At 35.7% G+C, this 72,089-nt stretch overlaps 1 protein-coding gene across 9 annotated transcripts; it reads left to right on the top strand.

The window, feature by feature from the left end:
• Positions 1-14,302: 14,302 nt before the first annotated feature.
• GPR174 (G protein-coupled receptor 174) lies at positions 14,303-57,512 on the top strand. Of its 9 annotated transcripts, XM_079123076.1 has the most exons (5): positions 18,994-19,070; positions 19,275-19,399; positions 33,898-33,994; positions 39,610-39,651; positions 52,780-57,512. In XM_079123076.1, the coding sequence occupies exon 5, from the start codon at positions 53,326-53,328 to the stop codon at positions 54,325-54,327; it is 1,002 nt and encodes a 333-aa protein (XP_078979202.1). In that variant the 5' UTR covers positions 18,994-19,070; positions 19,275-19,399; positions 33,898-33,994; positions 39,610-39,651; positions 52,780-53,325; the 3' UTR covers positions 54,328-57,512. The 9 variants fall into 9 exon arrangements, with proteins under 9 accessions (XP_078979204.1, XP_078979205.1, XP_078979209.1 ...); XM_079123078.1 differs by lacking the exons at positions 18,994-19,070; positions 19,275-19,399 and adding an exon at positions 14,303-14,439; XM_079123075.1 differs by lacking the exon at positions 18,994-19,070 and having other exon boundaries at positions 19,088-19,399.
• Positions 57,513-72,089: the final 14,577 nt, after the last annotated feature.

Raw genomic sequence — 72,089 nt, 5'->3', positions numbered from 1 at the left:
TAAAAGCAAAAACTGGCAAATGGTAGAGAATGGAAAGCCTAGAAGTAAACACAGCCGACTTATTTTCAACAAAGGTGCTAGGAATACCCATTGGGGAAAATATATTCTTTTCAATAAAAGAGTGCATTTTTTACAAATGGTGCTGGGAAAATTTGCTGTCCTTATGTAGAAAAATGAAATTAAACCCTTATCTCTCACCTACACAAAAGTCAACTCAAAATTGATCAAAGACCTAGGAATTAGACCAGAAACTATGCAACACCTAGAAGTAAATATAGGCTCAACATTCCAGCATATAGGAACAAACAATGATTTTCTCAATAGGATCCCTAAAACTCAGGAAACAATGCCAAGAGTTAATAAATGGATAGCATCAAATTAAAAAGTTTTCTGCCCAGCAAAGGAAACAATTAGGAATGTGAAGATAGAAGCTACAGAATTAGAGAAAATCTTTGCTTACTATTCTTCTGAGAGAGGATTAATATCTAGACTGTATAAATAAATCAAAACCTTGACATCAAAAATCAAATAACCCAATTAAAAAATGGGCAAATGAATTCAACAGACACTTCTCAAAAGAAGAAATGCAAATGACTGACAAATACATGAAAAAATATTCAGTATCATTAGCAATTAGGGAAACTACACTGATGTTTCATTTCACACAAGTCAGAATGACAGTCATCAAGAATACAAATAATAAATGCTGGAAAGGATGTGGAGTAAAATGATCACTTTTACAGTGTTAGTGAGATCCTAAATTAGTACAACAACGATGGAAATCACTATGGTGGTTCCTGAAAAGACTATGCATGGAAGCACCATATGACCCAACTATACCACTCCTCAGTATTTATGCTAAAGAATTAAAAGCATCTTACTAGGGTGATACATGCATACCTATGTTTATAGAAGCACAATTCATAATAGCCAAACTATGGAACCAGTCTTGGTGTCCACCAACAGATGAATGGATAAAGAAATTGTAGTATATATACACAATGAAATTTAATTGAACCTTAAAGAAAAATACAATTATAACATTTGCAGGAAAATGAATGGAACTAGAGATCATCATGTTAAGCAAAATAAGTCAAACTCAGAAGGTTAAAGGTTGTATGCTTTCTCTCATATGTGGAAGCTAGAGAGAAAAAAAAGGAAAGGAAAGGTGGGGTAGACCTTCTAAGAATCAAAGGGAAATCAGTAGAGGAAAGGGAGCAAGTGGGGAGGAAGGGAAAGAGGGAGGAAATGCTGGGGAGTAATATTGAGAAAAATATAATGTTATATTGTGTGCATGTAAAAATATGTAACAACAAATCCCTTCATTATGGATAACTAAAATGCACCAAAAATATGTAAAAAATTAAATGGGTTTAATAAACTAATCAAAAGGCACAGATTGGCTCATTAAATTGAATGAGAAGAATATCCAACTGCATGCAGTCTACAGGAGAACCACTTTAATTCAAAGATAAAAATAGGTTGAAAGTGAAGGGATAGCAAAAGATACACCATGGAAATAATAACCAAAAGCAGATATTATTAGAAAAAAATAGACATCAAGACAAATATTGTTATCAGAAGTAAACAGGAACACTTATTATAATAAAATTGTGAATTCTTCAGTAAAATGTAACAATTATAACCATATTTTCACCTAATGAGAGTTCCAAAATACATGTAACACAAACTGGAAGAACTAAAGTTAGAAATGGACAGCAATTACAATTGGCAAGTTCAGTACCACACTTTCTTCTTTTTAAAATTATTTTATTGGTTCTTTTTAGTTTATATATACGTGACAGTAGAATCCATTTTGATATAATTATGAAAGCATGGACTATAAGTTGTCCTAATTCCATCTCCAGTACCTCCCCTTCCCCAGGCCTCCTTGAATCCCCTGGTCCTTTCCTTCTTTTCTACTGAACTTTCTGTCATATACCCTAAACTAGAGAAATGTAGTACTCCACTTTCAATAATGGATACAATGTTCAGGCAAAAGATCAGTAAAGAAACAGAATATGTTATCAAAACTGTAATAAGAACTTATAGAAAATTCCAACAAAATATACGAGAATATACATTTTTTTCAGATGATTATGTAATATTCTACAGGATCAATCTCTACTTGCACATGAAACCAGACCCAAATGAATTTAAAAGTATTGAAATGATATAAAGTACATACTTTAATCATAACAGAATCAAATTATAAATGGAAAACACAAAGAAATGTAAATTCACAAATATGTATGAATTAAGAAACATACTCATAACTAAGTATTGAGTCCAAGAAAAAAGACACAAGGGAAGTTGGAATTACTTGAAGTGGACTGATCGAAAAAAAACCAACAACATACCAAAGCTTATGAAATCCATCTAAGTACTCTTAGAGCGATATTTATAGTGATTAGCATATATTAGAAAGACAACAAATTGAGAGCCTAACTTTCCACCTTAATATACTATGAAAGAAGAGTAATCTAAACACTAAACAAGTAGGAGGAAGAAAATTATTTGGATTAGAGTTGGAAATTAATGAAAGAAATAATAGAATATTAATAGAGAAAATAAATAAAACCAAAAGTTGATTATTTGAAAAGATAAAAATAACAAACTTTTACCATTGCTCATTAAGACAAAACAAAGTAGATTCACATTACTAATATCAACAATTAAACAGTGGTTATCACTATTCTATTAAGAAAATATAAAGGATTATAAAGAAATGTATATAAAGATGCTAACAAATTAGATAAATTAATAAAATGAAAAAATCTTAGAAACACACAAACTACTGACTGACTTGCCAAGAAATAATAAAAATTATTAAATTGTATACTATAAGCATGTGAAGTTCATGGAATTTGAAGGCCAGATTTGGCCTGCATGTCGTACTTTACCAATTCCTATTCCAAGTGGAAGAATTCTAATTTATGGAACAGGAAGGAATGATAGGCAAGAAAGGACTGCAGTCTGAGGTCAATCATTTAGTCCTTTGCTAATACACATGAGGTAGGTGAAACTATACAAGCCCAGAAAGGGAGCAAAAGCAGGTAAATTTTCTTACTTTTCCCCAACAAACATACATTTAATTAGAATTACCAGATTTGTTTAGTTCCTTCACATTCCTGAGCTACTGGACTACAAGTCCTGTCCTTGTCTGAAAAAAGGTGATTAGATCTTTGTATATGGTAGCAAAGAGATCACACTAGTATTGGATATCTGAAGAATGAAAAATGTTTAGCTATACTCTGTGAATTTGAAACAGCATGGAGGATTTTCACATGGTAATAGTAGTAGGTAATACATTAGAAACTTGCTAAGTATCTTTTTATACCACATGACACCCCTATATAGTAGGTTCCATTATTATGTACATTTTGCAAATGAGGAAATTGAGGCATTGAGATGATAAATTACCTGTCCAAGTTTAAAGGGCTAGTGAGAAATAGAGCCAAGTTTGTAATCCAGGTGGAACTCAACAGACCTTGATTTTCACCATTGCACTGTATGGATATGTGATCCCAAGCTCACAAAGGTTCAAATGATTAATATGTTAAATACTTTTTCACAAAATATTTATAAACAATTCAAATATTTCATTCACATTGTTTTACATTTAATTCTGTATATATAACATTTTAAACATAGAACTCTTAATTGTGGGCCTGAAGTCCTGCGTTATAGATTCCCTAGGGTTTTTTCAAACAACTTGAGAATCTTGGCTGTAGCCTGTTGTCTTCCTTTGCTTAAATCCCTCTACAATATTTCTGTCTTAGGGTTCATAGACTGCCATAAATAACACCATAGACTTACTATGCTTATATAATATGCTCTTACTTAAGAATGAAGCCAAACCAGAGGAAATAAAAGATAAGATATGACAAGAAACATTTTTCCTGCTTCCACTGTTGGAGCACTTAGATCCAGCAATGCTTGAAGTCTTGAAATTTTCAATAGCATGAGCCAATATGCTTTTTCTGAATCAAATTTAAATTGGATTTCAGTCACTTAAATATGAAAAAGTCCTGACTCAAACATCTAGGTTGGAGCTAAGCATTATTGGTCCATGTGGTGATAATTCCTGAGAAATAGAGTACCTATCTTTCCTTTCCACACCCAAGGCATCTGGAAGACTGAGGGGAAAGAACAGTAATGAGTCACATGGGTAAGCTTCAGAATAGGGAGGGTAGATAGGGACTCTTCTTTGGGGTATTTGATTAATTACATGAGAGAGAGCTTGGCCTTTTGGAATGGGAGATCACAGACTTATCTACTCCCTCCATAGGGGAAAAGGAAGCATCTTAGTCATCACTATGCTACTTGCATGTTGTTGAGTTTATGGAGAACTGTGTTGGTGCTATAAATGTTAACAGTTCAGATTATTATCAGAAGATTCTGATAAGCTGGAGAAATCACCTTGTTTAATGGGTGATGGCAAGCAAGTTTGAAAAAGCAATTGGTCATAAGTGCTTTTGAAGAGATTTGGCATTACGTAATTAGAAAGTAGCCCAATATCAAAGATATCATTTATTACTGAATATAGTTTCCAGAGCAAAACAACTGGGAAAATGGTTCAAGACGTATAGCCATGTTCTAGATTTCAAAGATTGAGACAGGCGGTATAGCATATGAAATTTTCAGAGCCTAATTAAGAAATAGCTGATTTTGGTGTAGGTAATCTCTTATAGATGGTTTGAAATTCATTTTATGTTACCCAGTACAAAGGAGTTTCAGCAAGCTCTTGAGATTAGAAGGGGACAACAGAACCAATTTAGCCCAGTTCTCTAAGCTTAGGAAGAATCATTTCCTACTGATTATTCCTGACATTTTTACTGTATATGAGTAATATATAGAGGCAACATATAAATTACTTCATTCATATATCTCAGAATAGAAAAAAATACTTCATAATAAACGGACCTCTGCTCTTTTAAGTCAGAGTTGGGGAACAGAACAGAAAAATCAACACATGGTAGCCTACAACCATCCTTATATTCCCAGTTCCCTCAAAACATCTGTTGACTTTCAGAGTTCTGCACATGGAGAATGTTGTTTATGAAACTTGTTTTTCACTCTGATTGAAAAGGGTCTTTTCACTATTAATTCATTTTTCCTTCTTCCTTTCTCAACTATCAACCTCTTATTCCCTTTATACTTAACACCCAATTAACTATCCCCTTATCATTTCCCCTGTTAATTTTTTTCACCTCACGGTGCTCTTGAATTAGGTCCAGCAATTCTTGAACTGGCCAGGTCCCACCTCTTAGCTCCTCCAAACTCCCTGTGTATTCAATTATTTATGGGGGCATGAAGAAGCAGAGACAATCCTTAATGCATGAGACATTCAAATTTGAGGACTGCAGACATGGTTTTAGGATATCTTATCTTTTAAATATTTATCTTCTTTATCCTCTTTGGCTTAAGCCAAAATTCTGAAGAATTTTGAAGCAGACCAATTCTTTATGAAGTTAAATGGTTTTGAAGTGTCCTAAATGGTCTTAATGAGTCATTTTTATCATAAGTTGTTCCTTGAATGACTCTCTTATTTTCTCATCAATTCCAGTCACCTTCAGATGCTGCAATATAAAAGAGTTGAGCAATCTTAGTTCCCATGGAAAATATTATATTTTTAGTCCTCCAACACCCATTCTATATGATTTGTAGGTTGGTTTCTTATACCATTGAATTTGAGAAAATAAAATTTACATTATATGCATATACATAGAGAGATACATATTTTTATTTATTAGTATTATGTTTTTGCAGGGGGCATACAGGCATGTGACACAGATTTGGTCAAGCAGATAAATCTTCATGACACTTGGAAGTATACGAAAACAATATGAGGTTGGAGCCACATGGAAAGATTGGATCTTCTGGAAATGATTACGGTTAAGGAATCTGATTCTTTTAGAGAATCCAGGAGGTATCACATCCAGTCCCTAATATCATAAGTATTGAGTAGAGGATGGTAACTATAGTAGTATTTCTGCTGGAGTATTCCCCTGATATGACTGAGTTTTGTTCTTACCTGAATTGGCCCGGTTCTTTGTCTCTCATGAAGATTTGGTGATTTATCTAATAATCTTTTAATCCCTTTCTGTCAAAATTAAGTATAGTCAGCAGGGTAAGGTAGCCTATAATCCCAGTGGCTCAGAGGCTGAGGCAGGCAGATCACACATTCTAAGTAACTTAGTGGGATCCTGTCTCAAAATAAAAAGAAATAAAAAGGGATGGGGTTGTGGCTTGTTTTTTAAGTGCCCCTAGGTTTAATCGCCAGAATCTAAAAAAAACATACATATAGTCAATTTTAGAGTGTCTATAAAAGCCTAACTTGTAACTTTAAACACTTACCTAAGCCACTGTGGCTAGAGTCTTTTGAAATTGCAGGAGCGGAATGATTTAGAATTGAGAGGATGCACACTCATTTAAAAAGTCATTACTGTATTTAGTCTAGTGTTCCTGGTCTGAAGTACATCTGATCATATCCTTTCCACAAATATTAAAATGGGAAAAGACCACAATGCACTTATTTAGAGAAATAAGATATTGAGAAAAAGACTGTTTGGAGCAATGCAAATAACACTCAACTAAAATGGACAGATTAGGTTCTAGTTTTGGCTATTCCACTTATTGGCTATGAGAAATGAGCAAGTCTATTGTCCTTTCTGAGCCTTAGTTTCCTTAACTGAAAAATGAGTAGGAGCGCCGAAAAGGAGGCCGCTCGGCACAGCGCTGGGACTCGGAGCAACCACTGGGGATCCGGCGGCTGCCCAGGGGAGGAGTGGCGAGGAGAGCTGTGTGGACTCAGGACACCGGGGCCTGCCCTGAGGAGGAGGAGGAGGAGCGTGGCCACTTGGATTCGGAGACACTGCACCAGAGCTGCAGGCGGTTGCCAGAGGAGAAACTCCGCGGCGAGCTGTTTGGACTCAGAACGACGCTTCTGAATCCCGGGGCCTGCCCTGAGGACAAAGAGGAGGAAGAGGAACGCGGCCGCTTGGATTCGGGGTGACTACACCAGAGCTTCAGGCGGTTGCCAGAGGAGAGGCTGCGTGGCGGGCTGTTTGGACTCGGACCACTTCTGAACCCCGGGGCCTGCTCGGAGGAGGAGGAGGAGAAGCGCGGCAGGTCCTTTGGACTCGCAGTGACTGCATTGGCGCTCCAGGCGGCTGCTCAGAGGAGAAGGCGAGTGGTGAGTTGTTTGGACTTAAAGGGACAGCGCCTGAACACAGGGGGGCTGCCTGGAGAGGAAGCGTGGTGGGTCGCTTGGTCTTGAGTAGCCGCACCAAGAGCTCCGGGCGGTTGCCCATAGGACCCGTGCAGCGGGTCACGTGGATTCAGAGCCACCCAGAGCGACCACTCCTGAACACTCGGGGGGTTATCTGGAGGAGGAGGAGGAACGGGGAGGGTCACTTCGACTCGGAGTGATTGATTGCCCAGGGCTCCGGGTGGTTGGTGGGAGGTGGAGGTACGCAGTGAGTTTCTTGGACTCCTAGTGACCGCACCGGAATAGTGGGCAGCTGTCTGGAGGAAGAGGCGTGTGGCGGGTCTCTGGGACTCAGAGCGATTGTACGGGGCCCCAGGTGGCTGCTCAGAGGAGGGGCCGCATAGCCAGGCAATTAGGGGCAGAGCAGGGTCCCAGGATCTAGGAGGCTTCTGGGTGGAAGAGCCGCACAGAGACAGGCTTAGGGCGGAGCAAAGGTTCCAGGCCTGAGGGCATATTCTCTGAGGAGGGGCAGCCTAAGGAGATTCATCTGCGAAGGGTGAGGCTCCCAGGCCCAGGAGGTAGGGCCGGGCCCCTGAGAACTTTGCAGAGGAAGGCAGCCCAGCCCAGGCGGTAGCTGTAAATTGAGGGGAACCTCTAGGAGGGTACTGACCAGCGAGACCTCCCCACCGGGTGAGTCTTCCCTGCCGGGTGAGGTTTCCCCACAAGGACGGTAAAACTAGAGACTCAGGCCCAAACAGGCCTTGCCTCAGCCCGCAGCCTAGGTCCCCTTTGGATGACCATTGGTCAACAAGTGGAGGCACCTCTGCCCACTAGCAGGGATTATACCCCTCCTGAAGGCCACCACTCCTAGAGAGGCAGCTTCCTTGTGGAGCTCCGCATTATCAACTTCCTCCAAGACTTCAGCCTACTGAAGGCTAAGGGGGGATATATATAGAAATCTTCAGGGACATTGTAAGTCAATAGAGGAAATCTGCAATATCTCAGCGGTCCACTGATACCTGAACAATATGAGAAAACAAGGAAAGAAAATGCTGCAAACAAATCTAGATGTTACATCAATAAAACCCAATGACAGCATGGCAGAAGAAATGACAGAAAAGGAGTTCAGAATGTACATAATTAAAATGATCAGAGAAGCAAACGATGAGATGAAAGAGCAAATGCAAGCATTGAATGATCGCACCAATCGACAGTTAAAAGAGCAAATACAGGAAGCAAAAGATCATTTCAATAAAGAGTTAGAGATATTGAAAAAAAACCAAACAGAAATCCTTGACATGAAAGAAACAATAAACCAAATTAAGAACTCCATAGAAAGCATATCCAATAGGATAGAACACCTGGAAGACAGAACCTCAGACATTGAAGACAAAATATTTAACCTTGAAAACAAAGTTGAACAAACAGAGAAGATGGTAAGAAATCATGAACAGAATCTACAAGAACTATGGGATATCATGAAAAGGCCAAATTTAAGAATTATTGGGATTGAGGAAGGCCTAGAGAAACAAGCCAAAGGAATGAACAATTTATTCAATGAAATAATATCAGAAAATTTCCCAAATCTGAAGAATGAAATGGAAAATCAAGTTCAAGAGGCTTATAGGACTCCAAATACACAAAATTACAACAGACCCACACCAAGGCACATTATAATGAAAATACCTAACATACAAAATAAAGACAGAATTTTAAAAGCTGTGAGAGAAAAGAACCAAATTACATTCAGGGGGAAACCAATACGGATATCAGCAGACTTTTCAATCCAGACCCTAAAAGCTAGAAGGGCCTGGAACAACATTTTTCAAGCCTTGAAAGAAAATGGATGCCAACCAAGAATCTTATACCCAGCAAAACTTACCTTCAAATTTGACGATGAAATAAAATCCTTCCATGATAAACAAAAGCTAAAAGAATTTACAAAAAGAAAGCCAGCATTACAAAACATTCTCAGCAAAATATTCCATGAGGAAGAGATGAAAAACAAAGCAGCAAATCAGCAAAGGGAGGAATTATCCTAAAGGAATTGTCAAATAAAGGAGGAAACAAGTTGTGTCAAAGAAATAAATAAATAGAATTTAAAAAATGAACCAAATGACCGGGAAACCAAATCATATCTCAATAATAACCCTGAATGTTAATGGCCTGAATTCATCAATCAAAAGACATAGACTGGCAGATTGGATTAAAAAGAAAGATCCAACAATATGTTGCCTGCAAGAGACTCACCTCATAGAAAAAGATACCCATAGACTAAAGGTGAAAGGATGGGGAAAAACATACCATGCACATGGACTCAGCAAAAAAGCTGGAGTATCCATCCTCATTGCCGATAGTGTGGACTTCAAGCCAAAGTTAGTCAGAAGGGATAAAGAAGGTCATTTCATACTGCTTAAGGGAAGCATAAATCAGCAAGATATAACAATCATAAACATCTATGCCCCAAACAGTGGCTCATCCATGTATGTCAAACAAATCCTTCTCAATTTCAGAAACCAAATAGACCATAACACAATAATACTAGGTGATTTTAACACGCCTCTCTCACCACTGGACAGATCTTCCAGACAAAAATTGAACAAAGAAACCATAGATCTCAATAACACAATCAATAATTTAGACTTAACGGACATTTATAGAATATACCATCCAACGAAGAGCGAATACACTTTCTTCTCAGCAGCACATGGATCCTTCTCTAAAATAGACCATATATTATGCCACAAAGCTAATGTTAGCAAATACAAGAAGATAGAGACACTAGCATGTATTCTATCAGATCATAATGGATTGAAGTTAGAAATAAATGAAAGAGTAAAACACAGAAACTATTCCAACATCTGGAGATTAAACAATATGCTATTATATGATGAATGGATAACAGAAGATATTAGGAAGGAAATTAAAAAATTCTTAGAGGTAAATGAGAACAAAGAAACATCATATCAAAATCTCTGGGACACTATGAATGCAGTACTTAGAGGGAAATTTATTTCATGGAGCGCATTTAATAAAAGAAGTAAAACTCAACAAATAAACGACCTAACGCTACAGCTCAAAGCCCTAGAAAAAGAAGAACAGAACAGCACCAAAAGTAGTAGAAGACAGGAAATAGTTAAACTCAGAGCCGAAATCAATGGAATTGAAACAAAAGAAACAATACAAAAAATTGACAAAATAAATAGTTGGTTCTTCGAAAAAATAAACAAAATTGATAAACCTTTAGCCACACTAACAAAGAGAAGACGAGAGAAAACCCAAATCACTAAAATTCGGAATGAACAAGGAAATATCACAACAGACAGGATTGAAATACAAAACATAATTAGAAGCTATTTTGAAAATCTATACTCCAACAAAATAGAAAATTTCGAAGACATCAACAGGTTTCTAGAGACATATGAATTGCCTAAACTGAACGAGGAGGACATAAACAATTTAAATAGACCAATTTCAAGTACTGAAATAGAAGAAGTCATCAAAAGCCTTCCAACAAAGAAAAGTCCGGGACCAGATGGGTTCTCAGCCGAGTTCTACAAAACCTTTAAAGAAGAGCTCATTCCAATACTTCTCAAAGTATTCCATAAAATAGAAGAGGAGGGAACCCTCCCAAACTCATTCTATGAAGCCAATATCACACTAAACCAGACAGAGACTCATCAAGGAAAGAAAATTTCAGACCAATATCCTTAATGAACATCGACGCAAAAATTCTCAACAAAATTTTAGCAAATCGCATACAAAAACATATTAAAAAGATAGTGCACCATGATCAAGTGGGCTTCATCCCAGGTATGCAAGGTTGGTTCAACATCAGGAAATCAATAAACGTAATTCACCATATTAATAGACTTAAAGTCAAGAATCACATGATTATTTCAATAGATGCAGAAAAAGCATTTGATAAAATACAGCACCCCTTCATGCTCAAAACACTAGAAAAAATAGGGATAGTGGGAACATTCCTTAACATTGTAAAGGCCATCTATGCTAAGCCCATGGCTAATATCATTTTAAATGGTGAAAAACTGAAAGCATTCCCCCTAAAAACTGGAACAAGGCAGGGATGCCCTCTTTCACCACTTCTATTCAACATCGTTCTTGAGACTCTGGCGAGAGCAATTAGACAAACCAAAGAAATTAAAGGGATACGAATTGGAAAAGAAGAACTCAAACTATCCCTGTTCGCTGATGACATGATTATATATTTAGAGGAACCTGGAAATTCCACCAGAAAACTCTTAGAACTCATAAGTGAATTCAGTAAAGTAGCAGGTTACAAGATCAATGCCCATAAATCCAATGCATTTTTATACATAAGTGATGAATCTTCAGAAAGAGAAATTAGGAAAACTACCCCATTCACTATAGCCTCGAAAAAAATAAAATACTTGGGAATCAATCTCACAAAAGAGGTGAAAGACCTCTACAATGAGAACTATACAACACTAAAGAAAGAAATTAAAGAACACCTTAGAAGATGGAAAGATCTTCCATGTTCTTGGATAGGAAGAATTAATATTGTCAAAATGGCCATACTACCTAAAGTGCTATACAAATTCAATGCAATTCCAATTAAAATCCCAATGACGTACCTTACAGAAATAGAGCAAGCAATCATGAAATTCATCTGGAAGAATAAGAAACCCAGAATAGCTAAAGCAATCCTTAGCAGGAAGAGTGAAACAGGGGGTATTGCAATACCAGATCTTCAACTCTACTACAAAGCAATAGTAACAAAAACGGCATGGTATTGGTACCAAAATAGAAAGGTAGATCAATGGTACAGAATAGAGGACATGGACACAAACCCAAATAAATACAATTTTCTCATACTAGACAAAGGTGCCAAAAATATGCAATGGAGAAAAGATAGCCTCTTCAACAAATGGTGCTGGGAGAATTGGAAATCCATATGCAACAGAATGAAACTAAACCCATATCTCTCACCATGCACGAAACTAAACTCAAAATGGATTAAGGACCTCGGAATCAGACCAGAGACCCTGCATCTTATAGAAGAAAAAGTAGGTCCAAATCTTCACCTTATTGGTCTAGGATCAGACTTCCTTAACAGGACTCCCATAGCACAAGAAATAAAAGCTAGAATCAACCACTGGGATAGATTCAAACTAAAAAGCTTTCTCTCAGCAAAGGAAACTATCAGCAATGCGAAGAAAGAGCCTACAGAGTGGGAGAATATCTTTGCCAATCAAACTTCAGATAGAGTGCTAATCTCCAGAATGTATAAAGAACTCAAAAAACTCTACACGAAGAATACAAATAACCCAATCAACAAATGGGCTAAGGAAATGAATAGACACTTCACAGAAGAAGATCTATAGGCAATCAACAAACATATGGAAAAATGTTCAACATCTCTAGTAATAAGAGAAATGCAAATCAAAACTGCCCTAAGATTCCATCTCACCCCAATTAGAATGGCGATTATCAAGAATACAAGCAACAACAGGTGTTGGCGAGGATGTGGGGAGAAAGGTACACTCTTACATTGCTGGTGGGGCTGCAAATTAGTGCAGCCACTCTGGAAAGCAGTGTGGAGATTCCTTAGAAAACTCGGAATGGACCCTCTATTTGACCCAGCTATCCCACTCCTTGGCCTATACCCAAAGGACTTAAAATCAGCATACTACAGAGATACAGCCACATCAATGTTCATAGCTGCTCAATTCACAATAGCCAGACTGTGGAACCAACCTAGATGCCCTTCAATTGATGAGTGGATAAAGAAACTGTGGTATATATATACAATGGAATATTACTCAGCCATAAAGAATGATAAAATTATGGCATTTGCCGGCAAATGGATGAAATTGGAGAATATCATGCTAAGTGAGATAAGCCAATCTCAAAAAGCCAAGGGATGAATGATATCGCTAATAAGTGGAGGATGACACATAATGGGGGGGAGGGAAGGGTTAGTGTTAGGGTTAGAGTTAGGGTTAGGGAGGGGGGCAAGTATGGAGGAAGGAAGGACTGTATAGAGGGTAAAGAGGGGTGGGAGGGGTGGGGGAAAGGGAAAAAATAACAGAATGAATCAAACAACATTACTCTATGTAAATTTATGATTACACAAAAAAAATAAAATAAAAAAAAAAAAAAAAAAAAAAAGAAAAATGAGGTAAGTGATGTTTGACCTTCTTTGGATCTTGGATTCTGAAGAAGCTTATGATAGATATGGAAAATCTTTCTAGTAAAATATACTAATTGAATTACAATCATGCAGACATGTAAAAATTATAAAATTTCAGAGATTCTTTAAGCTAAACATGCTTTTAAATCACATCAAATATCATGGCCCTGGTGGTCAATATTTTCTTTCCATTTTTATCACCTCTCCTCTCTTGCCTTTTACTCAGATCTGAAAATGCCAGTATAAGACTGTATCCAACGGACACTGAGCACCCACTTTATCACTGACAGTGACACTTAAGTAAACATCAAGAAACTAGAAAATGATAAGGGAGACCACCTCTCAAAATAGTATCTACTGAATTCACTTTGATTAACTATGCCATATTGTACAAGATTCATAGCTCTTGGGACTTCAACTTCATTACCTGTAAAATGAGGAAGTCAGACTGATCAGCTGTTTGTAACCATTTGGGCATTACTATCTGAAAACCTTCACTGCTGGGCACTTTCTGCCAGGTTGCACTTCCTTGTAGCAGACACTCCATGGTGGCAATGGTTGTTAGTCCAGCAGTTCCTAACAATTTTTGTCCTAAAACCCCTTAATAATTTGATTAAAAACTATAAATCTTCTTTTAAGTAAAATACACATGTGAATGTACGTAGAAAATTTCATAAATGCTCTCAGGAATTCAAGGACCTTCTGTAGTCAATTTATAGCCCACCAACAAAAACTCATGCCAGGGAGATTATTTTACTTCCAGCACTACATGAGTTTCTGATGTGGTCAGCAGGTTTGACCCAATGCAGAATTGTGTGGTGAATACTTACCCATAATACAGTTCATCCTGTTTCAGCGTTCTTTTCCTGTTAATTGTTCTAAAACTTTCAGTGTCTCTGTTAATATACCTGATATATGATTTACCTGATATACTCACACTATATAAGGAATTTGAGGTTATACATTCAGAGTTTGCTTGTATGAAATGGACACAGAAGGGGAAGAGCCAAAGGAATTTGCCTGAAATACTGACATTTCAAATTGATGGCAAGTATGTGAGCGGATTTTGGGGGATGTATGACACTTGCACTGAGTATTGTATTATGTGGAATATGTCTGTAGATAAGGGTGTTACTTTCTCTTTAGGATCCTGTCTATATATACATACATGAGAATAGGCTAGATAAAGTGACTTTTATGGACTCTAGCCTAATTCTGTGTCACCTAATGTTTAGTACATACATTGTCTCTAACTACTTATAGTTATTTATAAGCATTTAAAATCAAAGAGAATATAACCACCCCTGGATATTATTCTGGTCTGAGCATGTAGATTTAAACATCCGTTTTCTATATTTGCTTGAGCATTGTTTTTATTGGGAATTCTAATACTTATTTGCTAAACTTAAATTGTGATTTTTAATATAACACGCTCTGGACATTTTTGGAATAACAAATTAGGTTCCTTTCATGCCCCAAATGTGCCCTAATACATGATGACATTATTATTAATTTTTTCTTTTTTTGTACTGGGGATGGAGCCCAGAGGCACTTAATCACTGAGCCACATTCTCAGTCCTATTTTGCATTTTATTTAGAGATGTGGTCTCCCTGAGTTGCTTAGTGTCTGGATAAGTTGCTGGCCTTGAACTTTGGATTCTCCTGCCTCAGCCTCCCAAGATGCTAGGATTACAGGCATGCACTACTGAGCTCATTATTTCTTGTTTTGAACACTGTTCTAGACTATCTTTTTTCTTTTATTTTCTGGATAAAGAATGAAATTCAGCTAACAAATTAAAGTTTACTATATTGCTTTTTCAAATGAGCATGGTCTTGAGTAAACTGGCATTTTGCATTTGGCCGCCTAGCCATTTGTCTGTTATAGAAACAACTCTTCACACAAATCTCTAATTTCTTTCTGGATTCAGTGAAGTTCTATGAGATGAAATCTTTTTTCCCCACTATCTTCCATAATTAATTCAGGGACTTTCCACCAAGAAAATATAAAAACATGCAGGCATCAGCAAGAATTGAAAAGTTGGACATGGAAGAAGGTAGTTGAGCAGTTGGTCTGCTCTGTACCTGTTTGAAACTGATATTAAGCCATATTTTGCAGTGCATTTAGGACTACATGGGAGTTTCCTAAATATGAGATCTCTCTGATGCCAACATAAGTTAATTTTCCGAAGCCTGGTGATTTTTCTCTAACCCCTGTGCATGTCTTTAGTCTACTGCTATCAGGTTCTTTTGTTTTTCATTAATTTATAATTACTAATGAAATTCAGTTGCAATATTTTGCTTTTACTAGTAGGTTCTACTATAGTCTCAAGATCAGCAGTGGTATTCTTTGGCTTGAAATCTCCTTAATTTCAAAATTCCACATCAATATTCAGTGTTTTTTGACTATCAAACTGTCTAGCGTGGGGAAAGTTACTTAACATTTCTGGGCCTGTTCATCAGTTATAAAATGGGGTAAAATAGTACCTAAAACATAGGTTGTTTTGATGAGTGAACAGATAATGAATATAAAATGCAATATTTAGCACAGTCCCTGGCATGTGGCCAAATTCTTAGTCTATAAAATACCTTCCCTTCCACATGCAGGAAAAAGTATTTTACATAAACAGGGAATGAATATAATGAGTACATTAACTAGTAACTCCCCCCAAAATAATTTGGATAACTGATTTTTAAAGATTTATTTTAATCTGTTAATTTCAGTACTCTCATGTTTTATTGTTGATGATTCGTCAATTCTGTGCACTTGCATGGCAAAGCATAACTGCAGATTACTGAGTGCTAAACAAATTCTAATCATGACCAAATTGTAACCAAAAAAATGTTTAAAATATGGAAATTTCTTGAAATTGGAAAATCCCTCCCTGATTTTTTAAATTACAGGCCTGATGGTATGAATATGTGCAGAAAAATACATTAATCATAATCTATACTGCACAATGTAATTTTTTACATGCAGGATGACAAAGAAGCTAAGTTGAAATTTAATAATTTTAGGATCATGAGGTAAACATTAGGTGATAATGAAACATTTATTAAAAAGAAAAATTCTCTTCTAACCAATAATAAAAGTTCAAACTTCTCCTTTATTTCCACTTTAAAATATTGTACTTTTCAGAATTTTGCTATTGAGAAATGATAAAAGATAGATCTGTAGCTCTATTCTTAATTTGAGTGAGGTTTGACCTTTTTCTTCTCTAAGTAGATCTAAGTGAGTCAAAATGTCTTCCTTTTTTTAATCTATAAAGGCAAACTCATATAGCTCAGCTTTTGAGTCCATTTGCTATTTTACCTTTCCTCTGTAACTAAACAAGACAAAAGTTTGCTGCAGATAATGCAACTACAGTTAAATCACCCATTTCATAGATTCCATAAGGTATTGGCCAGATGGAAATAACTTTGGTGAAGACATTCTTGTAAGAGTCAGAAAACTGAATTCAGTTTTCAATTTTATCATTAACTCACTTGTGAGACTTGAGCTGTGTTGCTTCTTTCCCACTTTCTTCATCTTTAAAATGTGAGTTTAGACTAGACTATTACTCAGTTCTTATAGGGTAGTATTTGATCAATTTGGAGTGAAATTTAAGACATTGTTTAGGGGTATTCCTTTGGTTCTAATCAGGTTTAAATTCTTTCACCTAAATATAAAAGATAGGTGTACTCTAGCTCAAGAATTTTTACACTGGGAGTTTTATTTCAAAATCTATGAACATTGGCTCCTATGAGTTCTATCTGAGACAACAGGCTGAGAATTCAAAAGACATGTTTTACATGAGGAGACTGATATGTGTGCATTCAAAGCTTATTTGGTGAAAGCAGGCGAGAGGAAAATGAGGATACCCAGAGTTATGTTGGTATGAAGTAGCAAGATTTATGAATTTTTTAAAAATCTCAGTTATTGTTTTATTTAAAAGTACATGCATATAATGTCAAATTATATATTTTTAAAATGAAGAGGCATATTTGGTACTTTAGAAAATATTTGCAACATCCATTAATGTAAAAGTTTCAAACCAAAAGCAAGAAAACTTCCCATAGAAAAAGTAGAAAGGAATAAGATTTATGAAATTTAAGAAACACAAATATCTTTTTTTATTCTTTCCTTATTAAAATCCTGCCATTCTTACTAGGTCCAGTCCAAACCCTGCTACTACTGAAAGACTTGCCTGACTTCCATACTGGAATTCTATCCCTTGATGGATCTGCATTTAGCAGGTTTTCAAAAGATGTTTGATGAGGTGTGCTAAGGCTATTTGATAGGGAGATGGTATCACAAAAAACTACAGACAGACCAAAAAGCAAGTAGAAAAACTTAAATAAACAAAGTATTATCCAGGCTCCAGAGTATGGAATAAAAAGACAAAGTAGGTATAATGTAATTTAGTCTATTGTCAACATACCTGGCACAATGCAAATTTAGATTAATTTACACTGTTTCTCTTTATACTTTTCCTCACTTGTGTGAGACCATTCTCTCTATAGCTAGCCTAGGACAAAATCATTAAAGTTTGCTTTTTTGCAGTTCAGTTTTCTTTATATCCCATTTCCGTCATCCACTCCTACCTTTCTAGGACTAACAAAACCTCAAATAAAGGTTTTTTTAAGTAAATATATTTCTAGAAATGTTGAGATTTTATAATCAAAATCATTGGTGCCTTAAACAAAATAAAAGAGGTATTTTGAGGCATAGGCCTCTCCAGGTCCTCGCTGTAATATATCACAAAGATTTTGGACACATGAGGCTGAACATGTGCTGAAATATTTCTTTCTCCCATGACCTATGTGAAACGTTCCCTTTTTCTGATCTGGAGTTACTACTCCAGTCCTGGAGATTACCTTCTGTTCATCCCCCTGTGGTAGTTGGAGGTGGAGGGTGTGAAGTGTCTGATATAGTGTGACACTGGGCTCTGGGCCTCCTGTGCTCAGGGGTTCCTTGGAACACAATTTTCAAGGGTGTGAGGCTGTGGGTCTGGGTTACAGGTAACCAGTTCCTGTTCACCCAATCCTCCCTAAACACTGGGAGGAAATGGGGTCTTACCTGCACTCCCTGATTGTAGAGACTCTGAGTACAACAAAGAGAGGGTGGGCAGAAAGTGAAAGGTGAGTTATAGTTCCAAATTCCTCTTAAGAAGTGGAATGTTTATTTCATTGTTAGGATTTCAAAGGTTTGTGTATGAACGAATGCCTTAGACAGAGGTAATTCCCACTCTGCCCTCTTCTAATGGGAAATACCTAGGGGACATCCTTAATTAGAGAAATGTCCTCTTTGGTATTGGAACATAACTGAGGATCTGTGATAAAGGATTATACTGAAAATTGCAGTGGTCTATGGAAGGGGCCAGAGGGCACCTAGCTTCCACAAAAGGCTCCATAAACAAATAGTCTGTGTGTTATCACAAACTCAAAGCTGAGTGCAACCACAGAATTGGAAGACAATGCATTATGGCCCTATAAATAGAAATGAGGGTTTCTTCTGCTAAGTGTGAAGCTTTGCAGGCTCTATGTACAGACTGTAGCGTAGCCCTGCATCATTAATCAGAGAGAGAGAGAGCAAGAGCGAGCATGCTGCCCCCTGGAAAACGGAAATGTTCAGTGTGCACAGAGTAGCTTGCATATTTCACTCTGACATCTCACTACCATGTTGAAAAACATGGTAGTAGTTAGGTAATTCTGAGAATTTTATTTCTTTGTTTTTCTTTTGCCTTCATCATTTTTCTTTTGGATTTCTTTTCCTTTTATTTACTCTTTTTTCTTCCTCCCTCCTTCTTTCTTTCTTTCTTTCTTTCTTTCTTTCTTTCTTTCTTTCACTTTTTCTTTCTCATTTTCATTCTTTTCTTTTTCTTTTGTACTTTTTCTTGATGGTCGAAGAAGGATTGGATTGATTGTTCTCAGAACAGGGAGAATTGATGCAAAGATTACTGGCATCTTTATTGGAGTGACTGTCGTATGATTTCTTTGGAGATCTCTGGAGAAAAGAGAAAGAAACTGAAACGGTAGGATCCAAATTTGTAATGCATAATTAGCTTATGTCTGTGCCTTTCACCCTTGATATCTAGAATTGGACTCTCCACAGCAGGTTCTGGATAACCTGTGAGATCTAAGGGTAGTTATGGATAAAATAAACCTAGACCATACTCATATGTCATTTCCTTGGTATATGCACAAATAAAAATAATTTTATGGTTGAATGCCTGCGGTGGGAGGGGGTATAATTTCGAACTTGGGTAAATGGAAGTTTGGCATTTAGAGCTGTTTCATAATGTTTTTAGCTCAATTGATATTAAATAAATAACCCTGTGAACATCTGCAATTTAACCTATTCCATACTAAGAAAAGTTTCTTGCATGAATAGCAAGGTGATTTTCATCTCATTTTTGCTATAACACTTTGGGGATGATTTTTTTTAATCAGTCAAATAATTAAAAATTTTAACTTCTTGTCCTTTTTAAAATGAGCTGTGATTTTAAAAATGAGAGCTATAATATTTCAGGACCTTTAGCAATAAGAATGAATCATCCTCCGTACTTATATAAATTACATATTTTCACTATAAAAGTGGATTTTTGTAATTGATGGTAGATGTGGACATTCTGCTTTCAAAGAAAGCAGTCAGGGAAAAAACATTTTTATGATGACAGAGGGGAAATAAAAAACAACAGGCACAGTTGCTGTTTCTCATAGATAAGCCATATCTATCTGAGTAAGTAATCAGTAAACTAAAAAAAACAACAGACAAAATTATTTGAATTAAATTTTCTTTCCAGATATTCATAACTGACAGAAGTTACTTTTGACAAAATATAATATGCATGTTGAATATTGATTGGATTCAAATAGAAAATATTTAGAAAGATGCCTTCTCACTTTATAGCAAATATGAGGCTATCAATGACATGTAATGTTTAAGAGCTACATCCAAAGATTAAAGTAGAGGAAAAATTGATTTCCATTTGAGATCAGGGAGGAGTGAGGAGGGATGTAATATGAACAAGGATTAAAATTCTAGTACATTTCCTGCTCCTTTGCTGTCAACAATGATGTGTGAGTTTATTTTTATATTTCTCTAATACTCTAATACAGGAAAGAAAAAGTTATAACTTTATTAAATAAGCAGAACTAACTATTTTGCAGAGCTTGGGTCATTCAGCAAGGAATATTTCTTTCCTATGGCTGTTTTAAATCTCTGGTAATGGTATCAATCCTATTGATGGACTTCAACTTCATTAGCCCAGGGAAAGATTCCTTCAGTAACACTGGCAAATATTTGGATCACATAAAATCCATCCTCCATGAAGTTTGTGTCCAAAAGGGGGAAAAGTTTACTGTGCTTTGTACTTGTGAACGCAGGTACCCATCTGCCTTGCAATGTATTTGTTGTAATATTTCTGTGGGAAATGTGTCTAGTGTATCTATTCGGTTGGGTCTAGGGTAGTATAGTACTGAACATTGTAAAGTTTAACAAACACAGTTCATGAGCTTTCACCTGAAGACCATTATTAATAGATGAACTTGATTATTCCTCTTTGTACTGAATAACGAAAATGGAGAGAAGAAAAAAGCACGCCTTCAGTCTTTCTTTCATAGGTACTTTTGTCAGATACTCAAAACCAGAAACAGAACTTAATTCCATTTCTTGACCCCCCCCCCATTCAAGCCTGAGAGAAGGGACCACAGTTGGTACCATTAATTTTGTCATCAAAATGACCTTTTCATAGCCTTCTTAGGGATGATCTCTCAAGAATCTGTTTCCAGATCCCAGTGAAAGAATAAAACTTAACAAACACAAATTCTAATCCTGTCACTCACTGGTACAATGGCAAACATCTGACATTCTTTTGTGCTTTGAAAAGTGAAATAGATTGTTAGTTTACTAATTGGAAAAACTGAGGCTCAGCTTTTGAAGTAATTGGGCCAAGTACCTCTGTAAGGCTTTGCCAGAGAAAAAACTAGAACCTAGGTCTCTTGACATCTCATCCAGTGCTCATTTCACTTCTTCCTGCTGCCCAACAAAGTTTGTGGATTGAGACATGCATTATTCATTTGGAAATGTTAGAAGATGTCATTTTGAAATCACTCAAGAACTTCTCAATACCAGAGCATATTTTAGTATTCTGCCAAGGGCTCCAATTTTGTATCAGACCTTGATTTGCTGGGCTTTACCACTATTTCCTTGTAAGAATAAGAAAGAATTATTCCTACTCTGCCCATATAAAAAAATCTCAGGATATAATTGATGCTAAGCGTTGTAATACAACATTAACATATACCTGGCCATGTACTGGATGCCATGTACTATGTCTAGTGCCAGGGAAACAATTTGTCCAATACAGAAGATAAGGGAAAATATTTGGGAAGTCTTGAGGTATAGGAGATTCCAGATTTGAAAAGATGAATCAAGATTTCAGGATATTTGCCTGACAAAAACAAACATATATGCTGATTAGCTAAGCATAAAGTATGAGGAAGCTAAATTATCATAGTAATTGGTGGTGTGTGAATCCCAAAGATGATGCACTAATTAGTGACTTCTTTATTACTAATGACCATACATCTAGGTACTGTCTAAGATTAGAAAATTAAAATGGGTTTTCTTTGGTTAGCCTTTGAAGACAAATATTGGGAGAAAAGAGCATGATACAGAGCATGATATAGAGACATCATTTTCATTGCAGCAATAGGTGCAGCTGCATCATCAAGGAATCCAAACGCAGATGGAGTTCCTGAAAAAACTTGGAAATTCATGATATCAACCCAAAACAAGTCTGTACAGACACTGAAAACCTGGGTATGGGTAGGAACTTTTACTAATTTTATCTAGTGAGGAAAATAAAATTTAAACTACTGCCATGATCAGCTATGTGGGAAATGTAGAAGCATGACTTGCCCTTAGAATAGAAACTGAGGCTTCCAATTCAGGCTTGGTTGCATCTCAGACAGCATGATTACTATCTCACTAGGGACTTAAAATATATGCAAATATTTCTCATCAAGTCAAAAGTTCCTCAACTTTTTCTTACTTCCTGTTAATGTATTTGTTTCTTCCAAAATCTTTTGATTAATGCTGCACTATGGTGAACAATAAGTTTTCTCCACATTCTTATCAGCATATGGCTTTAATATTGTTATATGTAGCTAAAATTCTTCTAAGTTTTACTTGACAGATCAGAGTCAAGTATTTCTTACAAGCTAATGATTTATATTATGTGCTAAAATAATTCTTACAACTTCATTATAGGATGAAATAATGGTCTGATATTTACTATTTACTATAGTATAGGATATTTTTTAGATGATACTAGGTGACTTATAAGTTGGTTATTTAAAACTAAAAGTGTATTATTCTGAGTGTCTAGTCTATTTGAACTGTTGGGTCAAATCATATACTGAAAAAGTGAATGGCATGTAGAAGATAGACTGATTTATTATTTATCAGATGTGTTTTTAAAATTAAATATCATCACTAAATTATAAGAAGAAAAAGTCCACAGAGAGGAATTTTAAAGTCTGTATTTCATTTTAATATATATTTTCCTGATTCCCTATTAATTCTTTTTACATTTAATTTTTAATTTATATTTATTTATGTTTTTATTGTCACATTTACTTATTTTTATTTTTACATGTTAAAGGGGTACATTATGGTAATTTAATGCAAGTATATAATGTGTATTAATCAAATCAGGGTAATAAATATTTCTATATCTTTAACCATTAATAATTTCTACGTGCTGGGAATTTCATACTCTTCTAGTCCTTTCAAAATATATCATATGTTGTTTTGCCCAATAGTTTCCCAATAGTTGCACTATTGTGCTGAAGACGAACTAGGAGTTTACTCTGTGCTTTCTGATACCCCTTATTGAATTGGGATAGCCATCACAGAAAACAGTAAGGAGAGTCCTCTGAAACTAAAAATAAAACTACCATATGATTTGGCAATTCCATTACTAGGTATATACCTATAAGAGATGTAATCTTTTAACCAAAAAGATACTTGTGCACCCATATTTATTGAAGCACTATTTGCAATAGCCAAAAGATGAAATCAACCCAGATACTGTTCAGTGGGTTAATGGATAAAGCAAATACTATATATTTACACAATGGAATACTACTCAGCCATAAAAATAATGAAATCATGTCATTTGCGGCAACATGGATGGAACTTGAAATCATTTTGGTAATTGAAACAGGCTAGACACAGAATAAGAAATATATGAAAATACATGTTCTTACTCATTTGTGAAAATCATTAAGTCAAGTTTGTAGATAAACAGAATGGTAGAGTGATCAATAGAGATGGGGAAGGGTAGAGGGGAGGTGAAACAGCTATTCAAGGGATATCTATTAATTCTCTTTTATTATTATTATTTTATTTTTACAGACTGCATTTTGATTCATTGTACACAAATGGGGTACATCATTTCATTTCTATGGTTGTACACAATGTAGATTCATACCATTCATGTAATCATACATGTACATAGGGTAATGATGTCTGTTTCATTCCATTACTCATTGAATAATCTAAAGATATATTTATTTGACTTTTTCTCCCCACATTCCCATGATAGTAGGGAGTATATTCTTGGGTATATTTTTAATTGGAATCTTTTTTTTTTTGTCTTTTTCCTTTTTAACTCTGACATCTTCTTATTCAGAAAGTACCACAGCCTTCTCTCTCCTCTAAGGGACCTAGGGTTAAAAGTAGTTGGTACTGATTTTTTAATACTTCATAAAACTATTCAATATTTCTAATAAAAGAAAGTTCAGTCTCTGGACCAATCATTGGTCTCTTTGAGGAAGAACCACTAATGGTAGATAAGCTTGTTTTTTTACCAAAAGCAGTCATAGTCCACATTAAGGCATCTGATGCATTCTGAGGAACTTTCCCTCTAAAACTCTATGACCTCCAAAATCTTATGAGGACTAAAAAGAAAAATTTACCCAGGTGAAGCATAGTGTGACTATGACAGAATAAATTGTGAGGTGGCTTGCCTAGATGACCAATCTGAATTAATTAGGAAAAGTAGATTTGGAGGCCAAGTTGTCCTGAATGGTTGATCATACATTGGACTTTGCTCTGGCTACCTTGCTGAAAGGTTCCTTTGGTCATGGAGGATACAGTAAGCTTCCCTCATTTTTGAACCATGAAATTCAATCAGGCAAAACACTACAAGTGCATTTTGCAATCTGAGGGAAAACAGTGTTGTTTTTCAGAACACAAGGTATGACCTGGATCATATTTGAAGCAGAATTTCTTGTTAATAACCATCTTGATTGTAAATTACAGTTGTAAGAATTGCATGCTAAAAAATATCATCTGTGTGTCTGTTTAGGGCTTTTCAAGGAGAAAAATCACTCAGGAAATTTAAACTGTTTGACCTTTGGAAATTGTTAAATTTGAAAATCCCTGTAACATAGTCCAATAAGGAAGAGATATTAAGGTTGATTTCCTTGGATTATGAGTTACTCTCTGACTGGGACTTGTGCCAAGCATATATGGCCAGAGTAAATCCCCAGGTTAAACCAGTATCTGAAAATTATGGGCATGATGGCTAACCATGCTTGTTTCTCTTCAAGTTCTCTGATACCTATATTCTGAGGGCTGCTTTAATACACTGGGTATAGGTACAATCTTTTCCCCATTTTTTTCATTTAATGGCACCTAGGAACTTGGAAATACTTTGAATACATATGAAGATGGAAATTGATGGTGAATCATCTGATACAGTCCCCTCTAAAGACTTTATCATGTTGCTTTGAAAATTCTAAGTCTAATCTAGTAACATTTGCCCACATTAACCCACTTGTTATGTTGGACCTAGGCATTGGAAACACTGCAAAGACATGGTGATCAGTTCATTATCTTTTTCTGAAAAATTCCAACACATCAGTTATAATGATGAAATTAATATATTTTCATATCTGAAAAATTGTTTTCAAAGTAAGGTTTTAATTCGCATAGCCCTCTTATGGATGGAAAATTATATTCAGTTTTGAAACATTAATTTTGGAATGTAATTGAGGTTTGATCTGCTCAGTCTCACTCCTACATAGGCTGACTTCATTTTCTTCATAGAGAATTCTGAGTCTTTGGACTTGTTCTACTCCCATAGCTCTGGGAGTTCAATCTGGTTTATTTAGAAAAGAAAATTAATCAGTTTCCCAAAGTGATTTAGGGTTTTGGAAGCACATTTAGGAATTTCCAGAACCTCCTCACAGCTCTAGATGTGAGCTTCAATACAAGGCCAATGCCTTGCCATCAACAGAGTCAATATCAAATTTAGGCCATCTCTTAGCTGCTGTTTTCTTCCTGTAAAACTTATGCCCTATTCTAAATCAAGCATCTTCTTAGTAATGACTCCAGAAAAAATATTAAATATCTGTGTAGCTATACAGAATCTAGGATTTTGGATCCTATCTCTTATGGTCTCTAAATTTGATCTTGACACTTAATCATCATAAAAAGCTTGTTATTCTTTCTTATTGTACACTTATAATGTACTAAGAATTGGGCAAGATGTTTTACAGTATGACAACTCTATTATTTTCCCCATTTTACAGATTAGGATAGTCATATTAAAAATCCAACAACTAGCCCAAAGTCTGAATATTACTGCCTTGGTTCAGTTTCCATTTTTTTTGTACTAGGGATTGAACCCAGGGTCACTTTACCAGTAAGGTTCATCTCCAGCCCTTTTTATTTTTTATTTTGAAACAGGGTCTCATTAAGTTGCCAAGGTTGGCCTTGAACTTGGCATAATCCTAATGTAGCCTCCCCATTAGCTGGAATTACAGGCATGCCTTGGTCATTTTCTTTTTTAAAAATGTTACATTGTTAAAGTATGGCTGATATACAAAAAACTGTATATATTTAATATCAAACCCAGTTTTGTTGGTTGTGAAGGCTCTTTCCATTATGCTGTGCTGTCCCTGTATGAAAAAGTCACATCTCACAACAAGGGACAATTTTTTTTCCACTTGAGAATCAAGGGACTTTGTAATAGTAGGAGTTGAAATGTGATAATTTCAAAACAGGCTGTTATCTTACTAAATATAGCCTAGGAGAATCTGGAAATGGGAGGGCAATTGAATAAAACATACAGAATAGGGAATAAAATGAATAGAAATTGAGGGATTATAAAAAGTATAGCTGAAACACTTTCCAACCAATCTTCATGGTGTGTTTAATATTTTTCTGTTGTGATATGGGTAACAACAGGAAGCATATAAGATACAAACTTTGAATTCATGCAGCTTATTTACTTGGGGAGGATAAGCTACCACATATTAAATATGATAGCATAAAAGGAATTTAGGAAGAAGGTATGTAACTTCTTGACACTTTTTGCCTTAGAGAGTCACCACCCAATTTATAATTAAGCTGATGTGATGTGAAAAAGAGCCCATATTAGAGCTTTTATAGAGAGTTTTTTTCTTATCCCTAATCTAATCTATATCATGCTAGGGTTTAACAGCAAACAGCTTGAATTGCAGATACAAGTCTCCGTCAGAGATTAGAACAAAATATGTGGTTTTAGATATAAGTTAAAATCAACACAAGGAAAAGGCTCAGAAAAGAAATATATAAAGAGATACTCCTAAACAGGTCTAAGGGAATAATTTTATTTATATGTGTACTTGTTTGCTGGCATCCTACTGCACTCTACATGGGCTAAGGGACATTAGAATTGAAAGGAAAAGTATGGAATATTTCATATATACATCAGTGCTACACATCAACCATCAGAAGAGAGAATATTTTTGTATTTGTGAGTAAACCTTTACATTAGCATTAAGGACTTAGAGTTACAGGATGCCTGTCTCATGTACATAGCACAAACTGTGGTTACATTACAAACGAAATTAACTGGAAATGTAATGTAGTAACCATTTTATTCAATCAGCTCAAAACACTGAATTAAAGAAACAAAACAAAACACAAGAACAAGATTTTAGGTCAGTTCATCTCCTGGAAACATTGATCATTCCTGACCGTGGTCTCCTGCTCTCTGTACACACATATATACCCTCATGACCATGTTTCTTAACCAATATGAAATAGAGAAAGTGCCTTGGAACATGCATTCATGAACTCTGTTATAAATCATGGTGTTAGCAGGAGCCAATCCCAAGCTTCAGTTTTAAGTCATACTCTTTGGAGCTGACTAGGAGAATAAACCTGAAAAAAATAAAACAACTAAGCTTCCTCATTTTTCAGTTTCTCTATCTGTGAACACAATATGATTGAGGGTACTTCTTTTTCACAAGTATGGATCATCATACTGATGCCCAACAGATACTTTGCGTTTCTTTGCTAAGGGTTCCTCTACAATTTGCACAGTACCATGTGCTATGAGATTGAAATCACACTGCAAAACTTAAGTGGCACCTTCCTTTCACCTAAGAAAAATCTTCAGCACGTGGCAGCATTATGCCTGATCAAATTTTCAGCTTGAAATGCTTATGAAAAGCAAAATAGTCACAAGACCTGCAACTGAATAAATGAGAAAGGGAAGCATGAGTTTTATTGATCAGTGAAATTATTGCTTTCATAAATGCCATACGGAATAGCCTAAATACCTTAAGGTTTACTGTGGGTTTGTGCCTTAAGTATATGGAAACTTTCTATAAAAATTAGCATTTGACCTGCTCAATTTAAAAATTTACTTTGCACATCTTTTGTTTTGTCTGTTGGATCATTGCCGTCAGTCTACAAGTTTTAGAGGGCAGGGACCATATCTCCTTTCTTTCTATTTCCTGTGACATCTAGCACAGTGACTGATTTATAAGTTTTTACTATTCTCACAACTTCATTCCTTCCAGCTTGGTAGTTTAGTAACCTGTAGCAGCAGGAAAGTTTTCAAAGAAGAAAAAGATCATTTGCCCCATTTTAGTTATTTTCTTTTGTTCATCTTGAATGCCAGTGGAAATGGATGAACCCAACCTAAAGAGGGCCTTGACATTTGTATTTCTGTATGGGGGAGGTTGAATGAGAGAAAAGAATGAGAGAGAGAGAGAGGAATATGTGACAGTTTCTTTTGCACATAATAAAGAATATTTGTTTCCATTCCTTTGCAAAAATAAAATAGGAAGGATACTTGTTTCTGATTTGTACACTGGTGTCTGATTTATAAAATTGACAGCTCTTAACAACATTTAAATGTAACAAGCTTACATTTAAATGGTTTGACTATCAGAAGAGAAATATTCATACACATATTTGAGAATGTACAGTGGGAAGAAAATGTGATGTGTATAAAGGAACACAAGGCTTTTGAATTAAAACTCATGTTCTAGTCTTGGCTACCATTAAAATATTATGTAACTCTGAGTCCCTTACTTTTGCTGGACTTCAGTTATCTTGTTTGTCAAAGCTAAAGAATCAATAGAGATTCATAGATTATTAACATCCAGGCTGGTGGCACATACCTATAATCCCAGTGACTTGAGAGGTTGAGGCAAGAGGATTACAAGTTGGAGACCAGCCTCAGCAACTTAGCGAGACTCAAATTTAAAAAAGGCTAGAGATGTAGCTCACTGGTAAAACATCCTTGAATTTAATCATCAGTAGCAAGAAAAAAAAAAGATTATTAACAAAGCTTTAATAAAAAATTAACAAAGTCTGATCTTTAAAATGCTGACTCAGTTTTGCTAGCAAATGAGAAATTATTATAAAACTCATTGAATCATTGTCTGTGTCACCAACATGCCTATCAATGTAAACAGCACGTTTTTCCAGATGCTCAGTGTGTGCATGTGTTGACTGAATTATTCCATGTTTAGGCTGCTAAACAGGTTTCAGTTTATGATATGAGGGATTCAAGCTGTCTATAACCTGTTTTCTACTCTCCTCCCATGGTATATGTTCTTCATTTGCCTAGTTTGCAGTGGTTCCGATGAGTTACTTAAAGAAGGTAACTAGAAAAATACCTGACGATTCCCTGTGAAAGTCTTTGATCTATCTTCTAGTTCTATAGTTAATTCATTATCTTAAATCCACTTATCCAATTATAATGGTTTTGAGCTTAAAAGTACACACTGTCTCTAAGGGATGTTTTAATGGGGAGCTGTCCATGACAAGAACGAGTCTGTGCTAACTAGAAAAGTCTGTTTAAAACTATGGGTCTTGGGTTACATATGGAGTGCAGGCAGAAGGAGTTGTGGTGTAAGGATTCTCAATCAGGCCTGATGTGGCAAAGCATTGAAAAGGAAGGACACAGGCTTTCTTCTTATCTTTTACAATTGTTATATAGATTTGAATCCATTTTACAAATCAGATTTTCTACTAGGCTTACACTGTCAGAGCTCAAATAACTTTAGGGACAATCAAGTACAACTTCCTCATTTTATAGATAAAAGATCAAGATCCAGAAATAGAAGGGGACGTTCCCACAGTCACACCACCATTAATTGGTGATGAGGCCAAAACTAAAAGCCAGGTGTCCAAAATTTCTGACTAGTGCTCTTTCCCCTACGTAGTATTTTTACTTGGCTTAAGTAACATGTCTTAGGAGTTGAAAAAGATAGCCAACAAAATAGAATGGTTTTAGGGTATATGACTAGTCTACAAAAAAATTAAAAGTGACCCAGCAAACCAGAGTCCATTTTGTGATATTTTGCCTAACTCCTCTGATCCATGGACTAAAATAAGTGAAATTATTAAAATTAAAAAGCACCCAAGAATATTCACCATTTCAGTAGAACCTTCTAACAAGCTAGATTTTTTCTAGTGTTCATGATTAAAATGTGACCCTGCTCAGTGATGTACTCTGTCCCTGTACAATATTATTCTAGTTTGTCTTCACATATTTGCTCCACGAGGTAGTGCTTGGGCAGTTCTAGTTCTGCCTTTACACATAATAAACTATCAACAGTGATTAGAACTTGGTCACTTTATAAATTCCTGCCTGGGTTTTTTTTCCTAACTCCCATGACAGACCACTTCAGATTCTGAGTGTCTGAGAATGTATTTTGGTTATTCATCTTCGTCTCTGGTCTGTTTCTTCTACTTTGTTACCCTCATTTGAAGACAAAAAGAAAATCAAAAGAATTATAAAGTACTTTATTCTCACCACTATTTTTCTTTCTCATGTATTTTAAAAATATTTATTGAAAAGTTTCTATGTGCCTAGTGTCCTATTTATCAGGTGCTAGACACAGGAAGTAAAGCATGAATTCTACTTATTGAGAACCTATTATGTTTGTTAGTCCTCATTAAAAGGACTAACACCCACATGTGTACTTAGGAGCTATTACATTGTCTGTCTTCCCTCTGTGTTTTGGGTCCTTGTCTCTCCTTTATAGGATCCCTTCCCAACATTTAGGAAGCAATCTGACTTCCCAGGCAATCCTAATGTATGTCGCACCTAAGACTGCCTCCCTTTATGTTCCTTCACTATCTTCTTCATACCAAGTAAAATGTGTCCCTTTGTATTTCATAATCTTGACTTTCTGAAGTGAAATAGCTCATCTAGTTGATTACAGTTAATATACTAATGTGTGACCCTTCCTTGTAGTGTTTTCACTTTATTAGGATATTACTGCAGACACAGTGCCTTAAAGGACGGAATCTATAATGAGACATTTCAGGCAAGGTAGCCATCCTGGAGCAAAGAGAGTTGGGGTGTAGTTTTTGGTGCCCCTAAGTCACTCCACATAGGAAGCTAACTACAAGAATTGCAAGGGTATTTCTAAAATTTAATGTGCCTCCTAGAAACAGCAGTGCTGACAGTCAATGGTCAGCTGGGTCTCTGGTCATGTATATTTACTAACCAATGAAATGACTGTGGTTATGAGGACTCCTCAGGAAAGATTGCTGACTGAGATAAAGAAAGCTCCAACCCTCCAACTGTGTTGTGAGTTTGATTACAGGCTGTGGGATTTTTCTAGGATAGCTCATCATAGTTAAGAATGTCTTGTAAAAAAAGAAGAAAAGAACTATAAGAAATAATTTAAATTTTTTTATTTAACTCTTTTAATATTTTTTTAAATTAAAAATCATAAATTTACATAGGGCAATATTGTTTGATTCATTCTGTTATTTTTCCCTTCCCCCCACCCCTCCCACCCCACTTTTCCCTCTATACAGTCCTTCCTTCCTCCATTCTTACCACCCTCCATATCCCTAACCCTAAACCTAACCCTAACCCTAACTCTAACCCCTCCTACCCCCCATTATATGTCCTCATCCACTTATCAACGAGATCATTTGTCCTTTAGTTTTCTGAGATTGGCTTATCTCACCTAGCATGATATCCTCCAATTTCATCCATTTGCCTGCAAATGCCATAATTTTGTCATTCTTCATGGTGGAGTAATATTCCATTGTATATATATGCCACAGTTTCTTTATCCATTCATCAACTGAAGGGCATCTGGGTTGGTTCCACAATCTGGCTATAGTGAATTGAGGAGCTATGAACATTGATGTGGCTGTACCTCTGTAGTATGCTGATTTTAAGTCCTTTGGGTATAGGCCAAGGAGTGGGATAGCTGGGTCAAATGGTGGTTCCATTCCAAGCTTTCTGAGGAATCTCATACTGCTTTCCAGAGTGGATGCATTAATTTGCAACCCCCCCCCCAGCAATGTATGAGTGTACCTTTTTCCCCACATCCTTGCCAACACCTATTGTTGCTTGTGTTCTTGATAATCGCCATTCTAATTGGGGTGAGATGAAATCTTAGGGTAGTTTTGATTTGCATTTCTCTTATTACTAGAGATGTTGAACATTTTTTCATATATCTGTTGATTGCTTGTACATCTTCTTCTGTGAAGTGTCTGTTCATTTCCTTAGCCCATTTGTTGATCGGATTATTTGTATTCTTGGTGTAGAGTTTTTTGAGTTCTTTATAGATTCTGGAAATTAGCGCTTTATCTGAAGTATGAGTGGCAAAGATTTTCTCCCACTTTGTAGGCTCTCTCTTCACATTACTGATAGTTTCCTTTGCTGAGAGAAAGCTTTTTAGTTTCAATCTATCCCAGTTGTTGATTCTTGCTTTTATTTCTTGTGCTATGAAAGTCCTGTTAAGGAAGTCTGATCCTAAGCCAAGAAGTTGAAGGTTTGGACCTACTTTTTCTTCTATAAGATGCAGGGTCTCTGGTCTGATTCCGAGGTCCTTGATCCATTTTGAGTTGAGTTTTGTGCAGAGTGAGAGATAGGGATTTCGTTTCATTCTGTTGCATATGTATTTCCAGTTTTCCCAGCACCATTTGCTGAAGAGGCTATCTTTTCTCCATTGCAAATTCATGCTCAAAACACTAGAGAAAATTGGGATAGTGGGAACATTCCTTAACATTATAAAGGCCATCTACCCTAAGCCCATGGCTAATATCATTCTAAATGGTGAAAAACTGAAAGCATTCCCCCTAAAAACTGGAACAAGGCAGGGATGCCCTCTTTCACCACTTCTATTCAATATCATTCTTGAGACTCTAGCCAGAGCAATTAGACAAACCTGAGAAATTAAAGGGATACGAATTCTAAAAGAGGAACTCAAACTATCCCTGTTCACTGATGACATGATTATATATTTAGAGGAACCTGGAAATTCCACCAGAAAACTCTTAGAACTCATAAGTGAATTCAGTAAAGTAGCAGGTTACAAGATCAATGCTCATAAATCCAATGCATTTTTATACATAAGTGATGAATATTCAGAAAGAGAAATTAGGAAAACTACCCCATTCGTAATAGCATCGAAAAAAATTAAATACTTGGAAATCAATCTCACAAAAGAGGTGAAAGACCTCTACAATGAGAACTACAGAACACTAAAGAAAGAAATTAAAGAAAACCTTAGAAGGTGGAAAGATCTCCTATGTTCTTGGATAGGAAGAATTAATATTGTCAAAATGGCCATACTACCAAAAGTGCTATACAGATTCAATGCAATTCCAATTAAAATCCCAATGGTGTACCTTACAGAAATAGAGCAAGCAATTATGAAATTCATCTGGAAGAATAAGAAACCCAGAATAGCTAAAGCAATCCTCAGTAGAAAGAGCGAAGCAGGGGGTATCGCAATACCAGATCTTCAACTCTATTACAAAGCAATAGTAACAAAAACGGCATGGTATTGGTACCAAAATAGACAGGTAGATCAATGGTACAGAATAGAGGACATGGACACAAGCCCAAATAAGTACAATTTTCTCATACTAGACAAAGGTGCCAAGAATAATTTTTTTTTTTTTTTTAACAAAGAATGTCTTGTGACCAGGGAGTGATTTGTAATCCAGCCACTTACATTCCTACCTTCACTCACCCTTCCCAAAGGTTGCCAGGTCAAAAAGAGATGTCAGATGGTAAAAGGATTCCCCCTGACTCTACCTGGCTACCACTAAAGATCAAGTATAACTAATTGTCTTGATACTTTGACTTGTCCATGATAATCCATTTCAGTATCTACCTGCTGAGATTTTCTAGTCCTCTGTGAGCATCTTCTCCATGCTGCACTTGATCACTGATTTTCCATGTTCTTTCAGGCATGAATGAATTAATCAGGCAAGACCTCTCACTACTTCCTCAGAAGACCCTCTTGATCTGATTAAGTAGTTCATCAGCACTGGAGAAAACAGTAATGTATTCAAATAGAAAATTGACTTCTTTTTTTTTTTTTTCTACAGACCGAATTTTGATTCATTGTTCACAAATGGGGTACAACTTCATTTCTATGGTTGCAGGCAATATAGAGTCACACCATTCATGTAATCATACATGTACATAGGGTAATGATATCTATCTCAGTCCACTATCTTTCATTCCCTCACCCCTTCCCAGCCCACTTCCCTCTACACAATCCAAAGTTCCTCCATTCTTCTCTTAATCCCCATCGCCCACATTGTGTATCAACATCCATTTATCAGAGAAAACACTCAGCCTTTGGTTTTATGGCATTGCCTTATTTCACTTAGCAAGCAAGATATTCTCCACTTCCATCCATTTACTGGCAAATGCCATAATTTTATTCTTCTTTATGTTGGAGGAATATTCCATTGTGTATATATACCACAGTTTCTTTATCCAGTCATCTTTTGAATGGTTGGTTCCACAATCCAGCTATTGTGAATTGAGTTGCTATAAATATTTATGTGGCTCTATTACTGTAGTATGCTGATTTTAAGTCCTTTGGGTATAAACCAAGGAGTGGGATAACTGGATCAAATGGTGGGTACATTCCAAGTTTTCTGAGGATTCTCCATACTGCTTTCCAAAGTGGCTGCACCAATTTGCAACTCCACCAGCAATGTATGAGTGTGCCTTTTTCCCCACATCCATGCCAACACCTATTATGGCTTGTGCTCTTGATAATAGCCATTCTAATTGGATTGAGATGAAATCTTTGGTTTTGATTTGCATTTCTCTAATTACTAGAGAAGATGAACACTTTTTCATATATTTGTTGATTGCCTGTACATCTCTGTGAAGTGTCTGCCAGTTCCTTAGCCCATTTATTGATTGGGTTCTTTTTTATTTTGGGGGTAAAGATGTTTAAGATTTTATAAATTTTGGAGATTAGTGCTCTATCTTAAGTGCACGTGGAAAAGATTTTCTCCCACTCTGTAGGAGCTCTCTTTTCACATTATCGATTGTTTCCTTTGCTGAGAAAAAGCTTTTTAGTTTGAATCCATCCTATTTATCAATTCTTGCTTTCATTTATTGCACTCTGGGAGTCTTGTTAAGGAAATCTAGTCTTAAGCCAACATGATGAAGGTTCGGGCCTACTTGGTCATCTATTTGGTGCAGGGTTTCTGGTTTAATTCCTAGGTCATTGATCCATTTTGAGTTGAGTTTGGTGCAGGGTGAGAGATACTGGTTTAATTTCATTTTACTGCATGTGGACTTCCAGTTTTTCCAGCTCCATTTATTGAAGAGGCTATCTTTTCTCCATTGCATGCTTTTGGTACCTTTGTCTAGTATGAGACAACTGTACTTATGTGGTTTGTCTCTGTATCTTCTATTCTGTACCATTGGTCTACCTGTGTATTTTGGTGCCAATACCATGCCATTTTTATTACTATTGTTCTGTAGTATAGTTTAAGATCTGGTATTGTGATACTTCCTGTTCACAATTTGGCTATTCTGGGTCTCTTATTCTTCCATTCAAATTTCATAATTGCTTTCTCTATTTCTATGAGGAATGTCATTGGGATTTTAATTGGAATAGTATTAAATCTGTATAGCTCCTTTGGTACTATGGCCATTTTGACAATATTAATTCTGCCTATCCAAGAACATGGGAGATCTTTCCATCTTCTAAGGTTTTCTTAAATTTCTTTCTTTAGTGTTTGTAGTTCTCATTTTAGAGGTCTTTCACCTTTTTTTCTAGATTGATTCCCAAGTATCTTTTTGAGGCTATTGTGAATGGGGTAGGTTTCCTAATTTCTCTTTCAGAGGATTCATCAATTATGAATAGAAATGCATTAGATTCATGAGTGTTGATTTTATATCCTGCTCCTTTGCTGAATTCATTTGTTAGTTCTAGAAGTTTTTTGGTGGAGTTTTTTGCGTTCTCCAAATATAGAATCATGTTGTCAGCAAATGGTGATAGCTTGAGTTCTTCTTCTCCTCTTCATATCCTTTTAGTTTCTTTGGTCTGTCTAATTTCTCTGACTAGTGTTTGGGATCTCGAAAGCCACTCTCTCAGCCTTTTTTCATATTTTGAAAATAAACCTACATACAGACCACATAAATGATTTCAATATTAAACATTTAAAATTTGTATATCTCATTCAGTGTATATTACCATTCTGTATGCATACAGTATAGTAATACTTGTGTGTTAAAGAAAAGAATGCCATTTGCTGAGAAGAAAAATTATAGTCAGTGTAGGTGAATCAAGTGAACATTAGGCATGTGTTTATTCATTGTTTGGTAAGTCTCAGGTTGGGGAATGATTTAGAAGATGCAGACTTCAGAGTAGGAAGTGTTTGGAATGTTTGATTTTGAATTCTTTGTCTGCATGCCTGTTGTTAGGAGTGTGTTACCCAGGCAGTAGCCTAGATATCTAATCATTGTTTGGGGATAGGTCTAATGCTTAAATCTAATTTAAAATATCATAAGCAAAATGACTGTGCAGATCACTGTTGAAAATTAGGGGAAATGGGCTTTAACAATAAAGAAATTAGGTTATAGCTCTAACCAGGAGGTCAGAATTTTAGTAAGCAAAACAACCACTGCAGTGCACTTATCCTCTATGTATATATATGCATGTTTACCCTAATTATTTAAAATATGGTTTATAAGCATCTGAAACATATATTGAACTCAATTGATCCTTCTAGTTGCATTTTCTCATAAAAGATGACAGATCCTCTGCTGAAGACCACTTGAACTTCTTCCTTTGTTGCAATCAGGATGACAGTTAAGAGCTCAGTGAAACAGGGAGAAAAAAGTCAGGCACCTCCCCGAAGCACATCATTTTGGTAATATTCATATACTAGTGATTCATGACAAATGAAGTAGCCTACACATCCAGTGGCATACTTCTTTTGTCAAATGTGGTCATTGTTGGCTGAAATGAAGTACTATGCCTCTGTTGGAGGTATTAGCAGATGAAAGTGCTGGGTGATCTTTTCATTCCTGTTCTGATATGAAATTCAAATTAACTGGAGAAAATTAATTTTCAATATTAGTAGTCACAAAAAACCCTAATGAAGATATATCCTCTGGCTTGAGAGACAGGAAGAAAATACTCAGCTGTTAGTACTAGCACACAAACAAAAAGCAAAACATAAAAACCCAACAAATTTTTTTTTTATTAATAGGTGTGTAAAGATAAATTGCTTAAGTTATTTCCTCCTGGAGACATTAACCAATATTCAGTCTTTGTCCACAGCATTTATATATAATATATAAATATATATAAACACAGTTATTATATATATAGTATGTATATATATATTATATATATAGTTATTTTATACTGTTTAAAATGCTAACAATTTATTTTATTTAATATATTTATATAATACTTACAATTGAACCTTATAAATATTAACTCATTATCTGTTCATAGAAGTAGTTACTATATCATCTCATTTATAAGATCAGGCAATTTAGACATAGAAATGACCATCTTACCCAAAGTCACACAGAAAGGAAGTGGCACCAGAGTCCATAATCTTACCTACAAGTGACCCCTTATTATTTATAAAATATTAGATAATAATAACATATTCATACATATGAATAAATATTTATCGCATGGAATGTCAAGGCTATTTGAAATCTGAAATGACAAAATATCAGAGCTGGAATTGTCCTTAAAATATTATCTGAGTTAACGTACCCATTAGGGCTCAGAAAAATTAAGCGACTCACCCAGTATCACGTGTATATTCAATAGTAGAACAAGAATTCAAGATTTATCGCTCTCAATCTAGTACTCTTCCTTATACTAAGTTGTTTCTGTTATGACTAATGTAAACAAAATGTTATCACATTTTATATTTTTGAATAAATGTCCTTTTACAGACATATATTCTTATTCTAATGATGCTGTTTTTTACCAAATAGTCTCATAATTTTCCTTTGAAATTGCTTTTGCAACCGCTTTAGCCAATGAAGGAAAAGGATTCTTTAAACAGTACGGTCATAACCTGCTTTTGACCAAGAATGCCATTTTTCTCTTTGAACTCTAATTTCATTGTTTAGACCTTGCTCTGAATTACTTTTGATTGTGTACAAAAATTTAAAGACCCTTAAAAGGCAAAAGTTTGTCATTCCTAGGATTATTCTAAAGAACACGATGTACAGTTTGAGTATAATTCTAAAAGAGACTTCCAAAAATGTTCTGGGCAGTAGGAATATAATTGGAATAAGCACATAGCCTTTCAAAGTGACAATTTAGAAGAGTCAAGTTTATTTAGATTCTTGATTTCTGATAGTTTATTTAAAGAAAATATTATCACTGTAGGGAAGCCATGTTATAAAAATACCAAGTTATTAATGGAGTACAGAAGGTAGTGGGGGGATTGATGTGAGTGTGTGTGTGTGTGTGTGTGTGTGTGTGTGTGTGTGTTTGTGTGTGTGTTATTTCTTGGGTGATTTTTCCAAGATGTAGAAAATTGCAAATGGAGAGTATGCTACTTACCCTCCCAGGAAAAGGATATTTCTTGGAGAGAGATATCTTGGTGTGCTGTAAAGGATATGTTCATGTCACAGTTTGGAGATGTAAGAGTTATGGAAGTCAGATTGACCGAGCTAGGAAAAGGCAAAATAGATCAAAACAATTTTTTTTTGGCAGCTATGTTCAGTCAAACTCATTAACAAGGAGAGAGAACAAAGATTAAGGAAGATTTTAAAGTAGAAACATTGAACTCAGTGATATCAGTGATATTTCCAAGGTTATTAAGAATGGGAAAAGAGAAAGGTCTCAGTTTTACACAAATTTATCATTTCAGTCTACTAGCTGTTTGTTTTAACCTTCTTCCAATCCCATCTTTGAAGGCTTGTCTAAATAACTGATACATAGATAGATAGGTGACTAGATTAGGGACCAATCACAGAATAAATAATGGAAGTACATGACCATTCGATGGCCATCTTAAAATAAAAATACACAGACTTCTCATGTTTGTAATTACACTGTCACTGATATAATCACTGAAACAAACAATTGTTGTCCACACTGTCAGAGTTGTGTTTCCAGTCTCTTTACACTTGACATATACTTAAGTTGATATTTACAATAAGGGCATCTGAATTCAAGTTATTTGTCATGGCTTAAAGGTACATGTCATTATTCTAACACTTGTTATAATGTTATAAAGAAAACAGGTGGAAAATTAAATGAACATCATCTAAATGAATCTCAAAATGTGGCTGGTTGCTTAGTTTTCACTCCAGTGAACTAGTCAAAACCAACCAAATATTGTAAGTAATGTCATTTCTGGAAAAAACAATCCTTTTATTTATTGTCACCAGTTTTGGTATAAAATCACCCTTTTCAGCTTTTTACAGCATTCATGTAAAGAAAAGAAATTAGAAATAAATAATAGGAAACAAAAGTATACATTGCTTCTAAACTCACTCTAATATAAGGTAATTCCACAGTCTAACTGGTATCCAGCAGTCCAGCCTTATACTCTGAGTGGATAATGAGATAGTAAAATAAGCAGTTTATCTATGGCAGAAATAAAAGTAAGGAAATCAGCTGATAAATTTAACAATATATTATTTTTTCTCAACTGCAGGATTTTGGGACCAGAGCCTATTCAACACATTTTAGGTGCTTGGTAAGTTCCCTGGCGTGGTGGGGAAGGGACTTTTCATTTCCTGCCATGTGAAGGCAGCAGGCTATGCTAGACAAAGTAAAAATAGCACCACATTTTCACAGAGAAATGTGCTCTACTCCATTTTGGTGCATGTGAGTGGAGAGGAAGTGATTTTTTTTAAAGTTGATTTGCTTTCATTTTTGCTTTCTTTGATCATAATACAGTGTGATGCTTAAATGTATAGTCTAAAGAGTTGGGATTTTTTCAAAGGCAATGAGTTGTATACTCTGCCTTAGCTAATGGCTTGCAGATTAAGATGGTAAATTTCAGGTTGGATGATTTTTTTAAGATTATATGAACATGGAGCTTTAGGGTCCATTGTTGATCTGAAGGAGGTGCTTTTTTGTTTGTTACCAAAGATTATTCAATTTGCTTCCCAAATACTTAAACACATTGTGATTATTTTTGGGAAACCATGTAGGAAATCCTAATCAGTTCAATGGGATAGTGTCCAGAGTACTTATTTTTGTCCATTGGCAGGTGACCAATAAGGAATAGCAATTCTTCTAACGGAGGAAGGTGGAGAAGGATATAAATCTTAAAAAGAAAAATCTGAATGTAATCCTCAGTAAATGAAAAATAAAAGTTCTCAAGAAGGTGAATTTTGTGATCTCTAAATGTTTTCAGTGGCCAATATAAGTGATTAAAATGATAGCTAGAAATTTACAACTTTTTCTTTTTAGATTTTATAACTTAAGTGACCTTTAAATGTCTTACTGTAAAGATCATTCAAAGCTGGATATTGAAATCAGTGCTTCTACAAATATGAAGACATTCATATTGTTCATTTAACAGACACTTTTCTAATGGTCTGCTAAGGGGCTTTAATATGTTGTAATTGCTGAGGGAAATACACAGACGAATAGGAAATAGTTCTCACTCTTGAAGAGTTTATGGTCTAGTGGCTGTGCAGACAATGCACTATATCATCAGACAGGATGAACCATATCAGACAATAGAGGTAAAAGCAACATACTGTGAGAATTCAAAAAAAGGAAGGCTAATTCCAATTTGGATGGCATGGAAACCTTGAGGAGGAAATGAGATTATCAAAATTCTCCTTTAAAGAATTTTCTCATAGTCCGGGTATGGTAGTACACACCTATAATCTCAGTGGTTTGGGAGGCTGAGGCTTTAGGATCATAAGTTCAAAGCCAGCCTCAGCAACTTAGTGAGGCCCTAAGCAATTTAGAGAGACCCTGTCTCAAAACTAAAAACTAAAAAAGACTGGGGATGTGGCTTAGTGGTTAAGCTCTCTTGGGTTCAATTGCTGGTACCAAAAAAATTCTTTTTTCTCACCCATCAAAGTGAGAAGGTACAGGTGGGAAGCAAGAACATAAATGCATTTAAGCTTAAGTCAAAGACTGAGATATCCAGGTGCATTTTTTTGTGTGCAAAGATAGACTGGCATTTGGAACGGTATAATAAGAGATCAGGCTAGAAACAGAGAATAGGGGGACTGGGGGTGTGGCTCAATGGTAGAGAGTTTGCCTAGCATGTGTGAGGCACTGGGTTCAAGTTTCAGCACTGCATATAAATAAATGAATAAAATAAAGGTCTACCATATCTAAAAAATATTTTAAAAACAGAGAAAAGGACTTTGAATGTTAGGTTTTTAGGCCTTTGAGTTGTGGATACTTGAGGGGTTTTGCACAACTTCGTGAAATGCTTCAACTTACATCTGATAAAGACAATTGCAGAAATATGTAGTCTAAAGAAAGTCATGCTATTTAGCATAATAAAAAGGAAGTAGGACTACTGCTCATGTCAAAATGTTGAAAGCAGAGATAAAATATGAATGTTTGTTCAGCCTTCCAAAATATTGTTGAATACTGAATATTGGAAAGGTACAAAAAGCATGTATTTGCCAGTGGAGAGTCCTTATTTTCTTGCCCGATTACTTTAAGTAGATGATGCCTCTCTAGTCTTTCACTTAATCCAGAATACAAGCTATAGTATTTTTTAAATCATCTACAAAATATTGAGAAGAAGGGGATTTCTAGGTTTCTTAGGTACTTTTTAACTCAAAGTACAGAATACAAAAAAAGGATAGGTGCTATATCTGTTTTTAAGGCCAAAAATCAGTATCACACAACGTTGGCCTGTCAGTTCTCCTTCATTGGGTCCCAATATTGAGTTCTATTACTTTTTATTTCAGTGAAATAAAGAGCCACCAAAAATGAACAAACTGTTGAAAATAACACCACAGGATGCAAAAAAAAAATAGTAACAGAACCTTTTTCAGTGAAAACAAGTATGCAAAATTCCAGCCACCTATTGCCTATGCCCCAAGCTTCATAAACTGGTTTGATCCCACTCTAGACTCAGAATGAGGTCTGTTTTCCTTTAAAACACTTCATCCCTTCTTAGAGGACAGCAAAATTCCCGGGTCATTGTGAATCTAGTAACTACGAGATTGTTGTGGGAGGAAGAAGGTGAAAGTGTCCCATATGGCTCAATTTTCACCACCTCCTTTCAATCAGTATATACAATGCCATCACAGACAAATGTGACAATAGTTCTGATGAGAAGCTACAGTATTACTTAATATCTTATAGTTCATATGTAAGGCATATTTCTTCCAGAATCAGAGTATACTGACCTCAAAGTGAGTATGTCATTACCTGGGTTCTTGGAGAGTGGGTGCAATAGATTTGCCACAAGAATCTTTGAGTTTAGTCAAGGATTCTCCTTGCTTCACTTCTGCAGCCTCCATTAGAGATAGCTTCAGAACAATGGTACCTACCCATCTAACACATTATAGTTAGAGCTCTCTTCTTTAGTGTGGTACCTTATGAAGCAGTAGGAATACAAGGCTAAGCAGTAGATGCATTAGCAGTGATATGCTGCGATTTTCTCTGCTTCCTTCTAAGCCAAGGTGCATAGGGTTGCTATTACTGGTGGAAGATCACACAGGGAGTCTTGCCGTTTTCATTTTAATGACACTTCAGTTTCAAAAACCAGAAAGATGCCCTTGAGAATCAGGAGTTTCTAAAATACTTGGTTTGCGTCTACTAATCAGGATTGCTATGCTGCCAGAAGGAGAAATGTAGGCTCATTCATACTGATTTCTGACATGTGGTCACTGCTCAAGGATTTTTATTTTCTAAAATGAGGTCAAAATAATTCTTCCAGAATCTTGTTTAATTGATGGGATTCATTCTCAAAATATAGAATATGGTAGAAAATTGAGATGTAATCTTCTAGAAACTTGTTCCATTTGAATATGGAAAGACATGCCACCATGATTCAGAAAATTAAGACAGGTCCAGCACAAGACAAAGCTGTGGTGCAGTGGTGCACACCTATAATCCCAATGGCTCAGGAGGCTAGGGCAGGAGGATTGAGGCAGGAGGATCACAGGTTCAAAGCTGGCCTCAACAACTAAGTGAGGCACTAAACAACTTGGTGAGACCCTGTCTCTAAATAAAGTATAAAAAAAGGGTTGGGGATGTGGCTTAGTGGTTAAGCGCACCTGTGTTCAATCCTCGGTACAAAAATAAATAAATAAATAAATAGGAAAGAAAGAAAAAGAAAAGCAAAACGACAAAGCTTTGCAACTACAGGAGGCTTATATTCAATCATATGAAATAGAGTGTTAAATATATCATTCTTCCCTCAAAGCCTAATATAAGGAAAGGATCTATTAGCTGTCACTTAACAAACAGAAATGAGATCTGCATGTTTTAATTAAATTGCCTAGCTCTTGTGATATAAACTCTTCCATTAGCACTTTTAAGGGTCATTGCTGAGGGCTTGATGTACACATTTTAGAGTAATTACTGAGAAGTAAATAAATTTTGCCACTTGTATTTTAGTATTTAAAATCTTAAACTTAAAATAATTTTCCAATAGGTTTCTGAAGACCTCAGTGTCTACTCAGAGGCTTCTTCTACATTACCCTTTTGTTCTTTAAAAAAATACTATAGATTTGGAATAACATAGCGTGGAGAAAATGATATAACACACACACACAAATATATATACATATATATGTATATATATATAAAACACACGTTACTGTGGAGGAAAAAAGCTACTAGGCACAAAGAACAGAAAAAGTCAATATGGTCAGTGAGCTGAAAAATCAAAGGATGTGAAAACTCTGTGATCAATTACACATGTTCCAGAATTTCTGTTTGTGTGGGGTACTGACATTCCCTAAGAAAGGGTGCCAGGCTTGAGTTCCTGGGCCTGATCTTTAAAGGTGGGAGTTTAGGCTGGGAGTACCAAACTCTTCATACTGGCAAAAGGAGATTCATTCCCAGCCAAGCGGGATATTTTTTTCCTCTTTTTTCTTAAAGGAAGGCATTTTGATTCCTTAAAAATCACACCAAATTAAGTAGCCACCTACACCCCAAACCATGACCAGTCCTGAAGTGAGGCCCTGGGGACTGGTTTTATTTTCTACTCTCTCTACCAGACCCCATAAGGTTGGTTTACTCCTCCACTTTCACAAGCTATTAATCCTGTGGAGCAGTGGATAGGGCACACTGTCAAAGAGAAAATGGCAAGAAGGCCTGCAAAGAAGTGAAAATGGCCAGAAGGATCTGATTATCTTGGACCTTAGTTTATTTTATGTAAGCTTGGAAGCTCATAACTTTCCTTTTTAAAAAAAATCCCCCTTCTTGTCCAAATGCTCATGTCTGGACTGAGACACAAGGTGAACATTCAGAAAAGCTGAGGAAAATCCCCACAGCCATGTCAGCACTAAGAACAGGAAATACATACAGTTTTCCCAGTGTATCATAACTTGTGATCTTCTCATCACTTCTACAAAGTGAAAATATTTGAAATTGAATGTGTAAAATGGAAATTTGTAAAATAGTGACTTGCCTTCTAAAAAGACAGTTAGGATACACACACCCAGAGTAATAAAAACAGAAGACTCTGATAGCCAGATATTTGGGTACATGTAATTCTAAACTGTCTGCTCAGGGTTTTAAAGTACCCATCAAAAGTGATTTAATAATTTCACCAGTGTTTTAAACTTGTATAGATAAAGAAGTTTTGAGATTCACTATGAAGCACAAGAAAAACAGCAATGAACAAAGTGGAGCTTTATTCAAATTGTTTACAGAGGAACATAGCATATAAGAGACATAAAGGTATCATCATATTATATTAAGCTCTAATCTAGCTTCTCAAAAATTCTTAATTGATTCTAATTGAATCCCTGCTACATGCAAAGTACCTACATTTTAAAGGTGAAGGAGTATAAAAAATCATTAAAATACTGTGTTGGTGGGTAGGGATCTCACATTTTTGTGGGAAGAATTAGGAAGAAGCATATTTCAGATAAGAATAAAATAGTCTGGGAGTTCACAGGTGGATATGATCATAACCAGGCACGGAAAGCAAAAGCCTTCATTGAAAAGGTAGCATTTTTTGCCAGTGGCCTTCAAGAATAGGTAGGATTTCAATGGATAAAAATGAAATAGAACAATTTAAGCTGAGGAACAACCAATAATATAGGTAATGGAGGTAGGAAAGCACAGTAAATGCCTGCAAAGACTCTAGATTCACTTTGGAGTCGATGGTATTACCCTTTTTCACTAAAATGATTCTCCGATTTGAAGGCTCACAGATTTGTTTTTTGTGAAGTTTGTTAAAATGTAGATGCCTTAGCTCCACCCTTTGGCAATTAAGATGCAGTACATCCAGGAATATGCAGTTGAAAAAGTATTGCAGTTAGCCTATGAACCACATTTTGAAAGATCCAGTTTGAAAAAAAAAAAAGGGGAAATAGTATAAATGGCCACCTGTATATCATGTGGCTAAAAGCAAGACTCTGACAGGTGGAAGCTGCATAAGAACAAACAGCCTAACATTTTTTTTAATGAACAGTAAGGGCAGGGATGTGGGTAGTTAAAGTACTTGTTAATTCTTAGTTCAGGTTTGAATAGCCTCAGTGGTCATACATCTCCAATACCAGTTGGTGTGCACTGCTCTCCAGAATAAAAAATAATTGCAAACTATAATATCTGAGGAAAGGCAATGCAACTAGATATTATCAACTGATGATGGGAAGCCAGGTGATGACCATCTTGTTGTCTCCAATTAATTTAGGGTACTTCTCAGAGCAGAGGAAAAGATACCGTTCATTGAAAACAAAATGGGTTTCAGATCTCAGCAGAGTTGTTGAGACTTAGCTAAGTGAAATAACTTCCTGGTAAAGTGGCAATGTTCACAATAACTGCATTGTTTTTATATATGTGTTTCTTCCCCTCATGAATTTGACCTATATGAGACTCATAAAAGGTGTTAAAGCTAAAATGAGTTGGGAGAAAGCCTGAGGGGAGGATGTCATCCAGGTAGAATATGCCTCTTTCAGATTTAAAAAAATCCAGTGGAGCATCCACTAGGGCAGAACTAAAAAATTCCCTAGAAGAATTTACCAAGCTAATACCTTCTAAAATATGTGCTTAGTGCCATATAGTCAGCTCTTCAATTACATGCAGTTGCTGGGCAGGTTTCCCAGAAAGATAGTAAATTATTTGACTTTGAAGTTTTAAAATGAAATGAAAAGGGAAAGCCTTGAAATTTATCCGAATCAGGAAGAAATTGTTATGCTATACTATCCAATTTTTGTGATTATTCATGAGTAATAATGGTACAATTGTCTCCTACATACATGCACACACCTGTTCAACCCCATAACCTTTTCAGTCACTTGTGGTACTAGGTCTTCTTTTTTCTTGGCTTACTAAAATGCACACCTAACCAGAACTCTAAAAGTATTTTTGAGCATCTTATTGCCTTAAAAGGTGGGATTCTGTAGTTTCTGGGCAGGACTTCACCACCACTTGCTGCTCTTATGTCTCAAAGACAACCATTAGGGACAGGTAATTCGATGATCTAATATTTTGGTCATTTCCTTTATTAAGACAGATACATATTTTTTTTTTTTTTGGTGATGCTGGGGATTGAACCCAGTGCCTTTTGCTTTTGAGGCAAGCACTCTACCAACTGAGCTATATCCCCAACCTGAAAACAGGTATATATTTTGATGGAAAGAAGTCTTAAGGTATTTTATCAGCTAACATCTTCATAGATCATAAAGAGTTTCGTCAGAGTAAGCTTAACCAAATTGACAAAGTTATCCCTGATATTTATTTGAACCAGATTGTACCTGGATAAAGCAAACAAATATATACTGTAGTTGAAAAATGCTCTTGAAATCTAAATAATATTTACTGAAGTTTCAGATTTAGATGAACAAATATAAATTTATGAACAATTACAATAACTTCCTACAAGATTTCCCTATGAAATAGTTACTGGCCTGCAGATCACTGGAAACTGATCATGCTAAATTAGGGCCATTAGTTCCTTTTTTCTTCTCTTCCTCCTACCCCCATTCCCAATAAGTAAGTATAATTGAGGAAGGATAGGATCCTGAAGTCAGGGAAATTTTTGCTCAAGAGATCTGGTATATTGGTTCATAAATATTCAAATATTCATATTGCTTCATAAATAAATATCTTATTTGAAATTAGAGTCTGTTCCAGTGCCTGTTACAATATGAATTCTGTCTTACACAAAGACAATCTCAAAGAATAGTGGTATACTCTGAAAAAATACCCCTTTCATTTTTCTTCCCAAAACCCCTAGATAAAGAAATATTTATACTCATAGTTGATTTGGGGTTTTCCCATAGTTGGAAGTCTCCTTCATAATCTCAAGAAACTTTTTTTTACTAGAAAGTCATGTTACATAAACAAAGGGAATGAATCATCAGTTTTTCCAGGAGGAAGCCAGAAGAATCTTAATGGAGATGTTCTATTCATTAGGCTAAAATATAAAGATGGAAATTCATCAATGCATGGACAAAAAAGGGAATGACCAAAGGAAGCATAGACTTCCAAGAGGGTGGTGTTGACTTTAAGTTCTGTTAAGTTCAAGAAATATTCTTTACAGTGTGATCATTCCCTTCTTTAGTGCTTATAGGGTACAATGTATTTTGCCTATGAGCACACTTTTTAGACTGTACAGCAATTTGCATTCCTTCTTGCTAGATTATAAGGTCCAAGAAGACTTACGTCATGTGCCCTTTTCTATGATCTATATTTGCAGAATCAAGTTTGGAGCCTGGCAAACTGTACATGCTAAAGAAATATTTGCTAAGTAAATATTTGATGAATATCCATGTTCCAAGTTTAGTTCTAGGTACTCTGGGAATATACAGGTGTACATGTTTCAGTCCATGACTTCAAAAATTTCTTGACTAGTTAGGGCGGGGTGAGCTGCGAAGGAAGATAATGGCATAAATATGAAAACAGAGAAAAATTACCATACTTGACTCAGGAGGCAGAAGGATTGTGGGTTTCAAGCTAGCATCAGCAACTTAGAAAGACCCTAAGCAACTTAGAAACCCTGTCTCAAAGTAGAAAATAAAAAGGTCCGGGGATGTTGCTCAGTGGTTAAGTGACCCTGGGTTCAATCCCTGTACCTACCTCCCCTGCAAAAATTACCATACTTAAAGAAAAGGAAGTGAGGTACTTAAACAGAATTAAAAATGAGATACAAAGAAATGACCTAGCAAACTGGCCTTAACTATAAAATATTTCATGAAAAACAGAAAGGCCTTTGCTAATAGGTAGGATTGATGGGCAAAAATGAAGCTATTTCAAGTGACTCAAGAGATTTGAGGCAGGATGATTGTAAGTTTCAGGTTCACCTGGACAAATAAGTGAAACTGTCTTAAAATGAAAATAAAATGCACTGGGGACATAGCTCAGTGTTACAATATCTCTGGGTTCAATCTCCAGGACAGAAAAAAAACCAAAAAGGCTGAGAGCAAAATGTGCAAAAGCTGTTTATGCAAAGAAAAAAGTCGGTTTGAAGAGTGGGAACTCAATTGAGCTGTAGTGCTGAGTGTATTAGTAGAGTAGTGGAAGACAAAACCTAAAGATAAATTGCACTTTATTAAGGAAGCCTTTGAATGGCAGATTCTGCTTTGTGACTGGTGAGAAATAGGAAGCCATGAATACTTTTTAAAGAGGTTATCTTAGAAAATAACTTACAATAGCCTGATGTACAATAGAGTGGGGAAAAAATGGGAACACAGAGACCAATTAAGTAATAAAAGCCTAAACTGGACTAGAAACAATACAGATTTTAAAATGGATATAAAGTGGGGCTGGGGAGATAGTTCAGTTGGTAGAGTGCTTGCCTCCCAAGCATAAGGCCCTGAGTTCAATCCCCAGCACTGCAAAAAAAAAAAAAAAAAAATGGATATGAAAATTAATTCACTTACAGAAAATAATAATCAGTTGTGATTATTAATGTTTCTTGAACACTTACTATTTACCCACCAATGTGTTAAGTGAATTAAATATCTTTTTTTATGTTTGATTCATTCCATTATTTTTTCATTCCCCCAACCCCTCCCACCTCTCTTTTCACTCTATACAGTCCCTCCTTCCTCCATTCTTGCCCCCCTCCCACCCCTCATTATGTGTCATCATCCGCTTATCAGTGAGATCATCGTCTTTTGGATTTTTGAAATTGGCTTATCTCACTTAGCATGATATTCTCCAATTTCATCCATTTGCCTGCAAATGCCATAATTTTGTCATTCCTCATGGCAGAGTAATATTCCATTGTATATATATGCCACAGATTCTTTATCCATTCATCAACTGAAGGGCATCTAGGTTGGTTCCACAATCTGGCTATAGTGAATTGAGCAGCTATGAACATTGATGTGGCTGTATCTCTGTAGTATGCTGATTTTAAGTCCTTTGGGTATAGGCCGAGGAAGGGGATAGCTGGGTCAAATGGTGGGTCCATTCCAAGTTTTCTAAGGAATCTCCACACTGCTTTCCAGAGTGGCTGCACTAATTTGCATCCCCACCAGCAAAGTATGAGTGTACCTTTTTCCCCACATCCTCTCCAACACCTATTGTTGCTCGTATTCTTGCATTAAATATCTTAACTCAGTTCTCATACTGACTCTGTAGGTTGGTAATATGATTATTCTCACTTTACCACGGAGGAAATTAAGAACCAGAGAGGTTTAGTGAGCTAGTAAAGGTCACACAGCTATTAAATAAAGGAGCAAGAATTTAAACCCAGGTTTTTCTGACTCATAAACATATTATTTTTCTCATGGTATGGTATCACCCCTTTAGGAATATATTTAAAAGTGGAAAGTAAGTGAAAAAGGCTCAATATATCCAAAACTTGAGACAAGCTGCCTGGGGAAATATTATCTTAAAAACAATAATAAGTCTGGAATAGAATCTTGTTTGAAGTTGGAGAGGTGATCCTTTTTGTTTGGGATATGTTGATTTTATTTTCAATTAATAAATATTTACACAAATTGTTGAATTTAGTAAACATTGAGCAATTACTTGGTGTCTTACACAGTTCTTGGCTCTGGGTATACAGCAAACAAAGCATATAATAATATTTTCCTCATGGACTTTGCATTCTGGTAGGGAAATATAAATAAAATAAATATGTAAAAGTGATCAAAAGTAGGTTGTTAATTATTGATATGGATGAAATAAATACAGAGGTGAGTTGGGGAGTACTGGGAGGGAGTTTAAATTTTAAATAGGAAGATCAAGGAAAGTCTCTTTAAAAGGTAACAATAGAGCATATGTGTGTGAGCATGAGTGTGTGTGGTTGGGTGTGTGCATAGTAAAAGCACTTAAAATCAGTTTTTATTCAATTTCACATAAGTGATGCAATATCTGTAATACAGTCACAATGCCATACATTACATACACAAAAATATTAATTTTATAATTGAAAACATATACCTTTTGACCAACAACTCCCCATTTCCCATTCTACCCCTAGCCTCTGACAACCCCTATTCTACCCTCTGCTTTTATGAGTTTGGCTGTTTTATATTCCACATATATGTGTGCTCATACAGTATTTGTCTTTATGTGCCTGACTTATTTCACTTAATACAATGCTTTCCAGTTTCATCCATGTGGTTGCAAATAACAGAATTTTCCTCTTTATATAGACTAAGTATCAGGGAGGGCATGGGAAAGTACTGGGGTATGGAATCTATCAAATTATGCTATGTTCATGTACAAATATACAACAGTGAATCCTATAAATATATATATATAAAATTATAATTTTATACATATATATAATTATAATGTGCTAATTAAAAATAATGATAATAGAAGGGAGATCAGCAGAGTAAAACAAGTGGATCAGGTGGAGGGAGGAGGGGAGGGAAAGAATAGGCCCTGGGTATATGAGATCAAATTGTTTTATGTGCATGTTCACATATGGCATATGAATCCCACTATTATATATAATTATAATGCACCAATAAAAAGAAATTTAAAGAAAGCAGCAGACCGAATAGAAAAAAAATTGCTGAATAGTATTTCATCATGTATATGTACCACATTTACTTTATTCATCCATTAAGGGTTACTTAGCTTGACTCCACGTCGAATCTGTTGGGAATAATGCTGAAATGAACATGCAAAAAGAGAAATATCCTCAACATACTGATGTCATTTCCTTTGGATATATATCCAGATATAAGATTGCTGGATCATATGGTAGTTCTATTCTTAATGTTTTGAAGAACCTATATGCTGTTTTCCGTAATGGCCATACAAATTTACCATCAACAGTGTAGAAGGACTTTCTTTTCTCCCCATCCTCACCAGCACTTGTTATCTTTTGTCTCTTATACAACAGACATTCTTACTGGAGTGAAGTGATATTGTGCTTTAATTTGCATTTCCCTGATGATTAGTGATCTCTAACACCTTTTCATATACTTGTTGTTTGCCATGTAATTTTCTCTGTCACCTAATCAAAATCACTACATGTGAAAATATTTCAAAGAAATACTTCCATTTGGGAGCTGAACAACCTTGAGTGTAACAACTCATTCAATATTGATGTTACCTGTTACAGTTATGCTTAGATGTGTTTTATATCACCAACTTTGTGGTGGTATAAAGGAGCTAGATTATTTCTCACCATCTTTAAGAAATCTCAAATGTTTAAACTTTTCAATCTGAATACATAGTTCATGTTACTCATCACACCTTTTAAATGAAGCGAGCACCATATCTTTGAATAATGTGCTATTTTACTTAATAAGAAACTGAGGCAAAATAATGACAATAACAATTCCTTCAGGGGCTGAATCATGCATGTTTCAAACCACATGGATTTGATAATCCAAAGCAGGATGTTTCATAATTCCCATTTCATTTTTGTTCTTCCCATGTATCTTTAAAGTCAGTTAAGTCCTCCTAGATTTCAGCAGCCTTGAGGCAACTATCCAAGTCCCTAAGCTAAAATTTGTTTACCTCAGAACAAGGGTCATGGACCCAGCTGAGTCAACTTTCTGGGGATTTTCTTTCTCTGTTCTGGTGCTATGGTCTGTTGTCTTGGATCATTAAGAGGTGATTAAATGACCCATGTAAATGGAAGTATTTAAAGAAAGGCTGGTTGCCCACTGATTTTCAGACATCTGGGAAGGATTTGGATCAAATCAGTGGCCCCCAAATGATGGTTCAAGGACAAATGCTGGGCTGGCTATATCAGAATCATATGGGGAGCTTTTTAAAAAAATGAGTTTTGGGCCCTACCCCAAACATACTGAATCAGAATCTCTGGAGGAAACACCAGGAAAACTATAATTAAAAAAATCTTCCCCACATTAGTCTGAGGATAAGTGAAGTTTGTGAAACCATATTAGAGATTCTCAAATGTTAATGTGTAGAAGAATCACCTATGGGTAATTGTTAAAATGCAGATTCTGATTCTGAAGATCAAAGGTGGGACCTGAGAATTTCCTGAATCTGTAACAAGCTCCCATGTGATATTGATTCATAGATTTTGAGGAACAAAGGGCTAGATTATTTCTCAGGTTCCTTCTACCTCTGTTTTCTTGTAGTCAGAAAGTACCTTGTAGAAACTGTAGCATATTACCCTCATTCACATAAAAAACTTTCCATTTAAACTATACATATATATATATATATAATATATATTAGTTTGAATATATATTTTCTTTGTATAGGCTTTTTCTTTTTTTGTAAAAATGTGCCAGACAATAATTAACTTATTTTCTTTTACTTGCAGCTCTGCCTGTTTCTCACTTAACTTTCAACACATATCTGAAAAAGTCCCAGAAATCTAAACTGACCTAATTAATCATCGTGGAAAGTGGGAGACCCACTGTGCACAAAAGCAAACCTTTCATCTGTGTGAGCCAAAAAAGAAAAAGTAAAATAGCCTGCCAAACACCTGTAAAAAGATGGCTATCATCATATGGGAATTTGAAGAACTGCTATATGGCACAGTAACAATCCAAATGGGAGAAAACCAACTGTCATGACATCCCAGGAGGCTTTACAAACAAGAGAAGAAAATTATAACAGCTTTCCATCTGTGCTTGCAAACTAGACTTCCATGTAGTTACTCTAGATAAATCCAAGGCAATGTGCAGATAATACTTTGAAAAGTTCCCAAATCATACATAGAGGCTAACATATGTGGCAAAAAGAAGATTATTTTACACTGTTTCCTCAACCTATTGATGATCCATATTTTAGAAAGAACAGAATTTAATTTCGAATTTAGGTTTTAAATCACCATCAGACAAAAACAGTTTCTCTAGAAAGAATCATGCTTGCTAATGACACATGTAACATGACAGATGGAGACAACACAGATTTTAGGTACTTTATCTATGCAGTGACGTACACTGTCATTCTTGTGCCAGGTCTCATAGGGAACATATTAGCCTTGTGGGTATTTTATGGTTATATGAAAGAAACGAAACGGGCTGTAATATTTATGATAAACTTAGCCATTGCTGACCTTTTACAAGTTCTTTCCCTGCCACTGAGGATATTTTATTACTTGAACCATGACTGGCCATTTGGACCTGGTCTCTGTATGTTCTGTTTCTACCTGAAGTATGTTAATATGTATGCAAGCATCTACTTCTTGGTCTGCATCAGTGTCCGACGATTTTGGTTCCTTATGTACCCATTTCGCTTTAATGACTGCAAACAGAAATATGACTTGTATGTCAGTATTGCTGGCTGGTTGATCATCTGCCTTGCCTGTCTACTATTCCCGCTCCTCAGAACCAGTGATGACACCCCAGGCAACAGAACCAAATGTTTTGTGGACCTTCCTACCAGAAATGTCAATCTGGCCCAGTCTGTTGCCATGATAACTGTTGGAGAGTTGATTGGGTTTATTACTCCTCTTCTGATTGTCCTATATTGTTCCTGGAAGACAGTTTTATCACTGCAAGATAAATATCCTGTTGCTCAAGACCTTGGAGAAAAAAAGAAAGCCTTGAAGATGATTTTAACTTGTGCGGGGGTATTTCTAATTTGCTTTGCACCTTATCACTTCAGTTTTCCTTTGGATTTCCTGGTCAAGTCCAATGAAATTAAAAGTTGCCTAGCCAGAAGAGTGATCCTAATATTTCATTCTGTGGCTTTGTGTCTTGCTAGTCTGAATTCCTGCCTTGACCCAGTCATATATTATTTCACCACTAACGAATTCAGAAGACGTCTTTCAAGACAAGATTTACATGATAGCATCCAACTCCATACAAAATCCTTTGTGAGCAACCATACCACTTCTACCGTAGCAACTGAATTATGCTAAATAACAAACTAATGAGGCCTGGAGTGCATGTACAGCAGAATACATTTGCAATACTCCAAGCTACAGGGAAGTACTCACAGGAAACATTCGTAACTTTTCAGTTGTGCTCTCTTACTTGTATGGGGAATTCACATCTTCATGACAGTAATTATTTGCAGCATTATGTTCCACAGTCATTGATGTTGAAATGTCCATTCAGGGATTTCTCATCAATTCCTTAAGACTTAAACTATAAAATTTCAGTGACATTCTGTACATATGTGCTCTCATCGATAGTCAATGGCTTTATCTGTGAACCTAAGTCACAAAGAGATTACTAGCATGGGACTACCTTAAGTCCCTAGTATTATTACTACAAATATTGAGCCTCTATATTCAGAGGAAAGGTAGTCTTCTATTTATAATAATAATCACATTTTACATTTCAACATAATAATTTTGGTTGTATTTTAAATAGGACAGATATATTACTCTGTGTAAACAAAATGATATAAACATTGACTCACTTCTATCTTCCATGTATGATTGCATTCCAAGGTTTAAAAACACAAATAGCTATTTTCCTCATTCAGTGTCAACATGAAACATCATCTGTCACACCTCTTCAGTGAATGAAAATCTGAACTCAGGCATCTGGTGTGTTTTAACAAAGAGCAACCACATCTACATACAATAACTTTGTGTGATTGTATATGATGCCACCTTGAATCTATCCAGGGCAGGTAGTTTGCCAGAGTGCACCCAAGGTGACCCAAATGACCTCTATGCCCAGGAGAAAGCAGAAAGTAAATAATCACAGTTCTGGCTCTCTTAAACTATTTTGAATGAATGTCTCTGGAACTGTATGAACATGCATAGTAGAGGGAGTCTTCAGCATGTTTCTAGAGTTACATTGAGGTAACTCTGATAGTTAACTATACTTACTGAGCCTATGGAAGAAATAGGGCACTAATTAATCACTAAGTTTAGGCTGGAGTGAAAAGGTAAAACAAAGTTAAGACACCTCTTAAAATCATCATCACGTTATGTTTCTTATTCCAGGCTAAGTGGTATTTGTCAATCCACCTACACAAGGCACAATAGGGTTTGGAGGCAGTCAGTCATGTGGGTACTTTTTCTAGTCCAGCTTTGCCCCAGCCATTATCAATCTGAAAGGCTGCACCCCTCACCTTCCAGCAACTGGGGAAGGCAATTCTTTCACCTGTTGAAAAAAGTGTGGAAGATTATTTTTGCATCTTTGGATACCCCTTACAATGCTTTTTCTGTTACCTGTTTGGTACTATTATGGAGGACAAAACTAGGGAATGAGTAGTAATTAAACCTGAGGCTGTAAGTATTAGCATATTTCGCAACATGATTTAGGAAAAAGCTCTAACTTTAAAAAGTGCTCGATTTAAAATCTGTGTTCTATAATGAAGAAACATCCTACTTTTCATCAAGAAAGAATGCAGAATCCAAGCAATGGTTCTAACATATTTAGAAGAAGGTGTAGTTTTAGGCACACAGTTATGATACTAATATGTTTATGGCAAAAAACTGGTAAAATCAAAATGAATTCTAATAGCTAAGATTAACAGAATATTTTCTGAAGTTTTCTCTAGGCAATTGTTGATTTGACATGTACTTTGATATTACCATAATACCATATTAGAAAAATGACTTTGTGCTGCTAGTAATAGTATATCTATGTATCTCCTAATAATTCATTGTAAGGTATATGTTTTGATGTATTAAATAAGTGTTGAATTTTGTTTTAAGAAGAGTAACTATAACTGGGGTATATTTGCTTCAAAGTGATTTGTGTGACTGTAATTTAATGTTGTGATAAGATTGCAAGTACCTATTATGTGGAATTGTGAAACAACTGTAGGTACTTGTAATGGGAGCATCCTGTCTAAACTCTCTGTGCGTACTCTTTTCTAGATTTGCATGAATTACAATTCTTAGGATCACTTTGGGATACTATTGATTTACTTTCATTAACACTTATTTCACCTTAAACATATCTTCTCTTAAAGGGGGGAATAAATATTTCTAGGAGTTTATTGACATTCAGAGGAGTGGTTGAAGCTAGAGTCCATAACTTAGGCAGCCCATTTATATCATTCAAGGAGAAGACAAGTGTCCAGTGTTCTTATGCTACTTAACTAAGACCACTTCTTCTACAAGGCCTGCTCATCTAGGTTTGCATCAGTTCTCTGATTTACTTTATTCAGCCCACACACCTCATCAATATATTTTATCATTTTCCCTATTCCCATGCCCTTCTAGACAATAATATAATCAACTCATTTATGCTATGGTGCTAATGACTAATGTTAGCTTAATATTTGCCCATGGATATGAGAATTCCAGACCTTATGACTAGGCATTATTAAAAAGTGGGGGATTTTAGTGGAGGGATTGCAGGTACTGAAGCAGACAGACTGGAATGGAGGTGAGTCTTATAGCAGTGCTTTTCAGCTTACATATAGTAAGTGACCAACTACTTTGCTGACCATTATGGGGTTGCTAAATTCTAAGGAATATATTCATAAATGTAGCTATCAGTTTCTCAGAGATCTCTGTTTCGTTTTTTTCTTTCTGCCTCACTCCCTCTCAATTGTGGACCTAATTTCGAGGGAAAAATTCAAGTGAGGAAAAAAGTCTTGATAAAGATAGTTGTCTCCTCCTTGAGATTCCCCTTTCTTTGGAGAATCTTCCCTTCAGGCCTCTCATTTAACTCTTTGGGTTTTATGAAAGGGGGTACAAAGACTAAACACTCTCACCTGTGGTAACACACAATTCAAGATCAATCATCTCACATTTTCTATGTAAAATTATTTAAAGTTTGATTTCAAAATGCAAAAATAATTATCACAATACTTTTGAATATGAAGTTATGTTAATGTTATCATTATCGTCTTCATTGTTATTATTATACTCAAATGGTTTATATGTTTTCATTGTCCCTCATTAAGCAGCAAATTCTTTCAATGGGCAATTCCATGAAGAAGAGCCATCAGACCCAGGAATGATAGACCAGCCTATCTTGGCCTGAAAGGGTGCATTGATGGAACTCTTGTGCAACCTAAGTTTTATTTCACTTTTTGTTTTGACTCCCAAGATACTGTGAAATGTTGCACTTGGAGTTTATTTACAGCTATAATTTATAATACACCTTTAAATAATAAAGATTGTCTATTTGATTACAAGTGCATTTTTTGCCTCTAGAAGTCACTGTGTATTTAGCCACATTTTTTAGTAAACCAAAAGACTTGAGGGTCTTAATATTCTCAGGCACATAATACACACGAATAAAAGAGACTCTACTCCCCCTTTTCCCTCTGTTGTAGAAGTACATTCAGTTCCTAAATAGAAAGTTGAGCCACTTCCTCCACCCCACCAGATTCTGTTCTCCTCTCCTCCCATAGATAGACATTTTATTATCTAAATTATTCCTCTCCCTATCTGTGGGCCAAGTTTATTTGAACTACTTAAAGCCCTTCATTTTCAATAAGAGGGCAGAGGAAATGTTTTCTTTTTAATATTAAGGATTGTAAGACATGAAAGTCTGATTGTTCTTGTGGAGTGGAGGGAAAAAATTCATTCTCTACCCTCCCCCTCCACTCTTCTTAAAGAAAATATACTTAAATAACAACAAAAATATCAAGTCAGGAAAATCCTTTGGTCTTCTCAGCTTAGCTCCCTTTTCTCTTGAGCCATTCCTTCTTCATTTCATCTATATCCCTAGTGCTTTTGGGAAATCCAACCATCTTCTGTAATAACCAAATTATTAGAAATTATACATTTTGGCTCTCTCAGAATGTCTCTCCTAGGAAGTTGTAAAGGTTTCCCGAAGGAGACATTTCTGATGTTCTGATAGAGCTAAAGAAAATATTGATATTATAAATGTATAACCTGTCCCATGCTTCGAAAGTCCTCAAGTCATGTAGAGAACTCTTCGGTGTCCTCCTGAAGTCAGTTCACAAATAACTCCATTTTCTTTAGTGGAGTGGTGGTGATTATGGGGAGGAAGTGAGAGAGAAACTTTTAAGAAAATGTAGTGGTTTTAACTTACTTATTCCTGAAATTGTAAAAGATGAAGTGTGTGTGTGGAATGGAGGGTGGGAGAAGAATGAATAGAAACTTTCTTGAACTTTACAAAACATTTCCTCAACAGAACTTTTCAGCCATATCTACTACTTGATTTTGCCAGGACCACTTCTATTGTTGATAAAATTCTCTTCATCCAACTCCTTCTGCATATCTTCTAATGCATCCATGGCCTTACGTATGCCTTCTTGTATTTCTTCAAAGAATAATAAAGCAACTGGTACATAGAAAGGATGGTTATTAGGCATGACTCCCTGCCTCCAGTGTCTTTTATAGAAATTCCTCAGATTTGATTCTGGCCCATAATGGTGAGATTTTGGGGGTACTTTTCTAAACAATATTGAATATCTGAAAGTTATAAGAAGTCTGATAGCATTCATACCTTTCATATGCTAATAAAATAAGAAGCAAAAATAAAAGTAGTACAAATAAATGATAGTCCAAGTTATGGAATCAGGAAATGGAAGCATAAAGGAAGTGGTCTTACTTAAAACTCCCCACACCATCTTTGCATAAAGTAAAATATTTAATACTGACTTTAAAATTGTCTAATCTAGCAAGTTTAACTTTTTCTGTAAGATGAATTTCAAGAAAAATGGTATATAGTATATTCTATGTTGAAAAATTTCAAACATATTCAAAGAGGAGCGATTAATTTAATAAAACCCTATTATTCAGCTTCGAACAATATCAATGCATGACAAATTTTGTTTTATGCATGCTTTGACTCCCCTATCCCAGATTAAAATATATTCAGACATTATATAATTTCATTCATAAATATTTTAGTAAGTTATAGTGCTACTTATATGAACCATTCAGTGTATGATCAAAAGGTAATCAGAAATAAAAAAAAATGATTTTAAGTGTTCTGCAATGATGTCAAACACTAAATTCAAACAAGTGAAATTCCTTTTTGATCAATCTGAACAAGTTCCAACACAGAAACAAATATTTATTAACATAACTCTATTTCCTTTAGCTGAACCCTTTTCTACTTCAGATGTAGACTAACACTGAATTCTGTTTAGTGATTCCTGGCTCCAAATTTATTATAGATTGTATGGGAAGGAATTGACTCTAATAAATTTAGTTCCACTAAATGTAAAAATACCAATATTGACAAACTGCCTTTTCATTTTAGTCAAAATTATTCACAAAATAATACTGAGAGAATAATATTAGAATGCATCTGTGTAAATGTCTACCATGTAATATTTTTGAAACCTATGTTATAATTATGTGAACTCTGTGAATATTACTCACAGTTAGGTATCTGGAGTTCTCTAAATTTTCCCTCAGGCACTGCACATATTTATATTTTGTATCTGTCCTGATAAAGAAAGAATAGTTAGAACATGGGTTCAGCTGCTGTTAATAGAACTATGACTTAAACTATATAGAATCATATATTTCTTTTACATGTAAAAGCCTAAACCAGTATGGTTGCTTTTATTTTTCAAGATGTTAGGGGATCCAGACTCTTGTCTTATAACACCAATATTTCTTGTTTATATATATTTTTTATTTGTTCTGATTAGTTATATATGATAGTAGAATGTATTTTAAAGTATTATACATATATAGAGTATAAATTTTCATTCTTATGGTTGTGCATGATGTGGAATTACATTGGTTGTGTAATCATATATGCACATAGGATAGTAATGCCCAATTCATTCTACTATGTTTCTTATCCCCATACCCCCTCCATTCCCTTCATTCCCCTTTGTCTAATCCAAAGTACTTCTATTTCTTCCCTAACCCCACTTATTGTGAATTAGCATACACATATCAGAGGAAACATTAGGCCTTTGGTTTTTTAGGATTGGCTTATTTCACTTAGGATGTTATTCTCCAGGTCCATCCATTTATCAGCAAATGCCATATTTTCATTCTTATTTATGACTGAGTAATATTCCATTGTGTATGTATACCACAGTTTCTTCTTTTGAAGGGAACCTAGGTTGGTTGCATAGTTTAGTTATTGTGAATTGAGCTGCTATAGACATTGATGTGGCTGCATCACTGTTGTATGCTGATTTTAAGTCCTTTGTGTATATACCAAGGAGTGGAATAACTGGGACATATGGTGTTTCCATTCCAAGTTTTCTTAGGAATCTCCATATCACTTTCCAGAGGGGTTGCACCAATTTCCAGTCCCACCAGCAATATATGAGTGTACCTTTCTCCTTGGGTGCTTCCTTTGCAGCTGAAAAGCACAAGAGACTATTTTCAAAAAAAGTTTAATTGTGAGGTCAATAGGCTCACATAACTCCAGCACCTTGGGTTCCTAGTTCCTACATAAGCAACTGAAGGCCAATGGAAATAGCAAAATGGAATTTAAGATTAAAAGTCAGAAACTGCGAATTAACAACCAACAAGGGACTTTTCACCCAAATAAAGCAAATGCCTTACTTGTGAGATGCAAGCAGGCAATCAAATGATTTCTTAATTTGATTCTGCATTTAATCTATAAAACTCTGATGCTCACACAGCTTGGTACAAGTTTCTGAACTTCTCTTATTCTTGTTCTGAGGGTTTCCCAATTCATCAACCACTCTTTGCTCAAACAAAATCTGTTGAATTTAACTTGTATAAAGTTTTTCTTTTAGTGGTATCTTATTTCATTAGTGTCATAAAATGGGGGAGGGGAGGTATGTATCTTCCCTAAAGTAGATGACTGGATATTGTAAATATCCTTCTGCTTGCAACTCACTGGCTTGAAATTTGTGACGGGCCCTACCAAGCTGCCAGGAAGTATAGAGTTTACAGTCACTATTCCATGTGGCCACTTGTTAAATTAAAATTTATCTTATTGAAGAAGTGGAAAATATATATGGGGGAACAATGTGTATTTTCTGTTATTCTAGGGATTCAAGGGTAATAGGGATGTCATCTGCCCTAAACATTTTATCTAAACCACAAACCTCAGCTGTCCTTTGTATACTCATCCCTCTAAGGGAGCAGCACCTTCTCTTTTACCTTGGGTTATTCAAACCATCCAATGACACTCATATCTATAGCAAAAGGACCAGATTCTTCTAGGGAAAAAAACCATGGCAAAGTTGACCTGGCACTGTATAAACAAGGGTTAATGTTAGCAAGATGGAGAATCAAAGAGGTGGATATTGGGAGCACCAATACTTTCTTTATACTGTTTCTGGAGAGAAAGCAACATTCCCTTTTCTGAGCACACGTTAGTGAATCAGTGCAGCATTGCCCTCAAGTTTAATCACTTCAAGGAATTAAATTGCTTCAAAATGTCTATGAAGTATCTCTTTCCTGCACCTAGCATGTTCTTCAACAGCTATCTTGTCTCTTCCTTCAATTTTCAAAGTCATTCAGTTCTCAATGTTGATAACTCTAGCTAAAAAGAACTCTCCACCACTTCAGGTGCAAGTTCACTTTGAACTTTTCCCTCATGACTACTTATAACTTATAATTTTTGTTTATTTATTGTATGTCTTCCTCAATTTGAATACTGTATCTGTTCACTTTTGTGTCTGGGATGGTTATTCCACAACCTACAACATAGTAAATACTCAAAAAAATGTATGTTGAATAAATGAATAGAATATAAGTATAAATAAGTTGAAATCTGTTACCCAGCATTTTCTGCAAGGAATATTATATAAACTGACATCTTATGGTTTACAGTGCACAATAACAGTTCTTATTGATGACATTGAACTAGGCCTTACCAGATTTTCAGGTGCTATCAAAATCATCTATGAAGAAATATCTCTTACTTTTTTCCCCTTATATGTCCCTCATTAAATTATGTGGTATAATAAAGAACGTGTCTTGTCTTTGCTCCTGGGTTCCTTGCAAAGAACTTCAAAACCCTTGGAATTTCTTCCATTATAGGAATACATTTATGTTCAAGAAGTGATTTTTCAGGCACAGTGGCAAATGCCTGTAACCCCAGTGATTCAGGAGACTGAAGAAGGAGCGTCATAAGTTCAAAGCCACCCTCAGCATCTTGGTGAGACCTTGTCTCTAAATAAAAAATAAAATGGGGATGTGGTTCAGTGTTTGAGCATACCTGGTTTCAATCCCTGGTTAAAAATTTAAAAAAAGAAGTCATTCGAAGGTTGGGGAGTGGACAGATTCAGGATGGGGACTGGTCACTAGATAGACTAATCAAGTTAGTGAGTGAGGGTCAATTGCACCTCCCAAGAGAAAAGAGGCTAGAGCTCAAGTTCCATCACATAAATAATGGTTTAATCAATCATGCCTGCATAAGGACTGGTGGCTAAAACCTTGAACATGGAGGCCCAGAGTAGCTTTCTAGTGTTGAAGTCATTACTATCCTGGGAGATTAGCACAGTCTGATTCTGCTAAGACAGAAGCTCCTGTAATCACGGTTCTCCGAGACCTCACTTCCTGTATCTTTTCATCTGACCATCTGTATCTTTTATGATAAAATGGAAATCATATACATAGCAGTTTCTTGAGTTCTGTGATTTATTCTATTAAATTTCTAACCTGATGATGTTATGCAAAATCCTAAATTTGTAACCAGTCAGGCAGAGGTGCTAGTAATTTGTGTACATCTCAATCTTAAAGCTGACATCTGAAATTTTGGCATTCCTGTGAAGGTCTTGCCCTTGGGGGCATCTACATTAATACCTTTTTGTGTGTGTGGTACTGGGAATTGAAGCCAGGGACACTTAACCACCGAGCCACATCCCTAGCCTGTTTTATTTTTTTTTTTAGAGACAGGGTCTTGCTAAGTTGCTTAGGTCCTCGCTCAGTTGCTGAGGCTGTCTTTGAACTCACACTCCTCCCAACTCAGCCTCCTGAGCCACTGGGATTACAGGCATGTGCCCCCACACCCAGCTCTACATTAACTCTTGATAGTCAGTGTCTGAATTCAAAATTCAGCTGAATTGTAGTTATATCCAGTTGGTGTTATATGACTAATATCATAGTAGTATTGAAAATTTCAATTATTGGTACATTTTTATCCATAGTCACATAGGACTTTGAAATAAGAACAACATTCCCATTAACCTGTCCGTGAAAGGTACCACAGAGGCTTCAGAACCCTGGCCCACCCGTGCCCCATGCAGACTTGGCACCCGCACCCTGTGGCTCTCCAACTACCAATACATTAGGAAGCCAGTGCCACCATCTTGGATTATGTTCTAAGCAGAAGCTGCCATCTTTAGGTGGGGAAACTCCCATGCTGAGACGCCTGATGAAGACTGGAAGTACATTTTCAGGTACCTCCCATACATCAGGCTACTGAAGACTGGAAGGTTTGAATAGTGTATGATTGTTATAGTGTAGATTTTCTTTTCTTTTTAAATTTTTAATTTTTAATTTTTTTCACTTTCTCTGTTTTCCTTTTGTTTACCTGTTTCCTCAGAGTCTCTTTCTCCCTTTTCTCATGGTAACAACCAACTTCTTTTGATTCTGCTTTTACTCTTTCTATGACCTAGTACCACTATATACTCTCTTATCCCATTAACAATTATAGTCTACAACTCTCCCCATCCTCTTTTTTCACCATTAGAAATTGTAGAACTCATTGCAATCCTACTGGTTGTACTGTAGATAATAATTGAACTCATCCTCTCTGTTTATTATGATAATACTGTTAATGCCTTCATAGGGGTTATTTGGTATATGGCTGCATATTGTCTGTATTGGGTGTTGCAAATATTGATTTTCCCCTTAAAGGTGAGGTATTAGAAACCTGCAGGGTCATTATAAGCCTATAGGGGGGGAACTGCTCTACCCCAGATTCACACTGCTGGACGGGAAGATACACAAACAACATGTAAAATCAGGGGACGAAAGTGTCCATCAAAAACCAAGATGCTATATTGATAGAATCCAATGACAGCATGACAGTATAAGTGACAGAAAAAGAGTTTAGAATCTGCATAATTAAAATGATCCATGAAGCAAAGGATGAGATAAGAGAGCAAATGCAGGCAATGAATGATCACTTCAAAAAACAGTTCAAAGAGCAAATTCAGGAAGCAAAAAATCATTTCAACAAAGAAATAGAAATTCTGATTAAAAAAAAAAAACAAACAGAAATCCATGAAATGAAGGAAACAGCAAACCAAATTAAAAACTCAATAGAAAACATCACCAACAGAGTAGATCACATGGAAGACAGAATCTCAGACTACAAAACAAAATATTTAATCTTGAAAATAAAGTTGACCAAACAGAGAAGATGGTAAGAAATCATGAACAGAACCACCAAGAATTATGGGATGTCAAGAAAAGACCAAATTTAAGAATTATTGGGATTGAGGAAGGCACAGAGATATAAACCTATTCAATGAAATAATATCAGAAAATTTCCCAAATCTGAAGAATGAAATGGAATATCAAATACAAGATGATTACAGAACACCAACTGTACAAAATTACAACAGATTCACACCAAGGCCCATTATAATGAAAATGCATAGCATACAAAATAAAGATAGAATTTTAAAGGCTATGAGGGAAAAGCATCAGATTACCTATACATGGAAACCAGTATGGATATCAGCAGATTTCTAATTTCAGACCATAAACCTAGAAGGGCTAGAACAACATATTTCAGGCTCTTAAAAAACAAGGATGCCAACCAATAATCTTATACCCAGCAAAATAAACTTCAGATTTGATGATGAAACAAACTCCTTCCATGATAAGCTGAAGTTAAAAGAATTTACAAACAGAAAGCCTAAACTACAGAACATTCTCAGTGAAATATTCCATGAGGAGAAAATGAAAAACAACAATGTAAGTCAGTAAAGTAAGGAACTACCATAAAGGAAAAGCCAATCAAAGGAGAAACCAAGACAAGTTACAAATTTAAAAAAAGAAGCCAAAATGACCAGAAATACAAATCATATCTCAATGATGACCCTGCATGTTAATGCCCTAAACTCATCTATCAAAAGACATACACTGGCAGATTGGATTAAAAAGAAAGACCCAACAATATTCTGCCTTCAAGAGACTCATCCAATATAAAAGATATCCACAGACTACAGGTGAAAGAATGGGAAAAAAACATATCATGCACATGGACTTGGTAACAAAATGTAGGGGTTTCCATCCTTATATCAGATAAAGTGGACTTTGAGCAAAAGTTAGTGAGAAGGGATAAAAAAGGACATTTTATAATGCTTAAGGGAACCATAAATCAGCAAGACACAACAATCATAAATATTTATGCCCCAAACAATGGCACATCAATATATGTCAAACAAAGCTTTCTCAATTCCAGAAACCAAATAAACCACGACACAATGATATTGGGTGACTTTAAACACACCACTCTCACTACTGGACAGATCTACCAAACATAAACTGAAGAAAGAAATCATAGAACTCAATAACACAATCAATAACGTAGACATATATAGAATATTCCATCCATCAATGAGTGAATACACTTTCTTCTCAGCAGCTCATGGATCATTCTCTAAAATAGACCGTATATTATACCACAAAGCAGCGTTAGTAAATACAAAAAATAGAGATACTACCTTGCATTCTATAAGATCATAATGGAATGAAATTAGAAATCAATGATAAAATAAAAATCAGCAACTACTCCAACACCTGGAGACTAAATAATACACATCAGGTAAATGAGAACACCGATACAACATATCAAAATCTCTGGGACACTATGAAAGAGGAAAAGTCATTGTGTGCAGCACATTCAATAGAAGCATAAAAATTCAACAAATAAATGACCTAACATTACATCTAAAAACCCTAGAAAAAGAAGAACAGATCAACACCAAAAGTAATAAGAGGTAGGAAATAATTAAAATCAGAGCTGAAATAAATGAAATTGAAACAACAGTAACAATTTAAAATGTTGTAAAACAAAATGTTGGTACACTGAAAACAATAAGCAAAATTGATAAACCCTTGGTCACATTAATGAGGAGAAAGAGAAAACTCAAATTACTAAAATGTGTGATGAAAAAGGAAATATCAAGACAGACACCATTAAAATACATAACATAATTAGAAGCTATTTTGAAAATATATACTCCAACAAAATAGAAAAATCTCCAAGACATCAGCAGTTTTCTTGAGACATATGGTCCTCCCAAACTGAATCAGGAGGACATACACAATTTAAACAGATCAATTCTTTTTTTTTTTTTTTATTGTAAACAAATGGGATACATGTTGTTTCTCTGTTTGTACATGGCGTAAAGGCATACCATTTGTGTAATCATAAATTTACATAGAGCCATGTTGTTTGATTCATTCTGTTATTTTTTCCCTTCCCCCCACCCCTCGCACCCCTCTTTAACCTCTATACAGTAGTTCCTTCCTCCATACTTGCCCCCCTCCCTAACCCTAACTCTAACCCTTCCCTCCCCCCCATTATGTGTCATCCTCCACTTATTAGCGATATCATTCGTCCTTTGGCTTTTTGAGATTGGCTTATCTCACTTAGCATGATATTCTCCAATTTCATCCATTAAGAAAGAGCCTACAGAGTGGGAGAATATCTTTGCCAATGATACTTCAGATAGAGCACTAATCTCCAGAATCTATAAAGAACTCAAAAAACTCTACTCCAAGAATTCAAATAGTCCAGTCAACAAATGGGCTAAGGAAATGAATAGACACTTCACAGAAGAAGATCTACAAGCAATCAACAAACATATGGAAAAATGTTCAACATCTCTAGTAATAAGAGAAATGCAAATCAAAACCACCCTAAGATTCCATCTCACCCCAATTAGAATGGCGAGTATCAAGAACACAAGCAACAACAGGTGTTGGCGAGGATGTGGGGAGAAAGGTACACTCATACACTGCTGGTGGGGCTGCAAATTAGTGCAGCCACTATGGAAAGCAGTGTGGAGATTCCTTAGAAAACTTGGAATGGAACCACCATTTGACCCAGCTATCCCACTCCTTGGCCTATACCCAAAGGACTTAAAATCTGCATACTACAGAAACACAGCCACATCAATGTTCATAGCTGCTCAATTCACAATAGCCAGACTGTGGAACCAACCTAGATGCCCTTCAATTGATGAGTGGATAAAGAAACTGTGGTATATATATACTATGGAATATTACTCAGCCATAAAGAATGATAAACAGATCAATTCTAAGCAATGAAATAAAAGAAACCATCAAGAGTCTACCAAACAAGAAAAGCCAGGACCAGATGGATTCTCAGTTGAGTTCTACAAGACCTTCAAAGAAGACCTAAGATCAATACTCCTCAAAGTATTCCATGAAATAGAGGAGGGAACCCTTTCAAAGTCATCCTATGAAGCTCATGTCACCCTGATACCAAAACCAGACAAAGACACATCAAGGAAAGAAACTTTAGACCAATATTCCTGATAAACATAGGTGCAAAACTTCTTATGAATTCAGTCAAATCACATACAAAACATATTGAAAAAGATAGTACACCATGATCAACTGGTGTTCATCCCAGGGATACAAGGTTGGTCCAACATCTGCAAATCAATAAATAAAATTTATCACATCAGGGGCGATCCAAGATGGCAGACTAGAGGGTGACTGCATCTCCAGTCGCTCCCGAACCCAGGATTCAAAAAGGGGAGGCATTGAGAGACTCAGATTAAAATAGAGCCATGGGATGAGTCTCACCCACAGGTGAAGCTCGGCCTGGGCGGCAGGCCCAGATAGGGGCCGCTTATCAGAGTAGGGCATGGCAGCTAGAGTCTTCCCCAGGCAGCCCTGCACACTCCGGCAGTGGGATTCTCCCACACGGCCAGCATCTCGGAGCAGGCTCCCCAGTGAGAGCCTTTCCACACAGAGCCAGCTCCAAGTCCTGGAACCAGTAGCGGGCTCGGGGCAGCTTTCTTCGGAAGCACTGCATTATCAAGTTACTCCAAGACTTCAGGCTACTGAAGGCAAGAAGGTGATACACTGGAAATCTACAGGGACACTATAAGCCAATAGAGGAAATCTGCACTATCTCAGAGTCCCACTGACATCTGACCAATATGAGAAAACAAGGGAAGAAAATGTCACAAACAAACCTAGATACTATATCAATAAAACCCAATGACAACACAGCAGAAGAAATGTCAGAAAGGGAGTTCAGAAACAATCAGGGAAGCAAATGAGGAGATGAAAGAGCAAATGCAGGCATTGAAGGAAGAGACAAAAGAGCAAATGCAGGCAATAAATGATCGCACCAATCAACAGTTAAAAGAGCAAATACAGGAAGCAAGAGATCATTTCAATAAAGATTTAGATATACTGAAAAAAACAAACAAACAGAAATCCTTGAAATGAAGGAAACAATAAACCAAGTTAAAAACTCCATAGAAAGCATAACGAATAAGATAGAACAACTGGAAGACAGAACCTCAGACATTGAAGAAAAAATATTTAATCTTGACAACAAAATTGACTAAACAGAAGATGGTAAGAAATCATGAACAGAATCTACAAGAATTATGGGATATCATGAAAAGGCCAAATTGAAGAATTATTGGGATTGAGGAAGGCTTAGAGAAACAAACCAAAGGAATGAACAATCTATTCAATGAAATAATATCAGAAAATTTCCCAAATCTGAAGAATGAAATGGAAAATCAAGTACAAAAGGCTGATAGGACTCCAAATACACAAAATTACAACACACCCACACCAAGGCACATTATTATGAAAATACCTAACATACAATAAAAAGAGAATTTTGAAGGCTGCGAGAGAAAAGAATCAAATTACATTCAGGGTGAAACCAATAAGAATATCAGCAGATTTTTCATTCCAGACCCTAAAAGCTGGAAGGGTCTGGAAAAACATTTACCAATCCATGAAAGAAAAAGGATGCCAACCAAGAATCTTATACACAGCAATACTTACTTTCAGATTTGATGATGAAACAAGATCCTTCCACGATAAACAAAAGCTAAAGGAATTTACAAAAAGAAAGCCGGCATTACAGAACATTCTCAACAAAATATTCCATGAGGAAGAGATGAAAAACAATGATGCAAATCAGCAACGGGAGGAACTACCCTAAAGGAATAGCCAAATAAAGGAGAAACCAAATCATGTCAAAAAAAACAAAAATGAGTCCAATGACTGGGAATACAAATCATATCACAATAATAACCCTGAATGTCAATGGCTTGAACTCATCAATCAAAAGTCATAGACTGGCAGATTGGATTAAAAAGAAAAATCCAACAATATGCTGCCTGCAAGAGACTCATCTCATAGAAAGAGATACCCATAGACTAAAGGTGAAAGGATGGGGAAAAACATACCATGCACATGGACTCAGCAAAAAAGCTGGAGTATCCATCCTCATTTCCGATAATGTGGACTTCAAGCCAAAGTTAGTCAGAAGGGATAAAGAAGGACATTACATACTGCTTAAGGGAAGTATAAATCAGCAAGACATAACAATCATAAATATCTATGCCCCGAACATTGGCTCATTCAGGTATGTCAAACAAATCCTTCTCAATTCCAGAAATCAAATAGACCACAACACAATAATACTAGGCGATTTTAATACACCTCTCTCACCACTGGATAGATCTACCAAACAAAAGTAGAAATAAGAAACCATAGATCTCAATAACATAATCAACAATTTAGACATATCCGACATATACAGAATATACCATCCAACAAAGAACGAATACGCTTTCTTCTCAGCAGCACATGGATCCTTCTCTAAAATAGACCATATTTTATGCCACAAAGCTACTGTTAGCAAATACAAGAAGATAGAGATACTACCTTGTACTCTATCAGATCATAATGGATTGAAATTAGAAATAAATGACAAAATAAAAAACAGAAACTTCTCCAATACCTGGAGATTAAATAATACACTATTATATGATGAATGGATAACAGAAGACATCAGGAGGGAAATAAAAAAAATCATAGAAGTGAATGAGAACAAAGACACATCATATCAAAATCCCTGGGACACTATGAAAGCACTACTTAGAGGAAGATTTATTTCATGGGGCGCATTCAACAAAAGAAGTAGAAATCAACAAAAAAACGACTTAATACTACAGCTCAAAGCCCTAGAAAAAGAAGAGCAGACCAACACCAAAAGTAGTAGAAGACAGGAAATAGTTAAAATCAGAGCCCAAATCAACGAAATTGAAACAAAAGAAACAATCGGAAAAATTTACAAAATAAATAGTTGGTTCTTTGAAAAAATAAACAAAATTGATAAACCCTTAGCCACGCTAACAAAGAGAAAGAGGGAGAAAACTCAAATTACTAAAATCGAAATGAACAAGGAAATATCACAACAGACATGAGTGAAATACAAAACATAATTAGAAGCTATTTTTAAAATCTATACTCCAACAAAACAGAAAACCTTGAAGACATCAACAAGTTTCTAGAGACATATGATTTACCTAAACTGAACAAGGAGGACATACACAACTTAAATAAAACAATTTCAAGCAATGAAGTAGAAGAGGTCATCAAAAGCCTACCAACAAAGAAAAGTCTGGGACCAGATGGGTTCTCAGTCGAGTTCTACAAAACCTTTAAAGAAGAGCTCATTCCAATACTTCTCAAAGTATTCCATAAAATAGAAGAGGAGGGAAACCTCCCAAACTCATTCTATGAAGCCAATATCACCCTGATACCTAAACCAGACAGAGACACATCAAGGAGAGTAAATTTCAGACCAATATCCTTAACATCGACGCAAAAATTCTCAACAAAATTTTAGCAAATCGCATACAAAAATATATTAAAAAGATAGTGCACCACGATCAAATGGGTTTTATCCCAGGGATGCAAGGTTGGTTCAACATCCGGAAATCAATAAATGTCATTCACCATATCAACAGCCTAAAAGTTAAGAATCACATGATTATTTCAATAGAAGCAGAAAAAGCATTTGATAAAATACAGCATCCCTTAATGCTCAAAACACTAGAGAAAATTGGGGTAGTGGGAACATTCCTTAACATTGTAAAGGACATCTACGCTAAGCCCATGGCCAATATCATCCTAAATGGTGAAAACCTGAAAGCATTCCCCCTAAAAACGGGAACAAGACAGGGATGCCCGCTTTCACCACTTCTATTCAATATCGTTCTTGAGACTCTAGCCAGAGCAATTAGACAAACCAAAGAAATTAAAGGGATACGAATTGGAAAAGAGGAACTCAAACTATCCCTGTTCACTGATGACATGATTATATATTTAGAGGAACCTGGAAATTCCACCAGAAAACTCTTAGAACTCATAAGTGAATTCAATAAAGTAGCAGGTTACAAGACCAATGTTCATAAATCCAATGCATTTTTATACATAAGTGATGAATCTTCAGGAAGAGAAATTAGGAAATCTAGCCCATTCACAATAGCATCGAAAAACATAAAATACTTGGGAATCAATCTCACAAAAGAGGTGAACGACCTCTACAATGAGAACTATAGAACACTAAAGAAAGAAATTAAAGAAAACCTTAGAAGATGGAAAGATCTCCCATGTTCTTGGATAGGCAGAATTAATATTGTCAAAATGGCCATACTACCTAAAGTGCTATACAGATTCAATGCAATTCCAATTAAAATCCCAATGGTGTACCTTACAGAAATAGAGCAAGCAATTATGAAATTCATGTGGAAGAATAAGAAACCCAGAATAGCTAAAGCCATCCTCAGTAGAAAGAGTGA

Source organism: Sciurus vulgaris (assembly GCF_902686455.1).
Source record: "Sciurus vulgaris genome assembly, chromosome: X".
Classification (NCBI taxonomy): Eukaryota; Metazoa; Chordata; class Mammalia; order Rodentia; family Sciuridae; genus Sciurus; species Sciurus vulgaris.
Note: the sequence above shows the minus strand (reverse complement) of the source record. Positions and strands in the feature narration are given on the sequence as shown.

Bases quoted from the DNA above. Each gene is read 5' to 3' on its own strand.
- GPR174 (XM_079123083.1), top strand. From the start codon at position 53,326: ATGCTTGCTAATGACACATGTAACATGACAGATGGAGACAACACAGAT.